The sequence below is a fragment of the Quercus robur genome, chromosome 3 (assembly GCF_932294415.1).
Source record: "Quercus robur chromosome 3, dhQueRobu3.1, whole genome shotgun sequence".
In the NCBI taxonomy this organism is placed as follows: Eukaryota; Viridiplantae; Streptophyta; class Magnoliopsida; order Fagales; family Fagaceae; genus Quercus; species Quercus robur.
In genome coordinates this window covers 34295506-34356453 of record NC_065536.1, presented here as the reverse complement: position 1 = coordinate 34356453, position 60948 = coordinate 34295506, and the positions used below count along the sequence as shown (strand labels likewise).

Here is a 60948-nt window from a genome sequence, read left to right as displayed (position 1 = left end):
CTATTCCAGCCCCTTCTTCAGAAGTAGTGGAGGATCCATCAAAATGTAAAGTCCAAGCTGCCCCAGCTGTTTCCACCAGTGCAACTGCTGGCAGTTCTCTAGGTACATCATCAGTAATGTCCCAGCTATCTTCACCGAGAAAGTTTGCCAATAAATCAGCGATGGCTTGACCCCTTATAGCTGTTGGAGTGATTGCTATGATTTCAAACTCAGATAGTTGCAAGAGCCATTGTGCTAGCCTTTCGAAAAGAATCGGTTGGCTCAAGAGTGAGTGGATTGGATGAGATTTTGTTAAGAGCTGTACCGTGTAAGCTAGCAGATAATGACGCAGTCGCTGGGCAGCATATATTAGAGCAAGACAAGCCCTCTCAGCCCTTGGATAGCGGGTTTCTGCATCCTTAACTTTCTGCTAACAAAATAAACTGGTCGCTCAATCTCTTCTTGATCATCTTGGGCTATGAGTGCCCCTATTACTTCATTATTGGTAGCCAAATACAGCTTGAGTGATTTCCCTGGTATGGGCGCACATATGGTTGGTAGTTTGGTCATGAGTTGCTGCAACTTGAGAAATGCTTGTTGATATCTAGAATTCTAGCGAAAGGGTTTTCCCTTCTTCAGCAGTGGTGCAAAGGCAGCTGTGAGGGCAGTAAAACCTGAAATAAACCGTCGGATGTATGAAAGTTTACCAAGGAAACTTTTGAGTTGTGTAAGTGTTACAGGTGGCTTCGTAGTAGTAATGGCTTGCACTTTGTTAGGATCAACATTTATGCCTCTTTGATGGACAAGAAATCCTAGAAATTTCCCAGCCGTAACTCTAAAGGTACATTTGAGTGGATTCATGCGGAGCTTGTAGAGTCAACATCTTTCAAAGACCTTTCGTAAGATAGCAAGATGATCTCCTCTGGTTTTTGACATCACAACAATGTCATCCACATAGTCCTCGCTCTCTTTGTGCATCATGTCATGAAAGATTGCGATCATAGCCCTTTGATATGTGGCACCGGCATTCTTGAGACCGAAGGGCATGACAGTGTAATAAAAGATACCGATAGGAGTTCGGAAGGTTGTTTTGGCTGCATCTTTGGATGACATTCTGATTTGATTATAGCCACTGAAGCCATCCATGAATGAAAACATAGCATGCCCAGCAGCTGAATCAATGAGCATATCCATGTTGGGTAGTGGAAATTCATCCTTGGGGCATGCTTTATTGAGATTTTGAAAGTCAACACAGTATCATATTTGCCCATTCTTTTTCTTGATCGGCACAATATTTGAAAGGCACTTTGGGTGCATGATAGGCTTGATGAACCCAGCTGTGAGAAGCTTCTGGATTTCTTGAATGATTTAGGCTTCAACGTCAGGATGGAAGGTCTGCATGGGTTGTACCACTGGCTTTTCCCCTGGTTTCACGTTGAGAGCATGTGTTACTAGGTTAGGATCCAAACCGGGCATCTCATGGTATTCCCAAGCGAAGACATCAATGTACTCTTTTAATAGTGAAATGAGCTGAGCCTTTTCCAGCGGTGGTAAGGCTGCATTTACTGAAGTTGGTCGTTGGACATTAGGATCATCACTGAGATTAATGGTTTCCAGCTCCACATCAGGTGAGAAATTAGCTACCGCTGGGGGCTCTTCAGATAGTTCTGCCAGACTGCTGTGCAGATTGTCTTTTACCGCTGGGGTTTCTGTTTCTTGAGTAAAACAACAAGTTGGTGTAGTGCTTGCTTCATTTAGTCTGGGACCCTTCTGTTTAAGACAGCTCGACCCCGCGTACCATCATAAATGATACCCCAAACGACCATCCAGCAGCCGAATTTGTACACAACGTGGCTGTGAGGCACCGCTGAAGGTTTCCCCACGTTCTCTTTTCTTTTTCCTTTGATCATGGAAAGACCTCATGTCTATTTCAGGATTATTCTCAATGTCTTGCCAATTGGGTAAAGGAACCCCAACAGGCCTTGAAGTAGAATCTTCCCCACTCGGGGTGAGCTCATCATAGAAAGTGGCTTTAAAGTAGTGTGCTTTGGATAGATCAAATGGTGTAAGATTAGCAGGGATGCATATGGGCTTACCATTAAACCTCCCCTTGACACATTGGTGGTAAGTAGATGGCATAAGCTTGTGTTTGTGGAGCCATGGCCTCCCAAGTAGAGCATGATAAGAAACGGGTGAGTCGATAACATGAAATCTGGTGAGAGCGACAATGGGCCCCACTTTAAGAGCTAGCTGTATACTCCCAATAGTACATTCATGAATTCCAGCAAAACCAAAAACCTCAATGGGAGCCCCAGCTATTCTACTGAGTGGGATCCCAGCTGCTTTGAATGTGCTGACTAGAATAAGATTAAGTGACGCACTAGTGTTGACTTGTGCTCTTCTTATGTGAACATCGTTAATCTGTGCAGCAATATATAATGGTTTACTATGATTAGGGTGTTGTACCTCCATATCCTCGTCAGTGAAGGTGATGACATTAGTAGTCTCTAGGAAGGCACGCTGGCATGAGCTTCAGCTGTGAGACAGTGTGTTCCAGAGCTGGCAGCGATGGATACAAGAGTTTTGGTTGCTGATCTTCTTAACTCCTTATTGAGCCCTAACTGATTGAACAAAGTCCGAAAGGTAGGTCTTCTTTGAAGAGCAGAGATAGCTGCTAGAGGTATGCTTGTACCACTGGCAGTTTCATTCTCATAAGCCCCATTATGAAAAAGTATGGCGGCTGTAGCTTTCCCTTTGTGATGCTGAGGCAGTGGGTTCCGCTGGACCTCTTGTTCACGAGTGAGGCTTAAAGTGCCATCTGAAATCTTCTTGTGAAATGTTCTCTGGATTGTTCTACAACCTCTAGTTCCATGACCCATATATCGATGATACCGATAATAAAGGGGTTTTCATATGTCTTCCTGAGTAGGCTCATGGATAGGCTTGAAGGGCCTAAGCACTCCATCAACTATCCATTTGTCAATGACGGCATTCATTTCTTCATCGGTATATGGTATGGGAGGATACTCTTCCTCCTCTTCCCTTTTCCTCTTCTCCCCAACTATTGGCTCATTGGTGGAGACTGCAAGAGCTTGAGGAGCATTTTTCTTTTCTGGCTTAGGCCTTCCAACTGTGAAAGGTTTGATTGATATGGCTGTCTTACGAGCTTTCTAGAGTAGCTGGGCAAACTGAGCAATATCAAGATTCTCTAAATGAGCTTGGTACTCATAAGACATGTTGTCAATGCAAATCTCAACCAGCTCCTGCTCCTTGAACTACCCATAGCAATCAAGAGCAGCATCTCGGAACCCCCGGATGAATTCAAGGAGTCCTTCGAAGGACTTTTGCTTGGTATTGTGAAGAGTGAGGATGGTAACCTTTTCCTCCCCATGAAAATACTTTAAACAGAAACTTTCAACCATGTCATCCCATGTGGCAATGGAACCTGGCTATAGTGTGGAGTACCATGTGTAATCACGATCGGCAAGAGATTTTAAGAATTCCCTTAAGCAAAGATCACCATTTCCAGCAAAAGGTCCCATAGAATTTAGGAACTTGTTGACATGCTCAATCACATTTCCTTTCCTCCCATTGTAAAGAGAGAAGGTGGGAGTTTCATATTTCTCTGAGTATGACTTGCTTAGTAACTCAGCTGGGTAAGGAGGCCTATGAACAAAGTGCCTTGGTTCCTTTGGCTGGCTAAGCCTTTCCTTTTCCAACAAAGCAGTAAGATTAGATAATGTAACAAATTGAGGAAGAGAGGCATTTTGCTCACCAGACTGAGGATTCCCAGCAGCTAATCCCCTCTCCTACTGTGTTCTAGGATTTGGTCCTTCATGTAACGGCTAAGGCGTTGGCCTTTGAGTCTCTCTCAAGACCTTTAAAGATTCAGCAAATTCGAACTGAGCTTGCTGCATTCCTTGTATTGTTTCCAAGAGGAAAGAGAATCGGCGATCAAAGTCATCTTGGTTGACCTCATGTTGGTCAGCTCGTTCTCCTTGTGGAGCTTAACTGTGATGGCTTTGTGCCAGTGGGAGACTGGTGTTCTTAGTCCCCTCTTGCCGGCTGTTCCGCAACCTAGGAGGCATGGTGAACTCTTGGCTTCAGTAGACTCCCCAGTGGAGTCGCCAAAATGTCGGGGGTGAAAAATTTTCCTTCCTGACGAATAAGATTTAAGTTGGGTTGAAGGGCCTAAACCAAAACTCGACGATGGGCTTGATGTACGGCCCAAAGGCTACTGGTGAAGATTCAATAAGTCCACTATATTTTATGCCTTGGTCTTAGATTAGAACTGTCAAGAGTGACCCAGGAACAATCCCTACAGCGAACACATCAGCATGGTTGAAAAACATACTATAAGAAATAACCCAATAGTAAAGTATTTATGCAGGAAACAGCCCAGCGGTAAAAATGTTTCTATAGAAAAGGGTCCAACTGTTAAGGTACTCCTGCAGAAAATAGCCCAGTGGTAAAGTAAAATGAAATTAGTTACTTTATAGACTAAGGGAAACATCTATGATTTCAGACTCACCATCCATTAGCTCTGGAAAGAAATCTTTTAATACAACAATATGAGGGAAAAACTTTATAGTGACAGTCACATCATAACCATTGACAGTAAATGAGTAGATAAATATCATAGGTTCCATAATAACAAATAATGAAGAAGACTTAGTGTCAGATGAAGGGAGAGAGAGAGATCCCAACTAGCGAAGCAAGATCATTATGGTGCCATGGCATGCTCATGAATATAATATATGTAGTGAGTAGAGAGAATCATTTGTGAGTAGTATGAGTAATGAGTGAGAGTGTATAGTAGTACTGCTGGAATATTCTACTGGGGCAAGTAAGTGTTTATGAGTAGAGCTATGAGAAAGTATTTGTGAGTTAGGAGTTGGGAGACTTAATTTCTATGCTTGAAACTAAGAACTTAGAGGCTTTTTTAGAGCTTAGAGAAAGCTTAAACAGAGAGGTTAAGGCAGAAACCTTTCTGGTGTAAGCCTTAGTGTGTTGTTGGTTGTTGAAGCATTAATGGAGAGCTCCATTTATATTAGGGTTTTCAGGGGGTGATTAGCAAATAATCTTTGCTGAATCTACCTCAATCTCCAGAAAATCCTTAAAGAATCGTTCTTAAGATTTTTAGCTAAGAGTAGTAAGCTTCACTTTAGGAGGTTCTTGCTGTTTTGGGTAACAATCAGCTAGGTTCTGGCTTTAGCATTAAATGCTGATTAGCCTTGGCTGATGGATTAGAGCATGCTTTAGGCTAATGATCTTGGATATGTTGCAACTAAAATCAAAGTTCCGTAGGGCAGATTGGACCACCCCAAGCCAGGTGTCAACCTTGGAGCCCTTGCTGAGAACTCTACTGGGATCCCCATTGGTGCCCTCCAAACCACATTTCCCTAAGTTTCCCCATTTGGGGTTCATGTGCTTGGTTCATGAACCAGAAAATACATATTTTTAGTATGAAAATGAGCTGATTTTGTATCGTTTTAGGAGTTTCACTGGTCTGGTCATGGCAGCTTTGCTTTCTTGACTGAATGAGCTGAAGGAGAAAGAAGTAACAGCTGGATGAAGCTTTCCCAGCTTTCCCAGCTTTTTGTCACATCACTTTCAGCTTTATGTCACTTGAGAGATGATGGGATTTCAGCTTGTGGAGGAAGGATTCATCCCCTAGTGGACACATGTCTGTTTTCTGACTGATTAGACATGTTGGGACCTGATGGGAAGGGGCTCCAGCTGTTTATTTGTTGCTGAGATTTGGCTGACCAGTTCACGTGTTCTTCAATTGCTAAGATTTGTTTATGGGTTGGTCTGACCCCAGCTGGGCTTTGTTGATAAGCTTGCTTGGTCTTTGTTAACCCTACAAAATGAGTAGTTTTGTCATGGGTGATATTCATGGGCTTTATAGTTTGATTATGGAAATAATAGACATAGTTCCCATAAAATTTTGTCAGAGAGATATTCTTTTGAGAAATGAATAATTTGTATTTCCCATGAGTTGGGGATTTAACAAATGTTGAAATAATATTTGAATTTAGTAAATATGTGCGAAAATAGCATTTGGGCTTCATGAAATAGTTGCCAAAAGATTATTTGGGCTTTGCAAAAATAAGTGCCAAACTAACATTTGGGCTTTGAGTATAAAGTAATTGTTTTTGCCAAAATGTCATTTTGGGCTTTGTAAGATAATTGCTAGAATGGTTTTAGGTTTTGTAAAATGGATGCCAAATTAGCATTTGGGCTTTTATAAAAATAGTGTAAGATAATTGCCAAATTATTTGGGCTTTATGAAAGAATTGCCAAGATAATATTTGGGCTTTATAAAATAGTGCCAAATTAGTATTTGGGCTTTGTAAAATAGTGCCAAATTAGAATTTGGGCTTTGTGAAAATAGATGCCAAATAGGAATTTGGGCTTTGTTAAAATAGATGCCAAATGAGAATTTGGGCTTTGTAAAAATGATTTTGAGATTTTGTAAAGTATTGCCGTGTAGCAACGGACTTTGTAAATAGTGTCGTATCATAGCGGTTTTTGTAAATAGTGTTGCATCGTAGCGGACTTTGAATTTGCCACATCGTAGTGGGACTTTTGGAATTAGCCACATCGTAGTGGGACTTTTGGAATTAGCCACGTCGTAGTGGAACTTTTGTAATTAGCCACATCGTAGTGGGATATTTGGAATTAGCCAAATCATAGTGGGACTTTTGGAATTAGCCACATAGTAGTGGGACTTTGGTATTAGCCACATCGTAGTGAGACTTTGGAATTAGCCACATCATAGTGGGACTTTGGAATTAGCCACGTCGTAGTGGTGGGACTTTTGGAATTTAGGCTTTCTTTGAGTTTTGCCCACAAGCCAAATGATGTTGGGCTTTGTCTGGGGATAGTTTAATTTGCGGCCCAATTTTGGTAGTGATGTGATGAGCATATTTTGTGGAGAATTTCAGTTGGATGATATGTGGGATATAATAGGTAATATTTGTAAGAGGGCCCATGGCAATTTATGGGCTTGGGTACGGAGTATTTTAGGAAGGCCCAATAATATGGAGAATATTTGGTTAATATATATGGGAAATATTTATGTGAGTTTTAAATAATGTGTGGGCTCATGTGGGTATTTTGTGAGTGAGCCAATAAAATCAAGGCTCGAAAATTTGTACCTCAACAGTACTATGATGACCCTTACATTGTCGGTCGACCACTTTAACATATTTGAATCTTAAAGAAAGAAGTTTCTTGGAAATTTTCTACATCACCGATTAAACATCACACCATGTCAAATTTCTCATAAAGAATGTTTTTGATCCTCAAAATCTGTGTCTCATTCTATCATTTCTAAATTTTAGATTTGATTTAATCTCTCTCTGATTCGATGTGATTTCAAAAACACGAAATTCAGGTTGGGGATCCAATAGTTTTTCTCTAATTTATCTTCAGTTTTTCTCTAATTTTTTTTTTTTTTTTTGGTATGCAAATATATATTGTGGTTTAAACCCACACACGCCCAAGAAATCAACGTCAAGAAACAAATTTGGGCTCGGTGATTTGATACTCCTGAAACTCAAGAGAGAATCATGTGAAAGAGAGAAGAAATGAGATCTAGGAAGACACTAAGATCTAAAACTAAATCCATATGGTGGTTTTGGAATTGATTCGGATTTGTGAAATCTGAAAGTGGCACAGAATTGCGAGATCTATGAAGTAGTGATTTGGGTTTTGTTCTTGTTTTGCTTGTTTTATTTTTTAATTTTTCCAAAGAAACAAGGGAAATATATTAACAAATAAACAAAAAGGAGCAAGACTTAGGTACAGTATTTAGGTGCTATTACTTAGGATCTCCTCTTAAGATTTTGCCATATGGCTTTTTTCTCATGGCATGCTCTTTCTATTTGTGGGTACCTTGTTTTTGTGTCTTGCAAAGCTCTGCTCATGTAATAGATGGGTTGTTCATTTCCCTTGTCATCTTCTTGGGCCAACAATGCTTTGATTGCCTAGGAACTAGATGCCAGGTATGTACAATAATAGTGGTTTGCCATGGACCGGTACCTGTAAAGTAGGCAAACGCCTTATGATCTATTGAAGTTCTTGAAAGGCATTTTGTTGCTCAGCTCCCCATATGAAAACATTCCTATTTTTCAATAGTTTGGATAGTCCACTAGTGATCGAGGCCAGTCCTGGTATGAACCTCCTTATATAGGAAACCCTTTCTAAGAAGTTCTTGAGTTCCTTGATCGTAGTAGGTCTCTTCGTGGTTGCTATGACTATTGCTTTAGCTGGATCCACACTTATCCCTTTGTCATGTGCCAAAATACCAAGAAATTTTCTTGTGGACACCCCGAAGGCACATTTCAAGGGATTCATCCGTAGCTTGTACATCCTACATCGCTCAAAGAATCGTTCGAGGACCTTGAAGTGTCCTTCCTGCTCTTTGACTTTACCACAATATCATCTACATGGTCTTCCATCTATTGATGCATCATATCATGAAAGATGGTTGTCATGGTGTGCTGGTATGTGGCCCCTGCATTCTTGAGGCCAAATGACATTACTGTATAGTAAAAATTTCCCATTGGGGTCCTGAAAGAAGTTGTTGTTGTTTTTTTTTTTTTTTTTTTTTTTTTTTTTTTTTTTTTTTTTTTTTTTTTTTGTCCTTGGTTGCCATATAGATCTGATTGTATCCATTGTACCCATCCATGAAAGAAAACATGGAGTTCCCTGCAGCTGAATCTATGAAGAGATCAATGTTAGGCAAAGGAAATTCATCCTTTGGACATGCCTTATTTAAATTGCAAAAGTCCACATAACATCTAATCTACCTATTTTTATTTTTCATAGGAACTATATTAGAAAGCCATTGGGGATGCTGAATAGATCTGATGAACGTTGCTGCTAATAGCTTCTTAACTTCCTAGGTAATTTGAGCCTCCACTTTAGTATGAAAGACTCTGGTTGGTTGAATCATGGCTTGGTTCTTAGATCGACATTGAAAGAGTGAACCACTAGTCTAGGATAAAGCCTAGGCATTTCCTCATAGGTCCATGCAAATACATCTTCATACTTCTTCAATAGTTCCACTAGTTGTTCTTTTTCTTGCATTGGCAATTGACTATTGATGAGGACAGGTTTCAGGTTCCCTAGGTCAACCTCCAGGTTTACCTCTTCTAGTTCTTCCTTTGGCATGATTTGTGTATCCTTTTCCATATCCTTGTGTTCCTCAGAGATCTCTTCTTGGACTATCATGTAAGATGGTGGTCCGAGACCCTCTTATAGGCTACATTCAGGTCCCACGTTCCTTCATAAGTGATATATTGTCATTTCTCCAGGTTTCTGAACGATCACACATTGTCAAGAGTTAGATGAAATTGCTTCCTCTTTCTTTTGCCTTTTCCTATCAAGGAGGTTTCTCAAGTCATGATTGTTACTTTCCTAATCTTTCTCCTCTAGGATGGGAGCCCCTAAGGCCCTAGAGATGGGACATTCTTTAGTTGGAGCCAACTCATCATAGAACATGGTTTCCACAAAGTTCACTTCATTTTGGTTGAAGGGACTAGGATTGGCAGCAATTCTTATGGGCTTTTTGTTCAATCTCCCTTTTATGCACTAATGGTACGTTGAGGGGATTAAACAGTGCTTGTGGAGCCATAGTCACCCTAATAGGACATGGTAAGAAACCTCAAAATTAATTACATGAAACTGAGTTAAAGCTACTATGGGACCTACCTTTAGGGCTAGTTGTATAAGTCCCTTGGTGGACTGTGTAGCTTCTTCAAACCCCGTAATTTCCATGGGCGTCCCCAAAATCCTCTTGTTAGCCATTCCCATAGCCTTAAAAGTACTCAAGGTGTAAGGTTGAATTTAATCAATCATCTTGTTGGTTTTATTCCGTGCCAAATTTGCTTGTATTTCAGCAATTAGTAACCCTGTATTTAGGTGGGATTCTTGTAAGGGTAGTGAGTGAGATAGTGTAAAGAAATGCTCAAGAGTGTGCAAGAAAAACAGGGACTCGCGACTGGATCTCGCGGGTGACTAGCAACTGCAAGCTGCCAGAAGTTGTAGCATCATGCTAGCTAGAGCGCTACAGGACAAAATAGGACAACTGGCCATTCAGTTACCTCGTGGCCAGAACTCGCGACTCAGTCAAGCCATGAGGCCAAGCCGCGAGCCAACACTATTTTGAAAAACCTGACTCTTCACATTCCATTCTCACCCTAGTATAAATACTCCTTATACCCACGAAAGAATGAGAGCTTCCCGAGAAAATTTTAAAAGAGAAACCCTAGAGAAAAACAAGATTGATTCATCCACAATCTTCACATAAGAGACTCTTCAAATTCCTCTACTCTCTTCCTCTCCATTGTTAAATCCTTGATAGGCTTTTTACCAAAACATTTTCTCACCATATCCACTACTGTGAGAGGGCTGTTTGGTGCTTTGGGAAGCAGTTAGGAAGGAACCAATTTCACATTGGTTGATGCTATGGTCAAGTAGCAGAATTCGGGAAGGTAGAAAAGAAATAGGTTCGACGCAACCTCGTTGGAGCAAAAAGCTTGGAGGGCTTAGGTACACTGGGTAGATTAGGCTTGGAGGGTCTATTACTGTTCATATATCTCAACTACATTTTCTAGTGGATTAGTTACCGCTTGGAGGGCGGCGGAGAGGTTTTACGCCGAGGGCTTCGATTTCCTCTTCGATAACACATTGTTGTGTTGTCCTTGTGTTTGCATCTCTCTTCCCTTAATCTTTGCCTTTTATTTTCTGCTGTGGATGTGATTTTAATTGGCTTAGATTGTTTATCAATTATGTTTATAGCTTGTGTTCATTTTCCGCACACTTATTGTTTGTCATAAAGCTTGAATTGGTATTTTTGTTATTGGAGGTCTAAACATTCAAGGGTGTTTTATACACTATTTGAACTTTCACAAGGCAATGAGATTGAGTGAAGCTCCTATGTCTACCAATGCCTTTTTGATTTGGACACCATTTATGGTGGTTGTTAGATCGAGTGGCCTTTAATGATCTGGGTACTCAACTTTCATATCATCATCTGTGAATGTTATTGCGTTGGTGGTTTCTAGGAAGGCTCTGCTTGCATGAGTTTCTGCTGCGAAGCACTCCACTCTTGCATCTGCTACTATGTTTATGAGGGATTCTATGGTAAGCCTCCTTGTTTCTAGCCCAAATCCCAGCTAATTGAATAAAAGACCTAAACTTTGGGTTCCTCTGTAAAGTTCTCACAATATTTGGGTGGAAGGATTCGCCTGCATCTTATCCTTCTATGTCTATTGGATTTCCATGAATTACAATAGCCACTACCTCCTTTTCCTTTGTGGTTGGGCAGAGGATTCCTCTGCACTTCAAGCTCTCGTTCAGTAAGCTCTAAGGTCCCTTCTCGTAGCTACTTGTGAAAGAGCTTTTAAAGGGTCCAGTAATTTTTGGTAGCATGTCGAACATATAGTTGTGGAGCATGAGGAATAATGGGTTTTTTTCTTTCTTGTTCTGTTGGTGGTTTGGCTACTTTATATGTCTTGAAGATCCCATCCTCTATCCACTTATTTAGAACATGATTTAGCTCCTCTGCCATGCATGGTATCACTAGAGGTTCCTCGAATGTTTTTGCCTCAGGCCTTTTTCTTTTCTGTCCCATTGAAGCCACCATGGCTTGAGGACCTAGTACCCTTCTTGTCTTTATGGTTAAGGCTGTTCTCCTGGTCCACTACAGTAGGTAAGTAAACTGAGTTGTGCATAGGTTTTCCAAATTGAGTCTATAGTCATACAACATGTTGGATATATAGGTCTATACCAATTCTTTTTCTTTATGGTCACTATAACAATCCAAGGACACGTCCTCAAATCTTTTGATAAACTGCACGAGGTGCTTTCCGGCCCTTGGCTTTATTGCTTAAAGATTGGCAAATGTTACTTTGTCTTATCTTGAGTAATACTTGGCACAAAATTTTTCTATCATATCATCCCAATTTCTGATGGATCTCAAAGTGGTGTACCAGGTATATGCCTGATCTATCAAGGACTTGGCAAACTCCCTCAAGCACAATTCCTTGTCCCCTGCATGGGGACCCATGGTGTCAATGAACCTACTTATATGTTCCATAGCACTTATCCTTTTTCCATCGTATAGGTTGAACTTTGGGGATTCAGAATCCTTAGGGTAAGGCTTGTTGAGGAGCTTTGCTAGAAAAGGAGGGTCCCTAAAGAACTACTTGGGGATCTTTAGGTTCCTCTCCCTTTCTTGTTCGAGAAGGACATTAATGTTTACCAAAGTGAGATACGGAGGATTAGTTCCCTTTCCCATTACAAATCCCCCATCTGGTTGGGGTCTTTCTTCTTTAACCACTAGGGGAATGTTGTCCCTAACTCCCTGAGTCCTTCCTTCTTTAAGGAGACAGACCTCTTGTTGTAGGTCCTTCATCATTTCCACCATCCAGGTCATTGGATCAGGTTCCACCACCCTCTCGTTCCTTTGTTGAGAGGAAACTTCATTTTCACTTACGGGCTCTGATGCCGCAGGTGGCAAGTTAGTGCCTTTGCCATTTCTTAGTCTTGGAGTCGTGCTTGTGATGGGACTGCTTCTTCTCTCTCCTTTTTCCCAATCCCCAATAGAGTCACCAATAAATGTGAGTCCCTTTTTTGACAGTTCCTAGGGCCCGTACTAATGTGGGACTTTGGTCACTGAAAAAGGGGTTGGATAGATGTTGGGTGAACTGGGCTTGGCTTACCGTGGCCTATTTGGACCGTTATATGAAACAATATATATATATATATATATATATATATTGGCTGAGTAAAAGGAAGAAACAACAAGTACACAGCATAAAAATGAGCAATGATGATTATGAATGCTTCAAGAAAGTTATATTTGATTAAGTCAAGTGTTAGAGTACATTTGGTCCCACCTTGCGAGGATACTCCACAAGGTCTAATAAGCTTCAAAGATCACAGACTTGGCTAATCCCCTTTGGGTTCCTAGGACTTATGAAATTTGAGTCCTTTGAATTTGAGTGGCTTATTGAATATTTTGCTACAGGACCTTTTACAATGCCTCTTCGCTCAATGGACTTGACTTAAAGCTTAAAACTCTCTTCTTGTATATATTTTGGTCTCTTGTGCGGAATGATGTCTCCCTTGCTCCTTTTTTATACTATTCTTTGAAGACCTCAAATTAAATTTTTATCCCTTGCTTCTCTTAGTAACAAGGCTGAGTTCCTTTGTCTGGAACCTTGGTGGCTGTTCCTTTTCTCATCTTCTCTCATTTTATACTTATGGGAACTCACTCCCTGAAAGTGTCTTAGTGGATTTTCTACTTATAAAAGTTTCATTTTGGGACAAATCAGATCCCCTTCTAAGGTTAACATTCCATGGTCTTCTTCCAAGGCTTAAAAAGGACATTTCGAAGGTCTTGGATCCTTGATGCTAACTCCTCTTGGCTTGGTCTTTTCCCAGAAATGACATAGATTTCTCTTTTCAATGGATGAGCTTGAAAAGCCTCTGACCATCCTTCCTCTTACTGCATGTCCTTTGCCTTACCCGAGGTTCCATGGTTCCTTTGCCAGGATCTGATCTTGAGGCCATCAATTGTCCCTTTCAATTCTCTCTACCTCCTAAAGAGCTTGATTTTGACAAGAAATCCAACGGTTTTTTTCCTTCTTTTCCCTCTTTCAAGGATACATATGACTTGTTCCCAAACTACCTTTTGCCTCTTCCATATCCTTCTCAGCATTTTTAGGCTTTCTCCCCAAGGACTTGCTTCCTGAAGGATAGGTGATCCATTCGTGACCCAAGCTTGGTTCTCCTCCTTTTTACTTCTTTTTTCACCTTCCTTCTTTTTGGGCCTTTTGGCCTCCTTGGTCCTTCATAACTTCACAAGCTGGCCTTTCTTTTGTTAAGGCCCATGATTCTTCCTTGCCTTCATAAACTGGACTTCCTTATCATATTTTGTACCTCAACAAATGTTATCAGTATCCTATGAAAGCAATTATTTATTTGTTTTATAAACCCAAATTCGAATGGTCATCACTTATCTATGCTTAAACCAATGGCACAAAAACTCGAATATCATCTTTTCTTAGGCTACATGGTTCCATTCTCACAAAACAAACAATAAACTTCTAACCTCAAAGGAGCAATAAGCCAAACAACTGAATCAATTAAATGATCATCTAAGAACTCATGGTGTTGTCCAAGAATCCCCAAACTAATGAGAGATCTAGTAATCCAAAATCGCTAGCAATAAAAAAAATTCCCAATTCGGTTACACTTTTTTCCCCTATAAATTCCCTTCATAGTGATTAGATTTGATAGAAAAGGGTTTTTGTTTTTGTTTTTGTTTTTTTTTTTTTTTTTTTTTTTTTTTTTTTTTAACCTTAAGAGAATTCTTCTTCTCTTTGAAATCCTTGAGAATTTTCCTCTCTTGAATTGTCCATAAAGGTTTTTTTTATTTTTATTTTTTATTACCTTAAGAGAATTCTTCTTCTCTTTGAAATCCTTGAGAATTGTCCTCTCTTGAATTGTCCATAAAGGGTTTTTTTTTTTTTTTTTTTTTTTATTACCTTAAGAGAATTCTTCTTCTCTTTGAAATCCTTGAGAATTGTCCTCTCTTGAATTGTCCATAAAGTTTATGCTAAATTGATAATTTTAAATACAACTAGGGTAATTATCTACTTTTTCTAAAGTCCATAAAAATATGAAATTTAAGTTATTGACCCCTAGGAACAAAATTACCTAACTTAATAAGTTATTTTAAAAATTTTAAAAATTATTTTTTCCTAGTTCTATAGGTAGGTTTGTTAAAAGAAAAAAACTAATAATAGCATTAGCTATATATGTTGTGACAGAATTATGATGGTTGGCAAATAGTAGATTTATGATAAAAATGTTGGGATGGGTAGACACAATGGCAGGTGGTAATGGTAGTGGCTCTGAGAGAGAGAGAGATCTAAAAATTAATTTATATGGTCAAACCGGTTGAATTTGTAGGGAAAATAAAATTCATACACACAATGTCCATTTAAAAATCCGTTTTTATTTTATTTTTTTAAAAATTGAGTAAACAAGTTACCAACCAGATAAATGATGAAACTAAGAAGAACCTAAAAGTTGATTTATATGGTCAAACCGGTTGGATTTGTAGGGGGGAAAAAATCATACACAATGTCCATTTAAAAATCCATTTTTATTTTTTTAAAAATGAGTAAACAAGTTGCCAACCAGATAAATGATGAAACAACCCATTTGGCTGTATACTAGGTCAGGCTTATTAGGGGTATTGAGCTTTTAATTTGCTTGGCCCTAATTTGGGAGAGGGTATTATATGCAACGGTTAAATGTGTAACCCTCCTCACATTGGAACTACTTATGTGCGAAGGGTTACATATATCACTGTTACATAAAATGAAAATTCTTAATTAGAGCACCACAGGGCCACTTATAGTTCCGCATACCTCTTTCTATGAAGATTTTATTGAATAATACAATGAAATGTGACTTTAAGAGAGAGAGAGAGAGAGAGAGAGAGAGAGAGAGGGGGGGGGGGGGGGGGGGTGGTTGGGACGCATCAAAACATTTCCATGAGAGATAATATTTATAGCCTTCTAAAATGGAAATATCATAAGCAACGGGTATTTTTATAGCAAACAATTCTCTTTTTTAATGAAATGTGACTTGAAGGGGAAAGGAAGCTACACCGTCTCCAACTATAATGGTGTGCCCACCGGAAGGCAATAGTCTATTACTAGCATAGTCTACAATGCCCAAGCTCTTGCAACCATTGAACACAAAATTAACCACTTCTCTCCCTCCAGCTGCCACGAAAATCCTCTTGAAACCGATCAACTGCTTAAAATGAGTTCCAATAATACCATCTGGGGGCTTGGAATAAACCAACACAACTTCACTCCCATCTCTTTTGCCCACATTCTTGACTTCAATGTTTAACTTGAAATACTCGCCGCATTGCAAGTCGTTTAATAAAATTGCAGGGCAAGTAGGCTTGGTCTTGTTAGCCATATAATTTAGATCGTGGCAGTGTGTATGTCTACCCAATTTTACGGGCAAAGTCTGTAAAGCTTGTATGGTGGAGTAATTGAATTTTGTGTAGCTGAGACCAAAACCGAATGGGAAGACTGTGGAGCCATTGAAGAATTTGTAAGTTCGCCCTGGGTAGCCTTTGCTATCATCTGGCCTGAATTGCATGGATGTTAGGGGTATCTTATTAACATAATTGGCTTCATACCACGTGACTGGTAATCTTCCACCTGCAACATAATATATACATGCATGTAATGTATTCTTAATGACAGAGTATAATTAATATCGAAATATCTCTCAAAAAAAAAAAATTAATATCGAAATAATTATCCTGAATTATTTTGTTATATTTAACGAAATTTGAAAGGAGTGAAGATACAACTTGTTGCAATCTAAAGGGACGGCGTAAAAAAATTGACGATCATGATTAGCCTACATTGACTATATGTTTCACTATTTTTTTTTTTCCTGGGAGAGAGATAGATGCTAAGAATAAAAAAAGATGTGGGATTTGAACCACTGAGAAGAAACATCACAGAGAGGATGTTATTATTAGTTGGTTATTACTCATACCCCTATGATTCAAGAATTGTAATATGCGTGTCATATTTTGTTAAAAAAAAAAAAAAAGCTTTTGTTACTTTATAGATGGGAAAAAAGGCCGTGGTGTAGACTTTGATTGGTAAAGCATAAATTAAAACACTCAGAATGTGATTTTTTATTAGCTTAAAGAATAAAGTATTAATTAACGTAGAATGTTTACCGGGATTGTATAGGCCAAAAACAACATCTGCAATGGCACGACCACCTTCCTCTCCAGGATATCCAACCCATAGGATGGCTTTGATTTTGGGGTTATTCTTGGCAAAAGAGATATCCACACCTCCTGCACACATGACTACAAGAATAACTGGGCCCTTTGCTGCATTGGCAACTTGGTTGATAAGCTCACTCTGGTTTCCTGGTAGTAGGAGATCCACCCTGTCTAATTTCTCTACCTCAACTGTTAAATCTAACCCTACCAAAATTATTGTGGCATCAGCTATCTTTGCAGATTCCACAGCTTGGGGTATTAAGCTTGTTTTATTGCATGCAATGTCACCACATCCCGCTGCATAATTTACCTTTCCATATGTTGAAAAGCCATCAATAGGAGAGGTGTAATGGCATGGACTACCAGGATGTTTTGATTCAAATGCATAATTTCCAAGCATCGCAATGGTAGCATTGGCATGTGGTCCAACAACTGCTAGATTTTTGAACATGCCTGTACTTAAAGGCAAAGTTCCACCTTCATTTTTCAGAAGAGTAATTCCTTCTTTTGCTGCTCGTGTGGCTAACTCAATGCTTTTGTTGGTGCATATGTCGTTTTTTCCAAGAGATTTGTATGCAGGGATTCCATCAAAAAAACCTGTTCTAAAAAGCACAATATAAAGGTTTTCTAGTGCCTTGTCTATATCTGACTCTCTAACCTTTGATTGGTTCACTGCATTTCCAGTGTACTTGGGGTAGGACTTTCCACAATCCAAATCCATCCCTGAATCAAATAAAATTTAGAACTTGGTCAACTAGAAATCAATAACGACAATTCTTAAGCAAAAGGGAAATTTATATATTATGTAAAAGGTCACAATTGACCAACCTGCTCTTAGTGTTTGTGCAATAGCATCCTCATATGTATCGTTAAGAAAATTGTGACCGGTCACCATTACGCTCACGGAATCACAATCTGAAACTATATATCTGGATTAAAGAATATAATGTTCAATATTATTGTAATAATAAAATATAAATCAAGGTCTATCACTAATAAGGAGGTGATTAAGAGTTTAAATTGTACCCATGAAGATCCCATTCTTGTCTAAGTGTTTGCTTCAAGAGGTTTGGATCAGCACAACTAGGTATCCCATTAACGCGGTTATAAGAGCACATAATACCGCTAACATCACCATCTTTAACACACATTTCAAAAGGCGGATTGAATGTCTCTTCCATATCTTGCTCCGTCACCTTCATTTTTTTTTTTTTTTAATAAAAAAGATAGAATTAGAACTTTAAAGAAAGTCTCTTCCATGCATTTATTTTAAGAGTATTGCTAGAATTATTAAAAATTTTATTACATAAGAGCATCAGCACTGGGACTTTCATATGCCATATCTAAAGAAATTTTGACATTTCAAGCCTAAAAAAGTCAGCATCTAGAATTGTAAAACTGAAGAATTGTAAAAAATTTTAGAATTGTGCTACAGTGCCATTCTACATGTAGAATGGCACTGTAGCACTATTGTATAAATTTAAATAATATTTTATTCTCAACTATCTCTCTCAACTCCGGAATGCTCTCTATCTTTCTCAACTCTCTCTTCCTTCTCTCTCATCTGCTCTTTCCTCTCTTCAAACCCAAACACCATTCTCCTTCCAACATCAACATCACACATCACAGTAGTTCACTTTTTCTGATGGGTTGCGATCCAAGTCGTGGTTTCTTTTTTTCTTTTTCTTTTTTTTTTTTTTTTTTTTTTTTTTTTTTTTGTGACCGGTGCTTAAAGGAAGAGGTGGGTATGGCTAGGTTTCTGGGTTGATCAGATTGGTGATGGGTTTGGTGGAGATCAGCGTGGGTCACTGGGTTTGGTGGAGATTGGCACGCTTCTATTGCCTTCTCTTCCTGGAAAAGCCAAAATCTTACTGTCGAATTTATTAGCTTCGCCGCTCCGTATCACCAAAGGTTTGCCCCACCCAAAATCGTTATCGTACATCGGAAATCTTTGCGAACTTCCCATCGTTATCATTGCACCGTCGAAATTCCCCAACGAAAAAAGCCTTGGTTCTCTCTCCCAGTCCTTGACTCTGTGACCCACCGTTTCGTTATCGTGCGCCACTACGTTTTTGTGTAGGCTCACTAGGTTTGGTGGAGATCGGCGTGGGTTCGGTGTTGCTGGGTTTCTAGTTTTCTGTTGTGACATTGGGTTTTTTTTTTTTTTTTTTTTTTAATTTGAGTTTTTGTTTCGATGGGATTTTGGTGGGCAATGGGCAGTGGTGGGCATGGTGGAGGCGCGGTGGTGGTGACCGGGCAGTGGAGGCACAGTGATAGAGGTTGAGGGAAGGGGAGGAGAAAATTGGCAAAAAACAGAAAATGGAAAAATATATTTTATTGTGTAGGTATATTATTTTAATGAATAGAATAGAAAAATAGAAGTTGGAATGCTAGATGTATTGTAAAATGGTATTGTATAATTAATAAAGTAGCTTTTTGGGATGGTAAAATGGGATAGGATGACATTTCGGGTTGTGGATGCTCTAAGTATGACATGCCAACTTTTCAACACAACATAAAAAAATAATTAAAATATGCAGTTATTATGTTTTTAATTAATGAGACACCAATCATATTTGTTGTCATATCAATTTATGAGTCTTTTGTAATAAATTGATAAGCATTCACATTAATTTGGCTAAAATAACATAAACCTCCTATATTTTTGGCCAATAAGTCCAAAAAATATAAATATAAATATAAATATATATATATATATATATATATATTCACATCAGATCATGTATTTATTATGCAAAATAAGATTTTGCTAGTGTTTGTCCAAATTTGGGAGGATTGGTATCTAATGTAAAACATTATATTTATTTTTTTATCATTTCTTTTCTCTACCCGAGGGTAAAAAAAAAAAAAAAAAAAGTGAATGTTAGTTGTTGTGTATAATGAGAGAGACATTAAAAATAATAAAGAAAAGTTGATATTTTAATGAAATAGAATATAGAATAGATATATGTGAGTGTTTTGAAAAGTGGTTAGTTAAAAATAGAAAAAGTAAGTTCTTATTCTTATATGGATAGTAAATTTGCATAAATAAATATGAAATGGTACATAGATGTTACCTTACCCTAGCATCGAAATGGTAGCGATCAACTCCTTTCCAATTTTCAACATCATATGCAGTAAAGTGCTTGCAACATGCCGAAACTTTGAGTGGTCTACTACTCAAATCTATATAGTTCTCTGTTCCTTGAACATCCTGTAGACCTCTCACGTAATTAACAGCATAGGTGCCAACAAGGAAAGGATCTTCACCAGGTGCCTCAGCAATTCTTCCCCATCTAGGATCCCTGGCAATGTTAATGGTTGGACTCCAAAATGTTAATCCAGCCCGCCCAAGATTGTACATTGCTCGTGCTTCTGTTGAAACAGCCTACAAATTTCATTTCAATATGTGTACTTAAAACTTACCATTCTCAAGCTAAATAATTTTTTTAATTTATAATTTAGTCAACAGCTAGAACTGATAATATGTACAAAAATGTAAAACATGTAGTATCTTTTGAACTCCAATGAACCAAAATTGGAAAACCCTTAGCAAAATAAGGAAAAATTCTAGTTGAATGGACAGTTTTTTTTTTTTTTTCCTCGAAAGAAATGACACTTTAGCCTCTAAATTATTCTCCATTATACATATTTAACTTCTAAAGGGGCGGTGCTAGGTAGTGTCGAGGGGTTCAAATGAACCCCTTGAGCTAGCCAAATTTGAATACTCAGAACTAAAATAAGCTTGAATATGATATTCTTAACAATATCTTGATCTTTTTAAACACAAGAAAAACCCAACAACAAACCAATTTTATCTAAAATCTATGGAAAAAAAAGTAAACTCAACAACAAAAGTAAAAAAAATTTCATCTTAAATCTCAAAAAGAACTAATTTAGATCTTAACAAATTTGAAACAAACAAATAGATAAAAATTTATTGTATTACGATCTCACTTACAATTCACTTAAAAACAAAATTAATATATGTATTGTATTTAGAAATAATATAAGATTTCCAAGATTTTATCTTAGTAATAATTAATATGCTCATTGTATTAAGAAATACTAAGCCAAATGAGCTTATAATTTATCTGTTATGAGAAATGCTATGTCTACAATATTTTCGTAACATCTTCACAATAAATCCTAAGTGATAGATTTTTACTTGCTATTAATGATGAGCAAAAAATAATTTTAGTAGTTGGTTTAAATTAAAACCAATAACAATTTATCACCTAAAATTTGTTGTAAAAATGATGTGAAAATATTGTAAATGTAGTAGCATTTATCTTTTTCTTTTTTTTTTTCTTTCTAGTATTACGGACAAATTTATAAAAAGAAAACCACATAAATCGTAATATTCATTTTCTTACTAACCCCTATATTCAAAAGGAACAAAGTTTCTTTCCAAACTAGTTTGGAGAGAAACATTTCAAATTCTTTATATATCTTTATATTAAATGTGAATTTTGAAAATTTAATTTTTTTTGAATTGCATGTCCTTATTATATTCTTCATGCTTGCAAAATTTTAAGAAAATAAAAAATTAATTGTTATGTCATTAAATAAATGTTGAAATTTCAAGTTTTTATAATATAAAATTGTATATAAAAAAAATAAGTTTGTTGATCAAATAGTACATAACATCTGATTTGAAAGAAATTTGATATGCATGTTAAGAACATAAAAAATATGAAATTCAATGATTAAATTTTCAAAATTTACACCAAAAAAGAGATATATAATAGTTTAAAGAGTTTCTTCCCAATTTAGCTCGGACTATAAAAAGAATCCTAGACACACCTGAACTATGAGAATGCATGAATATTATCAATGTAACATTCTGCATCCAATTGTCCCAACTATCTACTTGCTTGATTAGAATCTGGTATAATACCTAAGATATTGCACGGGGTGCAATAATAATGAATGCTTAAAATTAAAAGTTGTAAAAAGTAATTTTCAGCCTCAACTATCAAATAAAAATATATATTAAAAAGAAGTAAAAAAAAAATAAAAAAAAAAAATTGTGAAGGAAATTGTGTAATTGCATGGTGCAATTACTGCCTGATCGGAAATTACAGTCATGCACAACTCACTTGACTGGTGCTTATGTGGAACCCACTAACCCCATATGAAATGACCGAAAGGCCCTTCTTTCTTGAACTACACCAAACCCAGAAAATGAAGAACAAAACACAGATAACGAAAAACATGAGATTAAGTAAACAACAATCCAAGTTTTCTTTAACACAAGTAAAACAAATCCATCAAACTTTTTTGTTAAACCAAAAAAAAAAAAAAAAAAACTGATCCCTCCACCAGCCAACTGCAAATCAATATTACTCAACGAAAAAAAAAAAAAAATTTAGCTTCCAAAATCCACACCATAAACCCCAAAATCACTTCACACTAAACCATGAACACAAAAAATTCCAGAAAGCCAATTCATTTGAATGACACATGCCTCCTTCTATATCACCCACCAAACTCAAAAACCGATCCACTTCAACCATGAACATTCTAATCCAAATGGTACTTGGGCCAAATTCATACACAAAGCCATCCCGATTCACCAAACCCACACCCAATTCAACTATCTGTTTCGTTGGTGACCAGATCTGAAAGATCACGCCGAGATAGCTCGATCTGGGTTCACCCATTTTGCCTCTTTAGAACAAGCAGCGGTTGCAGTTAGCTGTAACGTCGGACCAGCGGGTGGGCGTGGAAGAGACATCTTTAGTGAATTTGAACTCACTGATTGCGACCTAGAGCTTGCCCCGCTGCGTGATTGGACAGTGGTGGGTTTATGGTTTCTGGGCTTCTTGATGACAGACGGAAATGAGGAGCTGCTTGTGGGTTATATATGGCATATAGGTTGTTCATCTAAGTGGGTTTGTTGTTTCATCTCTCCGTGTTGTTGTTTTTTTCTGGGTTGTAAATTTGTGGGTTTGATGTTCATCTCTGTGGGTTTGATTTTAATATCTGGGTCTTGTTCTTCATTTCCAGGGTTTGGTGTAGCTCATGAAAGAGGAGGCATTTGGGTCATTTCAAGTGGGGTTAGTGGCTTCCACTTAAGCACCACCCAGTTGAGTTGTGCATGACTGTAATCTCGACCAAACTTAACCGGTAAATAGACGGAGGGTGGAAAGTGTACTATCTATCTAGAATAAATTTTTCTAAGAGAACAGTAAGTATTTTCTTAATAAGGAAAAGAGAATGAGGTTATAATTTATTATTTTCCCCCTCTTCTTCATTCAGTTGATTTTCTTTTTATTTGACTGATTGTTTACTACATCAATTATATGGATATCTTTTTCAAATTTGAATGGCATCCCTTATATTTGTCCATCATGCACCCACCTGAATACATACTAGAAAACAACCTTAAAGATTACAAGGAAACTACTCCAAAGCATTAAATTTTACACTTGTCCATTATGCACCCACCTAGACATATGCAAGAAGATGAAAGTAAAAGACACAAATTTAAAATACATAGGAAATAACAAGAAGCAAGGAAAATACAATACAAAGCATTAACTTTTTTTTTTTTAAACATATTATTATTAAGAGAAGAGACATTCATGATTCACCTGACCAATTTCTTTCCAGAGTGACTCGTTGAATGAAGCTGTTGTGAGAATGACAGTGGGAAAGCTGGTTGCATGAGGAACTAGATCATCAAAGATGGTTCCTTTACCAAAATTGGCCACACCATGGAGAGCCTCAGACCACCACTCATACTTAGGCAGTGCCAATCTAGGCACCCCTTCAGCACTATTTCCTAGCTGTGCTATCTTTTCAGGTAGTGTCATTTGTCTCACGAGATCTTTCGCCCTAACACTGTAGGGAAGCTTTGAGTCACAAAATGCGAATCTTGACATGTCCAGATTGAGTTTGGCATATCTGGAAGGATCACATACATAAGCGAAGTCACTGCCAGTTGGGGTGAGATCATCAGGTCTAATTTTTGAGACTGCTTTTCTCACATCTGTACTAATCACAAAGGAAGCAATAGTGAAAGAGATACAAAGAAGAAAAAAAAGAAAAAAAAGATTATTAGCCATGGCTTGTCTTGTGTGAGCAAGAGGTAAAGTTGCAACTTACACATGGAGGCTTTTATAAGGGATTCAATGTCAATAACCCATATTGATTGGGCTTGTTTGTTAGAAGCGGTCAATGGTAAGTGTTGCACTACAAATTTTTGCCTACCATTTTTTACATGAACCAACTACTTTTCTCCACAGCATCACTCGCATAACTTTAACAAGTGGTGAAATTTGGTATATTTGTGATATTGTTGAAAAAATAAAATTACCAATTTTATTAAAAAAAAATTACAAATTGGGGGTGATAATTAAAGAATGAAATTGATGTTATTTCTTTTTTTGAAAGAGATGTCATTTCAACAATATAAAGAATAGTGTATAAATCAAATATATATATATATATATATATTAATTGGTGACACATTATATTGTAAAAATGACATAGTTAAAAAAAAAAAAAAAAATCCTTAAATAAGATATGTTTGAATGAGTCACATCTTAGTGGTATAAAAGGAAAGTAAAATTATTATTTCACCAATGACTTTACATTTTTATCATAAAAAATCCCAAAAATTCTTGTCACTTATGAGTTATGATGCCAACTTAGCATAATGCTATTATCTCGTTAATATAACATTTCGTTTGTCTAAATCTGCCTTATCAAAAATTCATGTCACTCGGTTTCTCAAAAAAAATTCATGTCACTTGTGATGCCAACTTAGCATAATCCTATTATCTCCGTAATTGTTATGTTCATTTTTTGTTTTTTTGGGGGGATATCTAATAATCAAATACCTGTTTTTTCTTAAGATAATATAAGTCACATTCAAAATCCTCCCATGAACTTCGGTTTAAATATTCAAAGGGGATCTTAAATGGGAGAAGTTATAAGATCTACATAGTGGACAAGTGATGTGGTCTACCATTCAACTAAAAAAACTTCCACTTGTTTAAAATTGTTAGAAAATTTTTTTAAACAGAAATTAATTACTGACTCAACAATTTTAAACAAGTAGAAATTTTTTAGTGGAATGGTAGACAAGTGACATGGTCCACTAGAAAACTCTATAATTTCTCCTTAAATGGGAGGGGTTTCCACACCCAACAAATTTACCTTTAAACCAAATGTCCAAATCCACCTCCTATGCCGAAGTTTAAGCCATTTCCATGACATTGGTCTTCACATTTCTTAGTGTGCATTTGGCATAGTTTATTTAGTATCTATACTATCATTTAAGAGACTTTCTTTGTTTGAGATTCTCATTTATTTTTTGTTCAAAAATGCCCCTATATCCTTATGTTTAAATAAAGACAAAACTAAAGGACAATCCGGTAAAAATACAACTTTAATTCCTACTAAAACATTGCCTAAAAAATAGGACCATTCTCCTGTAGATTTTTAAATTGTTTTATCCAATTATAAATTAGATTCTCAAAATAAAAATTATATATGTAATAAAAAAAATAAAAACACAGATTTTTTTTTTACTACAAAATAAGATCACAAAAAAAAAAAAAAAAAAAAAGAAGCTTCATCGCACACGCAAAGTGTGTATGATGAGGTTAGTTTTAGTAATTTTCTAAGGTAAAGTGAAAAACACACTCTTGAAATTTGAATGTTTTTGAATTTTGTACCCCAAAGTTTTAGAATTTGTATTTTACACTCTAAAATTATATTGTATTTGGATTATTAGCCCTTTCGTTTGTTTTTTGCTAACGTACTTGTTAAGTGTCACATCAGTTTATGACATGCATTAGTCGACCTAATCAAATTGTAACATGTGGATTCTATATTACATGTAAGAAAATGATTAGGCTTTTATGTAAAAAAAAATTTAAAATAAATCCTTAATCAAATTAAATAAAACAATTAAATTAACTTAAATTTTTTTATTTTCAGTATTTTTACCTTCTTCCACAAAGAACATATTTGATTGCCTTGTTAGTTGTTAAAAAATAAAAAATAAAATCTCAGCAAACAACCTCTTCTTTCTATTTTTAAAGAAAATGAAGGAAAACTTATTGGATTGACCGATCTCTATGAATTATATATATATATATATATATATATATGGACAAAACTTATGTATAGTACTTTAGGTGTTGTTCCTTAGGTTCCCCCTTTTATGATTTAGCCATGTAGTTACTTAACTAAAAAATACACTTCCATCTCATGAGAAAAAATTCACATGGCAGAATCTTAAAAAGTGAACCTAAGGAATAGCACCTAAGTATTGTACCTAAGTCTTACTCATATATATATATATATATTAGCGAGTGGTCAGAAGTTTTTCCATTTTTTTTGAAAAAAATGTTAATAATTTGCATTCATTATAATTTGAGATTACTACATTTTTCAATCACAAAAATACCTAAGGGTGTGATAAAAAATTATTTTATCCAAAACGCATAACACTCATCACACCCCCTAGATGTTTTTGTGATTAGAAAATGTAGTAATCTCAAATTATAATGAATACAAATTATTAACTTTTACAAAAAAAAAAATAAATAATAAATAGAAGAGTCTCTGAACATGTGAATGAAAAACTAGTATTAAACTTACAATCATTAACATTAGATTTTATATGACTTGGTCCAGCCTCAAAGTCATTTGCCATTGTAATTTGATAGGTTGGAGGGAGATTTAAATTTAATATTATAAACATTAAGTTAATATCTTTTTCTACATTGACATACAACTAACATGCCAAAAAGTATAGATTTTCTCAAAATAATAAGATTCCAAGCAATAAAGAATGTTTAAAGATACAAAACTATAATCTCATAACTAGCTTCTTACATAGCCCTATGCTCAATTGGTATATTGTGTGCCAAGTTACGGATATGTGTAAGCCGACGACTTCGTCTAGCCTCGTGATTAGGTGGTATTAGTAATGAGTTTGTGATGTTGAATTAGAATGCACAACCTCTTCTTCATTTAAATTTGCTGGGCTTCCCACTAAAATGTGATCACCACCTAGGTTTGTTATCTTTGTCTTGAGTAATTGGCACAACGTGTTGCCAATCAAATATTTCTGCTTTCATTGTCTTCCCAGGTGAGCATAATCTCCATCATTCTAGATGACGTTCTACGTCATTGGTATTCACCATCGCTATATTTTGCGAACTCATTTCTACATAAAATTAAATTAAATTTATAGTAGTTGTTAGGACATATGTGGATCATGTTAAGAACATATGTCATTTAGATTGGCTAATCCTTTGACAAAATGCATTTTACTTGTAATTGGGTAGATATAGGATGTGTTTAACATTTTAAAGAACAAGATTTCAAGTCCAAGTATTGAAGCCATGCAAATATGTCCAAGAATGAAGTGAAGAAGTGTTGTCCTTTAAAGCTCGACAGATAGCTCAACAGGTGTATCTATCGAGATTTAAAAGGTGAAGTCTGACAGATAATCTCTTGATAGCTATATCTAACAAGAATTACAAAAATCGTACTTTCAAATTTGTTTTTCACGCATATCCAAGCTATGTGTTTAGGTTTTCTTTTCTCATAACTCTAGACATATATAAGGATTATTTTAAGGGCCGTCTCAATGGATGCAACTTGATGCAAAAGTTTCATGCAAGCATATTGTGACTGGAGACATATGCCCTAGTTCATCTTTCTCTTGAAGAAACTATTGCGTTTGTACACCATAGGATTTTGTGACCAAGAAATTTCTTGATCTTCATCGTTTGGATAAACTGAAGAACTTTGCAGCCAACATCCTTCTTGAGTTTGTGTGTTAGTCACGTATTGGGATCTGTGCATCGATTGGTTAGTCACATACTTGGAGCTGTGCATTAAAAAAGAGAGATTGTCACTACATTATAAGTTCAATTGTGTATTCGGATAAGGGTTCAACTATAAGTTAGTATAAGATACTGGGATTCCTTTACTTATAACCGCTTGTTTTGATAATAGTGGATTTTTAGGAGTGATGACCTTAAATTCACCTGGTGAGCTTTTTGCTTTGGAGGTTTTTCCCATTTGTAAACAAATCACGCATGTCAAATTTAATTTCTATTACATTTAGTTATTTCGTTATTTGTTTGTACTATCACGTGTATTGCATGTTAATTAACTTAATTAATTAACTTGGCTAATTAATTTGATTAAGTTACCAAAGGGGTCAATACATTCTTGGCCTATCAGTGGTCATTGCACATACATACACATTAAGCAATAGATCTTTCCTTGTCACAAATAGTGTGTATTAAAACCTTAAAAAATTGAACTAATTTTGAACAAATCACATGTAAGAATTGTAATAATATGTGCAATTGTAATAAAATTTTAGTAAAAGTGGAAGCATGTGCTAAGTTTAGTTGAGTAAGAGTTTGTAAAATAGGAGAAATAAGTTATACTTCCTAAAATTATTAAATTATTATTTTAGGTAGAAGTTTTGAGAATATATTTAAATTTAGGTTATGAATTGTTAGATCAATGTGACTAAAATATAATTTTGAAAATGTCTAACTTTTATTTCCCAAACTCATTTCTACTTAAAATTAGACTAAGTTTGCAAGAATCATTTGACACACTTTAAAACAAAATCATGCCCTTTTGTAAGGTCAAGTTCAAGTTCTAGTTAGCCAGTGGAATTTGGTTACCCACTGGAGCTAATACTAATATATTATATTGCTTTTTTCATTTTTTTGAAAGTAGAAATTTGTAGTTACAATCAAATTTAAGCTCAAGTTTGTCCAGTCCATTTTACAATTCCAAATAATAAGTGTGATAGAGTGCAAGGCCAATTGAAACGTGTCTAGTTACTCTTTATTAGAAGCCGTTTATATTTTCCAACACCCAATTGGATCGAGTCTACCATCTAAAATATAAAATATGCTTTAATAATAGTATTACCAAGTTAAAATTGTTAGTCCATATCTATTCCTTTTTATTATTAGTACTTATCTTTAAACGTGTCTAGTTACTCTTTAATAGTTTTTATTTATTTTTGTTATGATAAAAGGCTGCCTTTTTTTTTTGAGAAATGTTATGTCTACAACATTTCTACAACATTTTTACAACAAATCCTAAGTGGCAAGTTGTTACTGGTTGTTTTTGTTGGGGTAAAAAAGTAATCTTAGTGTTAGTTTTAAATTTGAACCAATAACAACTAACCACCCATGATTTGTTATAAAAATGTTGTAAAAATGTTGTAGACGTAGCATCTTTTTTTTTTTTTTGTGTTAGTATTTTTTTTTTCCATATCTATTCCTTTTTATTATTAGTATTTATCTTTAATCCTAACATTTATACACTTACTACACATCCATAAAAAATCAAAGTACAAAATTTTAATAGTTTTTATTTATTTTTATTACGGTAAAAGGTTGCTAGTTTTTTTTTTTTTTTTTTTTTTTTTTTTTTTTTGTGTTAGTATTATTTTTCCTCTTTTATTTTTGTTAAATGAAAAGCATCCAAGAACCACTTTTTTTTTTTTTAATTTATTTAATATTGTTTAAAATGCAGTGTTTTAATCCTAAAATTGAGTCATGTACTACACACCCATAACAAAAAGTTAAAAAGAGCTTAAATAAAATTTAACAACTACCTTTTTATTTTTATTTTTTATGGTAAAAGGCTGACATTTTTAAAATTTTTTGTTTTTGTTTTTTTTTTTTTTTTTTTTTTTTTTTTTTAATTTTTTTTAAAAAAGTTTGTTTATGACAGTTATCAAGTTTTGTTTAATCCTAAAATGTAGTATTTTAATCCTAAAATTTAGCAATGTACTACACATCCATAATAAAAAGCTACAAATTTAGTAACTACACATCCACATTTTTCTTTTTTCTTTTTGGTGTTGTTGTTGTTGTTCATTTTTACAAATTTTATTTATGCTGTTATAATTTTTTGTTTAATCCTAAAATTTAGCCACTTACTGCACATCCATAAAAGGAGTAAATAAAATCTTAAATTTAAAATTTTGTAACTATTTTTTAAAAATTTTTGGTGTTATTGTTGTTGTTTTTAAAAAAAAAAAAAAATTATTTCTGACCGTTATCAAATTTTTTTTTTTTAAATAACAGTTTTTAAGTTTTGTTTAATCCTAAAATTTAGCCATGTACTACACATCCATAACAAAAAGCTAAAAAGAGCTTAAATTTAAATTTTAGTAACTACCATTTTTTCTCTTTTACGGTAAAAGGCATAAATTTTTGTTGTTTTAGTTTTTCTTTTTTTTTGGTTCAAGGAAATGCTCCTAGAAAGATCCTAAAATTTCATAACTACACATCCACATTTTTTTTTCCCCTTTTTGGTGGTGGTGTTGTTGTTGTTCATTTTTTTTTTTTTTCAAATTTTATGTATGGCAGTTACCATATTTTGTTTAATCCTAAAATGTAGTTTTTAATCCTAAAATTTAGCCATTTACTACACATCCATAACAAAATTAAATAAAAGCTTAAATATAAAATTTTATGTATAGTAGGATCCATTTTTTTTGGTGGTGTTGTTATTTTTTTAAAAATTTTAATAACAGTTATCAATTTTTCTTTTAATCCAAAAATTTAGTTTTTTAGTCCTAAAACTAAAAGTTAGTCACTTACTACACATCCATAAAAAAGGTAAAAAAGAGCTTAAATTTAAAATTTATCAATTACCTTTAAAACCGAGAAAAGGTACGTAACATTATTGATGGAGTAGTAAATTTACTAGCCTTATCACACATGCTTCGAGTGTGTGATAAAAATTTTTTTTGGTTTAACATCACCTAAAAAATATGGTCACTCTCCTATTGATTTTCAAATTATTTTATCCACTTATAAATTAGATTCTCAAAATAATAATTATATAAAAGAAATAAATACACGGTTTTTTTTTTTTTTTTTTTTGCTATAAAATAGGACCACTAAGCCCAACGATTTCACTTTTTTTTCTTCTTCTCATTTTTCCCCCCTTTATCAAGATTTAAACATTTATCTCTCTCTCTCTCTCTCTCTCTCTCTCTCTCTCTCTCTCTCTCTCTCTCTCTCTCTCTCTCTCTCTCTCTCTCTCTCTCTCTCTCTCGGTTTCCTTTCATCTAAATTCTAATCCCATGTTTATTTATTTATTTATTTTGGTTTTTGTTTTTATTTTTTCAAATCTCTTATTCTTTATTTTGAATTATTAAAAAAATGTGATTTTTGATTTACTCCCCTTTTCTTTTTAATGATTTATTTATTTATTTATATTGGTGTTTGAATTGTTTTCTCTTCACATCTTTTTTTTTTTTTTTTTTTTTTTCCCATTTTAGTGAATGTCTTTTCTATGTTCAAAATAAAAATTACTATGCATGTGGTTTAATTGGATAAAAGAGAGAAACATAGATAAATGGAAAATTATGACACTAAACCAAAAAAAAAAAAAGCTTTATCGCACACGCGAAGCGTGTGTGATGAGGCTAATAAGTATTAATTTACTACTCTATCAAAAATGTTACGTACCTTTTCCCAACTTTAAAGGTAACTGATAAATTTTAAATTTGAGCTCTTTTTAACTTTTGTGTGTAGTAAGTGACTAACTTTTAGGAATAAAAAACTAAAATTTGGATTAAACAAAAATTGATAACTGTTATTGAGTTTTTTTTTTTTTTTTTTTTTTTTTAAAGAACAACACCAAAAAAAACATGGATCTTGCCATACATAAAATTTTATATTTAAGCGTTTATTTACTTTTGTTATGGATGTGTAGTAAATGACTATATTTTAGGATTAAAAAAATACATTTTTGGATTAAACAAAAAATGGTAATTGCCATACATAAAATTTGAAAAAAAGGAAGAAGAAGAGGAACAACACCAAAAAGGGAATAAAAAAAATATATGTGGATGTGTATTTATGAAATTTTAAGATCTTTCCAGGAGCATTTCCTTAAACTAAAACAACACAAATTTGTGCCTTTTACCGTAAAAGAGAAAAAAAAAAATGGTAGTTACTAAAATTTAAATTTAAGTTCTTTTTAACTTTTTGTTATGGATGTGTAGTACATGGCTAAATTTTAGGATTAAAACACTCCATTTTAGGATTAAAAAAAACTTGATAACTGTTATTTTAAAAAAATGATAACGGCTAGAAATAAAATTAAAAAAGAAAAACAAAACCAACAACAACAGCAAAAATTAAAAAAAAAAAAGTTGTTACAAATTTTTAAATTTAAGCTTTTATTTACTTCTTTTATGGATGTGTAGTAAGTGGCTAAATTTTAGGATTAAAAAACTACATTTTAGGATTAAACAAAAAATTATAATGGCCATAAATAAACTTTGTAAAAATGAATAGCAACAACAACAACACCACCAAAAAGAAAAAAGAAAAACGTGGATGTGTAGTTACTAAATTTTTAGCTTTTTGTTATGGATGTGTAGTACATGACTAAATTTTAAGATTAAAATACTAGATTTTAGGAATAAAAAAAACTTGATAATTGTCATAAATAATTTTTTTTTTTTTAAAACAGCAAAAACAACACAAAAATTTAAAAATCCTTTTACCATAAAAAATAAAATAAAAATTTATTTGTTAAATTTTAAATTTAAGCTCTTTTTAATTTTTTGTTATGGATGTGTAGTACATGGCTAAATTTTAGGATTAAAACACTACAATATTTTAAATAAAATAAAATTTTTAAAAAACCTGAAACAACACCCAAAAAAAAAAAAAAAAAAAAAAAAACAAACAAACAAACAAACAAACAAACAAACAAACGTGGATCTTGGATGCTTTTCATTTAACAAAAGTAAAAGAGAAAAAAAAATACTAACACAAAAAAATGGCAGCCCTTTACCGTAACAAAAATAAATAAAAATTATTAAAATTTTGTACTTTGTTTTTTAATGGATGTGTACTAAGTGTATAAATGTTAGGATTAAAGATAAGTACTAATAATAAAAGGGAATAGATATGGACAAAAAAAATACTAACAGAAAAAATGGCAGCCTTTTATCGTAACAAAAATAAATAAAAACTATTAAAGAGTAACTAGATACGTTTAAAGATAAGTACTAATAATAAAAAGGAATAGATCTGGACTAACAATTTTAACTTAGTAATACTATTATTGAAGCATATTTTATATTTTAGATGGTAGACTCAATCCAATTGGGTGTTGGAAAACATAAATGGCTTCTAATAAAGAGTAACTAGACATGTTTCAATTGGTCTTGCACTCTACCACGCTTATTATTTGGAATTGTAAAATGGACTAGACTAACCTGAGCTTAAATTTTATTGTAACTACAAATTTCTTCATTAAAAAAAAAAACCATGAAAAATGCAATATAATATATTAGAATTAGCTCTAGTCGGTAACCAAATTTCACTAGCTAACTAGAACTTGAACTTGGCCTTACAAAAAGACATGATTTTGTTTTAAAGTATGTCAAGTGAGTCCAGCAAATTTAGTATAATTTTAAGTAGAAATGAGTTTGGGAAATAAAATTTAGACAGTTTCAAAATTATATTTTGGTCACATTGATCTAACAATTCATAACCTAAATTTAAATATATTCTCAAAACTTCTACCTAAAATAATAATTTAATAATTTTAGTAAGTGTAACTTTTTCTCCTATTTTACAAACTCTTACTTGACTAAACTTAGCACATGCTTCCACTTCTACTAAAATTTTATTACAATTGCACATATTATTACAATTCTTACATGTGATTTGTTCAAAATTAGTTCAATTTTTTAAGGTTTTAATACACCCTATCTATGACATGGAAAAATATATTGCTTAATGTGTATGTATGTGCAATGAATTTAATTTAATTTTATGTAGAAATGAGTTCGCAAAATACAACGATGGTGAATACCGATGATGAAGAATGTCATCGAAAAGATGGAGATAATATGCTTGCCTGAGAAGAAAACGAGAAGACAATGAAAGCAAAAATATTCGATTGGCCAAACGTTATGCCAATTACTCAAGACAAAGACAACAAACTTTGGGTGGTGATCACATTTTAGTGGGAAGCCTAGCAAATATAAATGAAGAAGATGTTGTGCATTCTGATTCAACATCAAGAAACTCATCACTAATACCACCTAATCACGAGGCTGGACAAAGTCGTTGGCTTACACATATCCGTAACTTGGCACGCAATATGCCAGTGGAGCATAGGGCTATGCAAGAAGTTAGTGGTGAAATTATAGTTTTATATCTTTAAACATTCTTCATTGCTTGGAATCTTATTATTTTGAGAAAATCTATACTTTTTGGCATGTTAGTTGTATGTCAATGTAGAGAAAGATACTAACTTAATGTTTATAATATTAGGAGGTCAAGATATTTGTTTGTGTTCAAGGGAGAACATTCATTTGTTCATCAGATAGATTGTAAAAAGTTAAAAATTTTATTTAATTATTTTAATAGATTTTAAAGATTTTTTAAAATTTTTTAGTGTTTTAATTTTAGTTAATGACATGAAATAGTTAATAATACATATCATCATTTAATTGGTCCAACGAGCAAATGTTATCGTTTGATGTGACACTTAACTAACATGTTAGTGAAAAACTGATAGAGAGGCTATAATTCAAATGACTTATAATTTTACGGTGTAAAATTCAAATTTTAAAACTTTAGGATGTACAATTTAAATGCTCCCAAACTTTAGTAATGTGTTTTGCAATTTACCTTTTTTCTTTATTATGTAAAAATGTGCTGATAAAAAGTGAGTCATAGATAAAAGTTAAAAGCCGAAACAAAAAAATTGAAGCCAAACACACATTTTAGGTTGTGTTTGAGATAACTTATATTGGACAACTTCTTTTACTACTATTTATGAGTTTCATTACATTTTTTTGTATTATTTATGAGTTTCACTGTACTATTTTAACTAATATTTACCTTTATTTATAGTATTTTTAGCAAAATATTTTTAATTTCAATTAAATAAGCTATTCCCAAATAGAATCTACCTCCAAGGCAGTCCCACCACCAACAAAGGCTTCTTCAGCCATAATGACTAAGCTCACCACCGGAGCCAAGGTCTAAGCATGCTACACCCATTTTTTATTATTATTTTTTTTTATGGGAATGCTACATCCATTTTTAGGTGATCCCCACCAACACTGTGCATTATCAATTCAAAGCGATGTTAGATCCATTTGACATTACGTTGGCACATAGTGCAAGATGGTACCGGGTGAAAATAATGCCAAGGACCATTAGCCACATGCCTGCCACTGCCAGTAACAAGTTTTGGTCATATTGCAGCAGAAAGAAGACCAGCTAGCCCCCAGTAGTACATGCATGCCCCTAGACCACAAATGCATGCTGTCTTGTTTTGTCATCTTCCAATTCAAAGAGAAGCCAACACTTTTTGTCTAATAGGAAAGCAACACATAATAGTACGATCTGATGAAGGACCCAAAGAAACACAATCAATTAGTAGCTCCCTCATTCTAGCTATATGTAGTGGAAGCTGTTACAGTGCTACCCACCTTCTTCTCTTTTCTCTTTTTCTTTATTAAAAAAAAAAAAAAAAAAAAAAAAACATATTTAAAAAAAAATTTATTTACAGATAGTAAATTATTCAACTGGCTTGATCCCGTGTTTTCTACCCCTCCAAATATATATAAAGGTTTTCCACCTAATTAAGGAAAAAAGTGGTTTTCATTTTCCATTGCATTGTCATTTTGAACAACTTTATTTTCTTATTATCAAGCACTAACGTTTAGTTAGTATGTAAATATTGTGATAGGAACTTATGGTCCATTTTGATTAAGGGGAGTGGGGTAGAGTAAGCCCAAAATTAACCTATTTTTAGTTAGCTCTATTCTATTTTTTTCTACTTATCTTCTCTCCCTCTCAATCCAAACGGGTTCTTAGTATCTTGCCAAATCATAACTATTACGTACAATATATAAAAGCAAAATTTCGTAACTATTCAATTTTGAAAATCGTAGTCTCTCGCATTGCACCGATTAAAGAACTTCTACCTCCAAAAAAGTACTTTTCCAAAAAAGGATTTTGCTAATATGTGCCCTAAGAGCACATAATAATTTTCATTTTTGGAAATTTTTTTTTCAAGAATTGAAAAAGTATTGACAGTTTTTTCAATTTTCAAGAAAATATTTTTAAAAATGAATGACTTAATGCGTGCCTTTAGGACACACGTTAACTGGATCCTTTCAAAAAAGCTAATTGACAAGATAAATTCAAGTCTTTAATCAAGATTCCAAACAATAAGGTTAGTAACACCACATTTTTCACAATTGCTGAGATGATAGATTGGTAAGGGAGGTCTTGGACTTCAAACAACTAAAGGGAGAAATTTAGCTTACCTTGCTAAACTTAACCGGAGATTCAACACAGAAAAGGATGCCTTGTGGACCCAGGTTCTAAAGAAAAAATATTTATCTCGGAGGAGAATAACATCCAGAAATGAGAAAGCTTTGCCTACCTCTAGGACATGGAAAGCTATGAAGAAGGGCATGGATATCTTTCACCAACGTACCCGATGGAGTGTGAGTTGGGATAGCAATATCAACTTTTGGCTCGAAAAATTGGACTTCTAAAGGTCCATTAAGATCTATAATCCATGGTCCTCTAAGAAGAGTGGAGGAAGAATACAAAATCAGAGATATATAGTGACAGAATCAGGATGGGATTGGGAAAAGATCTCATTAATACTGCCTAATGATGTTGTCAAAGAAATCCGAGCTATGCTCCACGCTCGTGTTGCTTCGGAGGAAGACAGAATCATATGGGCAGCAACTTCAAATGGGCAGTTCAATCTTAACAGTGCATATCTTCTTGCAACCCAAAGCCCTGACTCACTTCAACCTTTCAAAGGTAACTGAATTTGGAGGTTAAAAACTCTTCCGAGAATACAAACTTTTATTTGGATGTGTATGCACAATAGCATAGCCACTCGAGTTTGCCTGGCTAATAGAGGTATACAAGTTAACACCATATGCCCTGTCTGCCTTCAAGGCCCTGAAACTATCGTCCACGTGTTAAGAGACTGTTCCTTAGCCTCTTCTTGTTGGCAGAATCTCGGAGTGAACCTTGGTGCAGATTTTTTCTCCTTGGACAGCAGAGAATGGTTGGAGGAATATGGTAGAATGGAGTACGAAGCTGGCTCGCTATTGATCCCCTGGAATGTGATTTTTTTCTTTTGGACTATGGTCTCTTTGGCAACATCAAAATAAAGTGGTGTTCCAAAATAGACCTCTCAACCAAGCTATTCATTCTGAAGTCATTACAAGAGCGGCAGAATATTTTTTCTGTGCTCATAATTAGGCAGCGGTCAGACCTCGTATTGAAAGAGTAATTCGATGGGTGAGGCCTGAGAGGGGTTGGTTCAAGATCAACACGGATGGCTCTTCTATAGGAAATCCTGAGAAAGCAGGTGGAGAAGGTGTCCTTCGCGCTGATAATGGGGGTTGGATCAAAGTTTACTCAAGAAACACTGGCCACACTACTAGTCTACTAGCAGAATTATGGGCAATAAGAGATGGGCTAAGTATGTGTATTGATCTTGGGATAAATGCTTTAATAGTAAAATCAGATGCTAAAGTAGCTGTAGACTTACTTAACAATGACAGTTTGTCTAACGCTACTAATGCCTCCCTTGTGGCTGATTGCAGGCTTCTTCTTTCCCGGATTCCACAGGTTAAGGTGCTTCACTGTTTTAGGGAAGCAAACTGTTGTGTTGATGCTCTGGCTAGAATAGGAACTTACCAGATTCAAATATGTTGTTTTATAACTCCCCTCCCCCTTTGCTTTTGAATTTTTTCCTTTGGGACCTCTATGGTCTTGGTCACGTTAGGCTGTGTTCTAACAATGATGTAATCGGTGCTGTTTCTTAGTTTGTTGAATGAAGTTTCCTTTTTACCAAAAAAAGAAGAAGAAGAGATTGGTAAGGGTGTCCCTATTACCTTAACATAATTAATCTCCTTAGAAACAACCGGATACCTCCTTACTCCTTGGTCTTGGCACTAGAGACAAGCATTTGGAGGTGAATAATTTCACTTGTCTTTCTTACAAATATATACCATTCTCTCTCGTTCTTATGCGTTATATTTGTCTAATATGTAGTCTCTTTTTCTCTTAATGTGTTTTGTTTTTGGACTTCGTTTTGGGATAAATATAATTTCTAGCTTTGGTTTTAGTGGGTGGGGTAAGTTGCTTGTAGAAATTTGATTAAAAATGAGGACCGTCATACAAGATGCTCTGTAATGTGCAATTAATTATTGTATAATAAGAATTGTTGTACAGTATACTTTGAGTGAAGTTCTCCTACGTTAAAAGTAAGCTAAAATGCAAAACCCACTTTTTATGTTTTAGCAAAATTTATTTCAGTCTTCTAATTTTGTTTTCGTTCATTTTAGTCTTCTAACTTTCAAGTTTATTCAATTAAGATTTTTCCATCAACTTTTGTTAAATGTTGTGATTAATTTTCCAATTTTTTAAATTTTTCTTCAAAATTTTTAAATTGAAAAAATTTAATTAACGATTAAAAAATATTTTTCAGATATATATATATATATATATTTACAAAAATTCTTACAAAAGTTGACGTAAATGCCTTAATTGAATAAATTTAAAACATAGAGGACTGAAATGAATAAAACAAAGTTAGATAACTGAAATTAACTCTGAAAAAACTTAGATGGTGTGTTTTGCATTTTATCCTTATATATATATATATATATATATATATATAAACAATTGTCTCTCCTCCTACTCCCAAAGTAGGGCTGTAAATGAGCCAAGCTTTGTTGAGCAGTGCATGTTCAAGCTTGGCTTATCAAGAAAAGTTAAAAGCTCAAGCTTGGCTTGAGCTCGTGACAAGCCTAAATGTAAGGTTTGAGCTTGAGCTCGTGGAAAAGCCAAAAAGCTTGAGTTTGGCTTAGCTTGGCTTGATTAATTAGTCAAACCAAGCTCAAGCTTAAGCTTAATATTAAGTTCAAACTTAAGCTCAGGTCAAGCTTTTGAGCTTGAAATCTAAAAAAATTACATTATCAAATGCTTAAATCTCTAAAATTAAGAAGAAAAAAAAATAGTATTCTCATTTTATTATTCGTCTAGGCCTACTTTTGATTACTCATTTTTCAAATTAAAATTTTACATAATTAAATTCATTCATTCATCATTCTTTGTGTACAGCTTCAGCAATTATTCAAAATATAATTTATACATTCATTTTAGATGGTGAACTAGAAAAATACTTGTTTGTAATTATTATGAATGAGAAAATACTAACATGTTTCCTAAATTTATTTTAGATGACTAATGAGGAAGGATCATATATGGCACACTTAATTTATTTTTAAATGTAACTATAATCTAAAGTGGTTTTTGGTCAGTTTAGAGGGAAGGAATAAAAATTAAGGCAATGGTTTCATGATGTCATAATACCAAGGAACCCCTTCTTCTATAACCAAGACTGAATCTTCGACTTTCTCTTTGTGCAATAGTTCATAACTTTGTTCAATCTCTAGGGGTTGAGTCCATAATCCTTCAGGTATTTAAACCATGGAAGCTAAAGTAGCCAAGGCATCTGCAAACTGATTCTGAGCTCTAGGAATGACTATATATTCAATCTTGTCAAAGGTTTTGGTCAAATCCTCTAAGTATTGCTGATAGGGTTTAAGTGCTTTTCCTTCACTTTCTACAAACCTTCGTGCTTAAGCTATAACCAAAGTTAAATCTACAAAAACCTCGGCCTCTTTTACCCCCAATTCTTAGAGAGCTTCCATTTCGGTGATACAAGCCTTATATTCCGCCGTGTTATTGGTTGCCTCGAAGTTCAACTTAACTGCCAAGGGTATGTGAGATCCTTTAGGAGTAATCAAAAGTACTCCTATCCCATTTTCATATTGGTTCATAGCTCCATCGAAAAACATCTGCCATGCCCCTAGCTTAATGTCCAAAATGTCCTCATCCCGAAAATCTTCCCTACCATCATCTCACGAGGTTCTCGTCACAAAAACTTGACATGATGCCTCCTTTGATGGTTTTCCTCACCATATATTTCAAATCGAATTCTACCAGTAGGATCAACCATCTCGATAGTCTTCCACTCAAGACATGCCTCTCAAACGAGTACTTCAATGGATCCATTTAGGCTACTACCCATATTTGGAAGGGTAGGATAATGTGTCTCAATTTCTATACAGCCCATATGGGAGCAAAGCACGATTTTTCTATAGGTGTGTATCTAGTCTCATAATCATGGAACCTCTTGCTCAAATAGTACACGACTCTCTCATTATTATCATCATCTTCTTGTGCAAGCATGCTTCCAACCGCATCTTCTATGATAGAGAGATATAGGAGTAGCGGCTTTCCGTGCTTCAGAGGTATCAAGATAGGTGGATGGAGGTGATATTCCTTGATGAGCTCAAAAGCTTTCTGACATTCATCATTCCATTCATGAGGTTCATTCTTTCTTAGGAGCTTGAAGATGGGCTCACAAGTAGAGGTGAGTTTGGCAATGAATCGACTGATGTATTGTAATCGACCCAATAATCCCTTTATTGCTTTCTCACATTTGGGTGGAGGCCTCTCTAATATGGCTTTGATCTTTGATGGGTCAACTTTTATTCCCCTATCACTCACTAAGAAGCCTAACAACTTCCCTGCGGTTACCCCAAAGGTGCATTTTTGCGGGTTCAATCTTAGCCTATACTTCTTGATCCTCTCGAAAAATTTCCTCAAGTTAATGATGTGACCCTCTCTCTCCTTGGATTTCAGAATCATATCATCAACATACACTTCTACTTCATTGTGCATCATATCATATAACAAGGCTGTAGCCATTCTTTGGTAAGTTACTCTTGCATTCTTGAGCCCGAATGGCATTACAGTATAACAATAAATTCCCCATTTTGTGGTGAAGTTAGTCTTATTTGTATCCCTAGGAGCCATCTTGATTTGGTTATATCCCGAGAAACCATCCATGAAAGACATCAAGGCACTACCAGCTGTGTTATCCACTAAAACATCTATGTGTGGAAGAGGGAAATCATCCTTAGGGAAAGCCTTGTTCAATTCCCTAAAATCCACACACATTCTTACCTTCCTATCTTTCTTGGGTATTGGCACAACATTGGCTATCCATTTGGCTTGGTGCAAGGGTTTGATGAACCCTACTTTCAATTGCTTGGTGACCTCTTCTTTGATCTTTAGAAGTTATTCGGTTCTCATACACATCAACTTTTGCTTGATGGGTGCCATCTGAGCATGAGTATCAATGTGGTGTTAGGCTATCTCGGGATCAATACCGGGCATATCTTCATAGGACCATGCAAATACTTCTTAAAATTTTGTGAGCAACTCTTTGAGATCTTTTCTTTCTTTTTCATTTAGGGTTGAACCAATTTTAATTAAGCGTGGATTCTCACCATTGCCCAAATTAAGAGTTTCAAAAGTTGGTTCCATAGTTTCAATTTTCTTTTCCAATTGTTTATTAATTTCACTTTCAAATTCATTAGAATCATTTAATTGAAGAATTTCAATATTATGGGACACATCAAAATAAGTCAAATCAGAATTTATCTTATTTAAAATGTTGAAAAGTACATTGGGACTTGCATTACAAACTTTATTTTCCACATTTTTAGAAAATCCAACCTAAGTTCAATTATTAAGTTGTCTCACAGTAGGCACAATGAGGGTGGAAGGATCACTTGGCTCCTCATTGGTGATGGTGAACACATCCCCCTCCATCTTCAGCATAGTCTCCATTGCTTCAGCATCCATGTAGTCTACCCAGTTGAGTTCCTTTTGAACTTCCTTGATCACCATAGTAGGCTTCTCCTTGAAAGTAAGCTTCTCATTGAAGAATATCTCCCAATTAGGATATACTTTTCCATCCTTACCTACCCAAAGTTCGGGAAAGCCACAAAAAGGGAAGTTTCGCCCTTCTTTCACAAAGTTTCCATTAATGGTACCAAGGTTCTTCTTGATTCTGTTGCAGCCTTCAAAGAATCCTAAACCTTCCTTGGTTAGCTGAGTCTTGAAATTGGGGAATTCAGCCACCCCTTTATCTTCTTTCCCAAGACCCATACAAGGCATATACCTGTAGACACTCGATTTTGCACCCATAATTTAATTTTGGAAGGTGACTAAAATGACCATTTCAAGTACCCAAAGATCATAGTTGTATTTCATGCATTAAATCATTCATTACATATCATAAAAATGATCTTGAGATTCTAATGGTTGCAACAATATGCTCGATTCTCAAATCAAACCGTTGGATTGAAAGATATCACAAGATCAAGTTTTCATGGTCTACACGCATCATATGTGGGTAAAGCTGATCAAGTGTGATTAATTAAAATTAACTCTGATTGGTTAAACAATTAAAATTAATTGAATAATTTACATGATTGGCTGTTAGATTTTATCAAAAATAAGTTTGGCTGCATAGGAATAAAATGGATACTCAGATAACAAGGGAATTGTTGATAATTAAGTCTTTTTAGAATATCTATCTATCAGATAATTATTATTTTAAGGACTTGATTATCAAAATAAAAAGGATTTATCTTGGAATACAAGTTGAAAATACGTCCAGGTACAATTTTCAACTCAGAAAACCCCTAAAAAAGAGTCCAGATAGAACCAAAAGAGAGGATTGGGCTCGGCACTTGAGAGTGCTGATCGGCACATGGCAAGTGCCGATCGGCACATGGCAAGTGCCGATTGGCACAACTTCGAGGCCCAACCTAGAAATTATCAGATTAAGCCAAAACACATCCATTTCAATTTTTTAGGGATAAAAGTTCGACCTAATTCGTATCTGATCAAACATACCTTATTTTCTAAGCACCAAACCTCTATAAATAGGGAATTAAAATAAGAAATCAGGACCTTCTTTCTGACCTCTCTTTCTCCCCTTACGTTAAATAAATTTTGTAAGCTTTGCTTTAGGAATTTCTTTTCTGCTAAGTGGCCTTTACTTGGATCTTTAAAAATTCATCCTTCTTGATCTCTAGGATAATTCCCTACTTGTGAAATATGTTCATGTAGGTATGTTCTAACTTTACTTCACATAACATGATTTTGAATTTATTTTAATTTCAAAAACATGCTCTCACCTATGCTTTGTTTTCTATGAATGTGATTGTGCTTCTTGTGTTTATATAACCATGTTTGTAATATGTTATTGCATGCTTTCTTCTTGCCTTTTGAAAAATTCACGTTGATAAACATGTATAGATTTAGGGTTGAATTTCTACTTAAGATTTTAGATTTGCAAGAGAATCCATCATAAAAGTTCCATTTTTTCTTTTCAAAACTAAAATCAGATCTACAGTTTTCTTTCTCCATATTTTTTCAAACTAAAACCAGATTTGAATTTTTCTCCATGATTTTCAAAAATAAAATATGATATGTATTTTGTTTATAAAATCTGATTTGTTTTTTGTTTATAAAATTTGATCTATATTTTGTTTGTAAAATCTTATATGTATTTTATTTATAAAATCTTATCTATATTTGGTTCATAAAAAACCTAATGTGTATTTTTTTTTTTTAAATATAAAACCAAATCTATATTTTTCATAAGAAAACTTTATATTTTCATAAAAAAAAAATTTGTTTTCTCTCACATTTAAAAGTTCAAACCAGATTTGAATTTTTATTAAAAACCATTCTTTTTCTTTTGTGGAAACTCAGGTTTAATTTTTTTTTATTTTTCTATTTTATCAGGTATTCTCATTAAACCTCTTTATTTTTTTTTTTTTTTTATTTATTTATTTTTTTTATAATACAAAATAAAGTTGCAGATCTAAGGTTCTTAAATAGCATCTAACCCTAGGCCTAGGATTTGACATGGCATTTGTTGTACATCATTTGACATTTTGAATATGAGTACTTAAAGGTCATTTAAAGTCTAGAAGACCAAACTTTGTTTGGGCAGGGTGGGTGCCTAACACCTTCCTATCCCGATCTCTCACAGTGGTGACTCCACTGGGGATGTCGAGGGCTAAGCTTCACATTAGACTTTCAATAACCAATTAAATACCCTTGTTTTTGTATGATGTTTTTTTTTTTTTTTTTTGGCTGGTATTGCTTATGTCTTGTGTTGTTTGTATAATATTTTATTTGGAATGCCATGTTGGTTGTTAAAAGCTTTCCCTAACTATCATAGTGTGTGCCATCAAACAACAATTATGCATTCACCCCTCTCAAAATCTGGTGGTATTAGCCATGGATTTCCGGTTTTCGTTAGATTCGGGTACCTAGTGGTGAACTCACCAATTCATAGCTCAAAGTCACTGGATAATTTCTTGTTGACTGAAAAGGATAGACCATGTCGTTTGTACCAACGTAATGTTCATTACATTACAAGTTGAGAGGTGTAATGTCCTAGCTATGAGAAATAACAAAACATTAGACCCACCCTACAATGTAATGACTTAGAACTTGTCCTTAGGCCGGTCTATGTTAAAATTACATTGCATCTTGTGTGTGTTTGTTTGGTTGAGTAGATTGACATAGATGGGGACCTAGCTTTGTTTGACCAAACCAAGCCTTTTCTTAGGGGAGAATTCGGTCAAGATCAGAGAGAAGAATCTAAAGAGAATCCAAGAACAATAGCCAAGCCAGTAGTTCTTGTTCCAAGCCTATCACAGTATTAAAGCCCTTGTGTATAGAAGGCATGCCACAATTACAGCACCTCAACCCCGTGTTCGACTTGCAAGATAGCCCAAGCCACAAGAGATCTGAAGACTTTGTCACCATGGTAGAGGGAGGGGAACACCAAAACATTGAAGAACAAATGAGTACTTAGGAATTACTAAACACTATGGTGGCAAGCCAAATCCAGTTAAGGGAAGACATGAACCCCATGGTGTAGCAGTTCTAGAATCTGAAGAGTAGTTAAGAGGAAAACAAGACTAATCAGACTTCCCTTATCTTGGAGAGTTAGAAGAAGATTAATGACGAGATGAGTAAGATGGAGGAGATGATCAAAAGGGCACTCAAGATGGAAGACCTTATGGATTATCAGACGTTCTCTCTTTTCCCAGATGTAAGATTACCTCCAAAGTTCAAGATGCCAGTCTTGGACAAGTTTGATGGCACTGACTGCCCCTAATCCCAACTAAAGATGTACATGAGGGCTATGCAACCTCTGGGAGCTATGGAAGAGATGCTGGCACAAATGTTCCAAAATACCTTGATTGGAGCTGCCTTGAGATGGTTCCTCAACGTGGAAGATAATAGAGCTCGAAACTGGGAAGACATTTATAAAGAGTTCCATAACTAGTACTAGTACAATATAGAGCTGAAGGAGTCCTTTTCTGCCTTCATAACCAAATGGAGGTCCAAAGCCATCTAGATGATGAATAAGCCAAATGAAGAAGAGCAATTAACCATGGCTGTAGAAAAACTTGATACCTGTATACCATAAATATTTGTTTGCTCAATCCTTTCCAAATTTTAAAGCTTTTTATAGCTGCTGGTATTGAGATTGATGATGCAATAAACAATGGGACCATAAAGAATGAGGATGCACCTAAATTTAAAAGGAATTTTGGGCCTTCTAACTCTAAAAATGCAGAAGTATCTAACATATATAAAATTGATCCATACCAACTTATTACCCCAGTGCAAATATCACAAGGACTGCCTTGTTATGTTATGTTTTAACTCCTTAAGGGTGTATTAGTTTTAAATTAACTATGGACGAAGTCATGAACTTTGATGTTTGTATGAATAAGGCACTAGCTTCTAAAGCATGGTGCCATACTTGTGGATGATGTTTATATTATGAGTATGGTTTGGATTTTTAAATACATGTGATATAGAAATCTTCCCTCCATAACTTCATCCACAAAAAGGCTAAGGCCTAAAGACGAATGAAAATCTCTGGACGCAGGGATATAACGTCTATAAGCTTTCCTTGAAATAAAGATAAAGCAAAGAAGACCAAGGCATATTTGTCCAAACAATGGACGAGGTGAAGCCTTAAACGTGTTAGTCCAGCCATGGATGAAGAAATGCGTACGTAATTAAATATGTAGTCCATAGGACAGGACGCCAACTAAAACAATCCAATTTTCGGACGAGTAAAAGTTGGGCTTTAAACTTTATGGACGAAATGAAAAACCAGCTGACAAGTCTAAAGATGAATGAAGCTGGAAAAACCATGGCAATTCACAAGGACGAGTCATACTCGCAAAATTCAAAAGATGGTAAAAAAGTTAAACATGAAAGAATTCCTAGCACGGACAAGCCAAAGTTGAAACCAATGTTATGCATGTGAAAAACATTTGTCCATACAACAACATGTTTAATAGCAAATGAAAGTAATGAAAATAAAGCATTCATTCATTAAGTCTAAAAAGGGTAGACGACCACCGTCCAAAAATCCTTATAAAATAAAAAAGAAGCCTAAAAGGCGATTGCTTGAAAGCTCATCCTAAATGATTTAGACGAGTGAAATGTACTTGCATAACTTTAAATGGTCCTAAACAATGGACCTCATAAAAAAAATAAAAAAATAAAAAAACCAACAAAACAACAAACATAGACGAAAACTAAGACTTAAGTTCACTGTGGGGGATCATTTTTAGCGTCTTGAGCAGGCTGAGTAATGGCATCATCTTCAATATTGACGTCCTCGGAGCTAGTTTGAATGAGAGAGCTTGCAGCAGTAGCAAGGTTAAGTTTGACAGAGCTAAAATCTACTTTAGGGAAGTTTTTTATAGTGTCCATTCGAAAATCCTCAAAACCTGCCACATAATTGGTGTCTAGCAAATCAGTGAACTCTTTGGACGATCTAAACTTTGCTATTGCATCTTCTTTTGCCTTGGTGAGAAGGGTACTCAACTTGTTGTTCCTCTTTTGAAGGTGGTCAAGTCGAGTATCCTTCTTAACCACATCAGCTCTCATCTCTTCAATCAGATTTTGCAGACCCTTGGCATCATCTTTAGCTTTGGCAGCCACCTCAGCCCAACCCTTGCAGTCGTCCTTGACCTCTTGAATCCTCTTCTCAAGCAGGATCCTCGTCTTGTCCATCTCCGTGGCCTGCCTAGATGCAGCTATGAACTTTGACATGGCCTGCACAAGTAATTAAAAGAGTTAACAAAATGTTTATATACATGTTACAAAAATAAGACAAGGTAAAAGAGATTACCTTGAAATGATCATGAACACCAGAGTGCTCAAATTCTTTCAAGGACATATCATAGCATGCAGCCACGTCCTCACCGGTTACAGCTTTTTCAAACCTCTCCCAAGCAAAGTCTTCATTCTCCAGGAGGTTCATAGGGGCCCTTTGAGGAGGTTGGGACAAGGTGGGAGCAGTGGTATTGGCAGGAGTGACATCAACGGGATGGACGAGTCAACGTCAACAACTTGGATAGACAACTGGGAGGAAGGAAGATTAGACTTGGCAATCTCAAGCCTGGAAAATGCATGCTTTGCCTTCTTTCCTTGACAACTGGGAAGGTTTCCAAAATCCAACGTCTTGGATAAAGGTTTTCTCTTGTCTCTAGTAGAAGGATAAGGCTAGGACTGAGCCTCAGGCCTAGTTGCCCCGTCCATAACCTCTTTCCCTTTGTTCTCTTTCATAGTGGCCATCCCTAAGAGAAAGGTATAAAATGTTAGTCAAAAAATATATAAGTCAAATAATACCTAGGAAGTTTCTAAGTATAAAAAGAAAACTCATGTCTGCGAACTGTAATCTCGTGAGCAAGGGCTTCAACATTGGAGGGTCACTAATGAATGGAAGCTCCTGTCAGTGTATAGAGGAGCTCTGTGGACGCATGCAGTCATGGTGGAATTTACTTAAGGAAGGTCGTCCAATAGCTACAAAAAGCAAGAGAGAGAAAGTAAGGTTAGATGATTGCAAACAAAAAGAAAAAACACTTCGAAAATAATAAGGTATAAATAACATACCTTCAAGACGAAGGTTGCCTAGTTTTCCAGTATATGGGGCAAATGTATCCCTGCTAACCTCAACAGGGTGCCCAGACCAAAAACCAGAGATAAAGAAAAACTCCGTCTTCCAGTTTCTGTCAGAAGTAACCAATGACTTGATCAATCAACAGTCCTTGCTCCTGGCTGTAAACTGATAAAAGCTAGGGGACTGATTAGTTTCCGAGGGTTTGTAACAATAAAGGAACTAGTCCACAGTAAAAGGACGATCCCCTTCAAACACCTCACTCCACAAAACTTGCATAGCGACAACAAGTCTCCATGCATTAGGATTAAATTGACAAACTCCTAAACCTAACTTAGTAAGTAGTTCTTTAGCAAAAGCATTTAGAGGTAACCTAAGTCCCCCTAAAAGATAAAGCTCATAGATGCCTATCCCAAAACGGGTTGGCAACACCACTCCCCACGGACGGCTAACCTAGGGTTGAGGTTGTCTGGGATTTGAAACCAACTCCTAAGCAAAGCTAATCTCCTATCATCTGTCTTGGACGGTATACCTACAATGCAACTATACACGGTTTTTACTTCGTCTACAGGAGGAGACAAAGGAACACTCGTCGAGGTGCCAGCCCCAGAAGCCGCCCTCGTCCTAAGATGTTCCTGAAGAACCTCAAGAGGGACCCCAGGAACACCAAAGGTGTATTCCTCGTCTATGGTGTTATCACTACTACTATTGCTACTAGAGCCATTATAACTAGAGTTATCATGGTACTCATCTATGGCTTTATCTACACTATTACTAGACGAGGAGACAACTACTTCAGACATGTTGAAATTTGAAGGAAAACCTAAGAATAAGGAAAAGGAAAATACCTAGCTCTAGACGAAGGAGGACTAAGGATGAGAAAACACTTCTAGATGAGGCGCTAAGACGAGGAGTGTTAAAGAAGAAAATCTCATAAATGTGAGGGGTAGGAGAGGGATTCTACTATTTATAGGAAGTAGAATTTGGCATCTGAAACAACGTGACCAACCAAAAGATGACATGTGGCATACTCCTCGAAAATATAAATCGACGAGACTAGTCACTAGTAAAATCATGACACATGGCGTACCTGACTCCTGACATAAAGACGCGCATCCCAAAAAAGGGGGGGGGGGGTTGATGTTATGCTATATGAACCCTTAGACGACTCCTGGACAAAGGGGCAGCTAATGGTGAACTAAAAGTTGATTAAAAAGTTGAACTCCAATCTCGTCCATAAGAGCTGTCCAGACCAAGAGTTGACCAAGCCAAACGAAACAGTTGTCCATAAGCTGGTGGGTCGTCCATGGGCCTATGGTCGTCTATGAGGATTGTACCAAGATGATCCCCAACACAAACTCCAAGAGAAGTTTTATCTACACAAATTAGTAAATTGGGCCACGTGTTATTATTCTAAAGACGTAAATAAGGCTCCGCTTCATCTCCCTTTGTGAATACTTAAACTGCCATTAATAGTTATAGAAGTTGAATATACGATAACTCCCATAGCGGTTGTGGAAGTTATCCAAGAACCCTCTAACCTCCTCAAATGCAGTGGAAGTTACACGTCAAATAACTGCTCCAAGAGCGGACTATATAAACACTCATTTACGACAAGAAAAGTTAAGTGTGAAACATTTCCCAAGAAGTTGGAACTCCATAATTTGAGAGAAAAACTAACTTAAGCATTGGAGGGTTCTTGACCGGTCCAGACCGGTCACCTTTGATCGTGTGTTTTCTTTTCAGGTCTTTTCAAGTGACTGCTAGATCATTGACGCCCAGAGCATTCAGCCTTCTGATTTCTTGTGATCATCAAAAATAAAGAAATTCAAGTTCGGCAACTAAGAGATACTTTGGGATAGACTCAAGCCCGAAAATTAAGAGATTTATTTTGATAAATCCAAGAGAACATTTTTCTAAGATAAAAACATAGTTGTACAAAATAGAAAAAATAAACCCTATTGATAAGTTTTAAAGATATAAAAATATATTTCAACTAAGATTTTATTTTAACTACTAGGACTTAGTTTATACATGATTTTATTTTTTATTTTTATTTCTATCATGTTTTTTCCTTCTTTTCTTGGGATTTTTTTTTTTTTTTTTTTGTCCTGATAATTGTATTTATCCTGATATATATATATATATATATATTTTCCTAGATTTTATTTTTAACTTTCAATTGTATTTCTAATATTTGTACTCTATCAGTATTTCAATACTCATAAAGTACTTTTAATTTCATAGGGTCAACAAACAAGGGCTTATCATTTTTATTAAAACAAATAATAATGTTATATTGACAGCTTTTAAACCAAACAAAATTTACTTATGAACCATGTCTACTTTGGATTCACTAATTTTTTTATCAAAAGATTGTCGAAAACTGTTTATCTTTTAATTTCAATTGATTTTAGTTAAATAAAAACATAATTTATCTGAAATCAAAATAAAAAATAATGATTGCATTGTTTAGTGTTTAACTCTTCGTTTGTTTCGATGTAAAATATTTTCAGGAAAATATTTTCCAATTTTACAGTGTTTGTTTTGCAGTAAAATATTTGGTCAAAAGTAAAATATTTTTCAGTTATGTAAAATATTTTACACTTAAAATTTTGGTAAAACATTTTACATTTGCTCGCTCCTTTGTACACCCCCCCCCCCCCCCCCCGGGATACTTATCACTCTCTTTTACTCCCACAGTTACTTTATGCTTAAACTCTCCCAAATCAGCTCTCTCCAAAAAAAACCCAGCCACCTCCGGTCCCCTCTCCCACCAATCCCAGGCTCCAAGGTTTGAGGTACCACTGGCCAGCTTCAGCTTCTACCTGGCGCTACCGATCACCGGTAATAACTCTCCCTTTCACTCTTAAGTTCTCTCTTCCCACAAACTAGAGCCACCAAGGAGCTCATCACTCGTAGGTTCGTCGGGGCTCTTGCCATTCTCTCTTACCCATCTCGAACAGACAAAGAAAGTCACAAAGAGGCTTCTTGAGAGGTGTGATGCTAGCGGTGGTCAAGGTAGCTTTTCGGCAGGATCTGGTAGTAGCGGTCAAAGGTGGTGTTACGATAGAGATCTGGGTCTTTGTGAGTTGGTTTTTTTTTTTTTTCTTCCTAAAATAGAGATCCGATGATAGTATTTGGGTTTGTTTCGTTGGTCTTGGGTGTTTGGGTTGTTGATAACGGTGGCCAATTGGATGGGATAATAGTGGGTAGGTGAATGATGGTGGCCAATTAGATGGGATTATGGTGGGTAGGTAGATTATAGATGATAGTGAGTGTGGTGGCTGGATTTGTGACTGTTGGTGGCTACTGGCTTTGCAATAGTTGGTGGTGGCTGGGTATGGAGTGGTTGGTGGATGACAATAATTGTGTTGGCTAGGTTTGGGGTGGCTAGCTTTGCAATGGTTATTGGTGGCTATATATGTGGTGGTTGGGTTTGTGATGGCTGGCTTTGCAATGGTTAGTGATGGCTGGTTTATGTTTGCATTTTCAAAATGTTTAGGTTATAGCAAACTCTTGCCAAACGCTTGAAAATGAAAATATTTTACAGTAAAATATTTTACTTTGAAACAAACGGAGCGTAACTTACTATTTTGTTCTTTTGCCTTTTCAATTTACGAATCATTCACATTACACAGTACTAGCACAATGCATAGAGTAAACCAAAATCATACCGAATGATGCAGAAAAAGAACTTTCATTGTTGATATGAAATTAAGCCGTGCATAAAATAGAGTAGCACAAGAAACGTGGTTGAACTTGAAAACTTACGTCGATGGAGAAAAGTGGAGTGCAATTCCCTGTATAATAATGAACCCAATATAACCTATCTATAAAAGGCTTAACTCTAAATTAATAACCACAGTTAATAAGCTTGTAATACAAGTAGTATTCTTAGCTTGCACACGAAGCATGATTAAGCTTGGGCCTAGACTATAAAGCGAATATGTATTCCCTAAGATTATACAATATGAATTTTCATTCCTTGCATCTCTAATGAAATCTTGAATTTGGAATGAAATTGCACCATCACTGACTATAATTGTGTGCCCACCAGAAGGCAAGAGACTATAACCATTGTAGTCTACAATGGCCAAGCTCTGGCAAACACTGAATGTAAACTGAATCTTTTTACCCGTCCCAGCTGCCACAAAAACCCTCTGGAAGCCAATCAACTGCTTAAAATGAGTTCCAACAATACCATCTGGGGGCTGGGAGTAAACCAAGACAACTTCATTTCCATCTCTATTACCCACATTTTTTAATTCAATTTCAAAACCAATTTTGTTTTGACATTTTAAATCATCTACTAAAACTGCGGGGCAGCTAGGCTTGAAGGTTTCATTTTTATACAATAGGTCACGGCAGTGTTGAAATCTGTTCAATTTTATCGGCTGTGAAGTTTGCAAGGCTGTTAGCGTATAATTGAATTTTGTGTAGCTGAGGCCAAAACCAAAAGGGAAGACAGTGGAGCCATTGAAGAATTTATATGTTCGACCTGGATAGCCATGGGTATCATCTGGCCTCAACTGCATGGATGTTAAGGGTAGCTTATTAACATATTCGGCTTCATACCAAGTAAGGGGTAATCTTCCTCCTGAAAACATAGTAGAATGTATGAATTAATATTTACTTGACATTTATAAAGATAAAGGAGAAAATCCTAGTAAAAATTATAATAATTAATCCCCAACAAAAGAAATTAACACGATATAGAGTTGATGCAAAATCATGAAAGATAAAAGATATGCATTGGTAATAAGGAATCAAATTAGATGTTACCTGGATTGTATTTTCCAAAAACAACATCTACAATGGCTTCACCACCTTCCTCTCCCGGATATCCAACCCACAAGATGGCTTGGATTTTGGGGTTATTCTTAGCAAAGGAGATATCAATACCTCCGGCGGACATGATTACAAGAACTACCAGGCCTTTTGCAGCATCAGCAACCTGGTTGATAAGATCAGTTTGTTTTCCAGGAAGGAGGAGATCCACCCTATCTAAGCTCTCTGCCTCAATTGATAAATCTATCCCCGCAACAATTATAGTGGCATCAGCGATTTTGGTAGATTCCACAGCTGGGAGTATCAAGCTCTCATCGTTGCATTTAACATCCAGACATCCTGCTTCATAGTTCACTCTTCCATTACTAGAGAAGCCATCAATTGGAGAAGTGTATCGACATGGAGTACCTGCAATTTTTGAGTCAAATGCATAGTTTCCAATCATAGCAAGGGTAGCATTAGCATGTGGTCCAACCACTGCTAGGGTTTTGAACTTTTCAGTTGTCAATGGCAAAGTTTCATTGTCATTCATCAAAAGAACAATTCCCTCCCTCGCTGCTTCTGTCGCTAACTCGATGTTTGTGTTAGAGCACAAATCATTTCTACCGAGAGAATTGAATTTAGGGTTTCCATCAAATAACCCTAGCCTCATAAGCACAACATAGAGGTATTCTATTGATTGGTGTACAACCGCCTCTCCAACCTTCCCTTGTTTCACAGCATTTTCAACATTGTTTGTGTAGAATACTCCACAATCCAAGTTCAAACCTAAACGAAGAAGAAATTAAATGTCGGTGAACAGAAAAGAAAACGAGGAAATTGAAAAGGAAAAAAAAGAAAAAGAAAGAAATTAATAGGTAACTTGCCTGCTTGTAGTGTATATGCTACTGCAGTTTCATTGTCAACGTCTAGCCATTTGTGGTCATTGACCATTACTTCAATAGAATCACAATCTGCAACTATATACCTGGAAAATATTGTAATGTTGGTCATATAAAAATGGCTTCCTAATTAAATTTTAGTGTATTGAGATTAGAGTTTAGATAGTACCCATGAAGATTCAATTCTTCTCTAACGGTTTGCCGCAAGAGTTTGTGATCAGCACAAGCAGGTATGCCATTAACACGATTATAAGAGCACATGACACTACTAACATCACCTTTTTGAATACAAATTTGGAAGGGCCGGTTAAATGTCTCTTCCATATCTTGTTCCATCACCTTCAAAAAACAATTAATAAATACTTTGCTTTAATGTATATCAACTTTAGAATTAGGATTGCCACAGTGTATTTACCTAAGCATCAAACCTGTAGCGCTCAATTCCAAACCAATTGTCAACATCATAGGTAGTAAAATGCTTGCAAGATGCAGAAACTTTAAGTGGTCTAGAGTTTAAATCCTTATAATGCTCGGTTCCCTCAACATCTTGCAAGCCTCTCACGTAATTCACGGCATAGGTGCCAACTACGAATGGATCTTTACCAGGTGTCTCAATGATTCTTCCCCATCTTGGATCCCTTGCTACGTTAGTGGTTGGACTCTAAAATGTTAATCCAGCATGTCCTAAATTGTGCATTGCTCGTGCTTCTGTAGAAACAGCCTGCAACCAATTCTGGTAGCCCTAATCTTGGCACTCCATAAGCTCTATTACCTAGTTGTCGCACCTTTTCATACAGCGTCACTCACCAAATCTTTTGCAGGAAAGTTTTTTATCACAGAAGGGGAATATTGAGATATTCAATCCAAGTTTGGCATATCTAGAGGGATCACATATGTAGGTGATGTTGCTACCACTAGAGGGCACAGTATCATGACCTATTTTAGGGCCTCTTTTTCTAGCATCAATGGAGATGATATAGAAGAGAAAAGTGAGAAAGATACAAAGGAGAAAACTGAGTGTTTTGGCCATGGCTTTTCTTAGAAAGAATTATGTTGCATGTAATCCCTCCCATGAAAGTTGTTATATATAGAGGAAGGAAGATCTTATATCCACAAAAATGTTACCAATATTATCTTAAAAAATTTACAAATTGGCATGATAATTAAACAATGTAATCAATATAATAAATGAATTTTCAAATCTTTTTGTTTTTGGTGATTGGACGCAAAGATAGTAAGAATCATGTAGTAAAATTTGTAATAATCCCCTATCATCATTAAAAAAAATGGTAAGTAATATGTGTTTAAAAGAGTTATAACTCACAAAGACTATAAAAGGAAAGTAAAATTATTGTTACACAGTTGACTTTAACAGCTTATCATACACGTCTCTATAGTTAGAAAACCCAAAAATTCATCTCAATTATAATGCCAACTCAAGGAAAAAAAAAAAAAAAAAAAAAAAAAAAGGCATAAGGCTATTACTATTTCCTTAATTAAGCATCTGTTTTATATCCAAAATTTGTCTTTTTGGTGGATATCTAATAGCCAAATTCATTTTTTTCATAAAATAATATAAATCACATTCAACATCCTCCCATGAGGCGCACTTCGGTTGAAATTTCCAAACCCAGTTGTTCTAATAATAATAATAATAATAATAACAATATTAATGACAAATCTCCCATTATTACTTCCTTATGTGTGTGTTTGTTTTTATTTAAAAAAAAAAGGTAATCATCTTGTATTGCGACTTGTGTGTAGTATAATTTATCTTACCCTCTCCTAAAAATCATAATGGCTTTTAATTGGAATTTTTGGTGTATCTTTATATTAGAATTCCATTCTCTCTTCCTTTTGTGTGTGTTTTTTTCTCACAAATAAAAATAACAAATTAGGGTGTATAGTGCATACTATGATAACCCGAATTCTTTTTTCCAAGCTAAAGACAATGATAGATGTCAAAACTCCTATATCCCTCGTCATTATCATTTAAATTAATACCTATTATTGTCATAATGAAGAAAATTTCTCTCTATAAACATTTATGGTAGTCTAAGAGGGAAAACAAATTGACAATGAAACCAAAATACGTTATTTTAATAAATGACTCCTCCTTTAATTGTCATTTTAATTCCCTTCTACCCATCCCCTTCTCCTCCTTTTCTACCCGTTTAAATCTTTTTAATTATCACATTTTGATTCCCTTAAAGGCAAAGGTTTTGAAAAAGAGTATTTCATTATTTACTTATATTTATTTGAACTAAAATACGTTATAGCACTTGAATTCTATAAAGATATTCTTTGAACTAAAATACATTATCTGGCCAAATTTTGATGGAAAATGAGAAAACGTGAAGAAATCAATCTTAATGAAAATCTTATATTTCTTTGTTGAACTAATTAGATCTTGCAACATCGAATTCAGCACCTTTCTATTTAGGTTCATTTCATTCATTCACACTTTGGTCGTTTTTTTTTTCTTTTCCCTCTTTTCCTTGCATCTACGATGTCCTTAGCTTTATATTTCTTCTAGATCTGGGCATTTATAAATGAACTATTTTAGGAAAGTTTAAATATCATTTTTATGAAAAAATATAAAAAACTGTAAAAAAAAATTAGTTGTTTAATTCTTCTCTCATAAAAATATTCTAAAAATATTTCTTAAACCAAAGCTAATACCATCAGTTAACTTTTTTCTTATATCAATCTCAACTGCACTTTGTTTTTCCATTATTTAATTTATGCTTGTACTTTGATATATTGATTTTCCCATTATATAATTGAATCTTTATTCCCCTTTAGTTATCTGTTTAGGAGTAATTATTTAGAGTTGGGTTAGCATTTAGTGTGCTGCAACCAGTGGCAAAGCTAGGGGATTAATTATAGAATATTCCCGGAGTACTATAAATGCATACTCCTCATTCTCACATAATTGTAAGTCTCACTAATTAAATTTATAGTGAGACCTACAATTCATGTGGGGGGGAGGGGGGGTGGGGGGAGTACTCATTTACTTTCAAAGTATTTAATAATTTTCCAAGCTAGGGAGCATGGAGAAGCCAAGTGCCCCTAGCTTTTTCATATCTCCATTAATGACTAGGAAAAAATTACAATTTAAATGAAAACCTCCTTTGTGGCCCCCCTCAAATTTTGGGATTTTGCCTCCTCAATATTTAACTTTTCAAAAACCTGAAAATTTAAAACTTGGAGCTTAAAATTTTATTATTGGTCCTTAAACCGTTCAGAAAACCCCACAAAAATTATAATAATTAAATTGGTATAACAAACCCACAAAAAAATATTATCCACATTTGGCCCATTCATTAGTTGTGGCCCTCCCAATATCAAAATATAGAACCCTTTCTCTCCCTTGACAAATCCCATTTTACCAATATAAAAAAATGGCTAATTACAATTTATCCACCTAAAATTTGGCCGAAATTTAAGTTGCTTACTCGTGGTTTGAAATTTTTTATTTTACCTACCTAAGATTAGCTCAGTTAGGGTTCTGTTACCCACCTCTATTACAAATGTGGCTAAATATATAATTTTTCTCTCTTTTATGTCTCTCTCCTCTCAAAACATAAAAAATATAAAAGATTAAGAGAAAGCAAGGTCAAAAAGTTAGGGTTTTATAAAATTTAAGAACAAACATTGCCACTACCATAGAAACTTCTGTCGAGAATTATCTACCACTGTTGTTTAATTTTTATTTTTCCTACCTTTGTTCTTCTAAATTTTAGTATCTATTTTGAAAATTTTGGAACTCAAGTAGTCTAATTATTGCTGTCAAAGAACTATTTCTTGCAATCTTAGGCAATAAAATCCAATGTCAGCAAACTTAGGCATCATCCCATGAATACAGCAAAAACCTAAAGTTGATTAGTATTGTGTTTTTGCCAAGTTCCGTGACTATACATAATAATTACAAGTCCAACTGCACCTAAGTCTTCCTTTAGTCAAAACTCATCACCCAAACCCACCATTAATGAACCCCAAAAACCAAACACACAAACCTAGCCTTCTTCTCATATGAGCTATGGAGTGGATGGGTATTTTTTGGATTTTTTGATTTGCCTTTGTATTATTGTTATATATTACTGAAAACTTGAATTTGTGTATAAACACAAGAGCTTTTTTAGACTCCCAAATTAAAATTACGGCTAGATTGCTTTTACTCTAACTTATCTAAGTGGGGAACAAGAGTAAAAAAAGCGCAATCACCAAAACTACACTAATGCATAAGCATGAACAATAAACAATAAAAGAAAAGCATAAGAGTAAGGGAAGAGAGATGCAAACACAAGATAACACCAAGATGTGTTATCGAAGAGGAAACCGAAGAACTCGGCGAGAAACCTTTTCGTGACCCTCCAAGTTGAAATCGATCCACTAGAGAATAAAGTTAGAGTGCATAAATAACAAAAGACCCTCCAAACCTAGTCTGCCCAATGTACTTGAGTCCTCCAAGCTCTTGCTACCAATAGACTTCTCGAAAACATGTCTTCTTTGACTTTTTGGATCCCGTAATACGCTCGATTGCATCCGCCAAGCCTCACCAGCTTCTTTTGGCAAATCCCAAAGCTTCCTAAGCTCTAAAACATTCTCTACACTCTGAAAAGATGTGGGTTGTGTTTAGGTACAAATCTCCTCTTAAGGTATGGCAATGGGAGAGGGAAGGAGAAGAGACTACGATAATTTCTCACTAAAGACGAGTAACTCTCTCTCTCTAAAAGATGGGTGTATGTGTTGTAGAAAACTTATCTAGGGTTTTTCTCTCTGAATTACCTCTTATACTGTTGTGGGTAATGAGGGTATATATAGTATGGGTGAAGGGTAAGAAAGTCACTCTTAAAATCTTCTAGGTAGAATGTTTCACGAGTATCTCGCGGGAAGGCCTTACTCGCGAGGCACTCACGAAACTGACAGCCTGGCACGACTCTTCAGCTTCTAGTCATGTGCTTCTTACGTGGCTCTTTCGCGGGTAGGCTTCTGGTGAGACACTCGCAAAATCCACTTATTCATCCAACACATGCTCGATTTTTGACCAACTTAATACTAAACCCAATATAATAAAATCCCACAAAATACAAGGAACAAAATTAAAGCAATTACAACACTTTTTGTCATGGAATAAAACCAACATAAAATACAGTTGTAAATCTCAACTTTACAATTACGCTCTTCTAGAGGATTATAGACTTCACGATGAATTAGGTATATACATTCAAATGAACAGGATTATATTGAAAATTTTAATATATAGGATCCATCCACCACATCAAGATTATCGGCCAAAAATTTTTTGTATTAATGAGTTCTAACTTCTATGTTTAGTCATAAATTAAAGATACCACTTATGTGGTTGACATTGTTAAACCAAATGTTGAAGAAAATACTGGAAAGGTCTTTTATAGTGTTGGTAATGTTTGTTTTTAATTTTCACAAAACCCTTACTATTTGATCTTATTTTCTCTTCTTTTTTTAATGTTCTTTTTCCCCCTATTTTGAGAGGAGAGAGACATAAAAAAGAGCAAAAATACATATTTAACCACATTATTAACAAAGGTGGGTTACAGAATCTTAGCTAACTTAACATTAGGTGGGTAAAGTGCCAAATTTCAAACTACAGGTAAGCAACTTAAATTTCGACAAAACCACAGATGGATAAGTTGTTAACCCTAAAAAAAAATAAATAAATAAAAAATAACTGTCTTCTTTAAGAAATTCCTTATTACCAATATTTACATTTACGAGTAAAAGACCAAATATATCTTACGTTAACTGGTTGCGCTGCGAGTCGCTACTTGTTGTCCAACCTCCATTCCTCTCTATTGTACCAAAGACCATTGTTAATTTGCTCTCTCTCTCTCTCTCTCTCTCTCTCTCTCTCTCTCTCTCTCTCTCTCTCTCTCTCTCTCTCTCTCTTTGTGTTAAAATTTCACAGTTTACAAGTTTTAAGTGACTGGAGTGAAAGACCCTTTCACTAAAGTACTGAAGGATACCTTGGTCTTTGTGTTTTATTAATGAGACATTTTGATTATTTTAATGCTTATCTAATAAGTACGGTTGGTTGTTCTTTTTGAGCACTCATAGTAAAGATGCTAAAATAACTCAAAAGTTATTTTAGCAATTCAACCACATAAAAAATACCCTAAACCCTAAAAGTTTTTGCTACATTTTACCTTCATGCTACAGTGAGCTGTTATTGATAACAGCTCACTATAGCACAAAGGTGAACACAAAAGCAATTTTTTAATCAACAACGACTCTTTTTTTTTTTCTTTAGTCTCTTCTCTTTCCTCTCTCATTTCTCTCTTCTCTCTTCGCTCACTCCTATGCCTTTGTCTGTGCATGGTGGTTCGGCGATTGTGGTTAAGAGGCACGATGGTAGTTCAGCAATTGTGGTCAAGATGCACAGTGGTAGTTCAACGATTGTGGTCATGAGGCACAGTGGAGATATGGATCTAATTTGGTGAGTTTCATGGGTCTCAGTGGTAGTTATGGCCTGGCAATTCGTGGGTCTGATTTGGTGGGAAAGTGGGTCTTGGTTGTTTGTATCAGTGTTAATGGGCCTTGGTTGTTTGTATCAGTGTTAATGGGCCTTGGTTGTTTGTATCAGTGGTGCCTCGGCAACGATGACGATGGATTTTGGTGGTGTTGTTGAAGGGTCTCGGTGGTGTTTTTGACGAGTTTGGTGGCACGTTGGTTGTTGATGGGCTGCTAGGTTAAACATGGATTGTTGGGTTGTCAGTGGTTGTTAAGAAGTGGAAGAGGAAGGTGGGGCGACAGTAGAGGTATTGTTTATTTTTTATTTTTTTTAGCTACTGTGGTTTGTGGTTGTGGCTGGTGGGGTGACGGTGGAGGTGGCTGTTATTGTTGTGTTGGGTTTTATTGTGGCAGTGGGTTGTTGTGGGTGTTTGTGGGTTAGGGTGGTTAATGGAGGTAGTGGTTTGCAGTGGGTGATGGTGATAGTGGGTTGTGGTTAATGGTGGCAGTGGGTTGTGTGGATACTGTATTTTGTCCATCCTCGATTTGCGTACTGGACTCCGAAAAATCCAAAAATATTATTTTCTCCAAATGGGGCCGCAAGAACATTCAGAATGATACAACACAACTCGTTCAGGCATCGGAGCACCCAAAGTGCCTCTTTCAACTAAAATGACCAAAGTGGCCCTAGTCAACCCTGGTTTGACCGATGGTCAAATGAGGTCAAAACCCTCACAAAAAAAAAAATTTCTCATAGTTTTACATCAAACCTAAGCTTTTATACCTTATGCCATGTTTCATGCTTAGATCTACATCCTTACATGACTATATGTTTAGATCTACATGCTTTAGGCTTTATGCCATGTTTTCCTATGTTTTGTGCCTCTTTTGTTCTAGGTTGATGTTAGGGTTACGTGCTCACATGCTTGTATGATGTTTTTGGCTATGCCTTGCTTGGATCTATGTGTTTATTTCCATGCTATATGGTTAGATCCTTGTCTTCACATGCTTATATGCTTGGAT

The 60948-nt window shown here is 35.1% G+C and overlaps 1 protein-coding gene, 1 long non-coding RNA gene and 1 pseudogene across 5 annotated transcripts; 1 reads left to right on the top strand and 2 right to left on the bottom strand.

The window, feature by feature from the left end:
• Positions 1-15558: 15558 nt before the first annotated feature.
• On the bottom strand, positions 15559-23910 carry LOC126717877 (beta-xylosidase/alpha-L-arabinofuranosidase 1-like). 2 transcript variants are annotated; one of them, XM_050419819.1, is made up of 6 exons: positions 23437-23910; positions 19920-20225; positions 17864-18033; positions 17666-17766; positions 16787-17560; positions 15559-16250 (listed from the first exon to the last, which is right to left on the bottom strand). In XM_050419819.1, exons 1-6 carry the CDS (start codon positions 23908-23910, stop codon positions 15643-15645), a joined length of 2433 nt encoding a protein of 810 aa, XP_050275776.1. In that variant the 3' UTR covers positions 15559-15642. The 2 variants fall into 2 exon arrangements, with proteins under 2 accessions (XP_050275776.1, XP_050275777.1); XM_050419820.1 differs by having other exon boundaries at positions 15909-16177.
• LOC126717878 (uncharacterized) lies at positions 22012-23899 on the top strand. 3 transcript variants are annotated; one of them, XR_007652769.1, is made up of 3 exons: positions 22027-22730; positions 22850-23030; positions 23456-23899. It is a non-coding gene; the product is annotated as an uncharacterized LOC126717878 (long non-coding RNA). The 3 variants fall into 3 exon arrangements; XR_007652768.1 differs by having other exon boundaries at positions 22028-22717; XR_007652767.1 differs by having other exon boundaries at positions 22012-23030.
• A 27684-nt stretch (positions 23911-51594) lies between the features above and the next one.
• The window catches only part of LOC126719558 (probable beta-D-xylosidase 5), a 9916-nt pseudogene continuing 562 nt past the window's right edge, over positions 51595-60948 (bottom strand).

Bases quoted from the DNA above. Each gene is read 5' to 3' on its own strand.
- LOC126717877 (XM_050419819.1), bottom strand. From the start codon at position 23,910: ATGGCTAATAATCTTTTTTTTCTTTTTTTTCTTCTTTGTATCTCTTTC. The intron at 20,226-23,436 runs GTGAATCATGAA...TGAAATTTGTAG, and splicing joins TCTGGAAAGAAATTGGTCAG to GCTGTTTCAACAGAAGCACG. The intron at 17,561-17,665 runs GTTGGTCAATTG...TATTTGATTCAG, and splicing joins TGCACAAACACTAAGAGCAG to GGATGGATTTGGATTGTGGA.